A 72,089-nucleotide genomic window follows, 5' to 3' on the forward strand; every position below is an offset into this window, starting at 1 on the left:
AAACATAAATAGAAAATCTAAAAACTATTCATTCGTGTTCACGGGTCATATTCATGAGATTCTAGTAACAAGAGATTAATTCCTAAAATGTAGTGAGTGTAAAAAGTATATTTTAAAGGACGTTATGTAAATTCTAACTTCATTATTAAATTTTCTACGAATGATATTATTGAATATATTCTATAATTTATAAGAAAACCTTAATCTATCTGAGAAATTTAAGAATTCGATTTTAAGTTAAATACTAATAGATGAAAGAGGAATAGTTAAAGATTTATCAAAAATGACTTAAGAATAAGTATCTTGGAATATATTTGAGTACCTACTTAATACCTACTATAGTTATAAACGCATGTCGCATTTATTATTGCAATGTCCAAAACTACGAAGTATTTAGTGAGTGTCAACATTAATGAAGATTTTAAATAAAATTAATATACGTACTGGTTTGCATTGTAAAGTGATGATAAAAATTCACAATAATCCACTACTAATATGTATAATGGTATATATTTTTAATCATTTAGTATGCACCGCCCTCCTTTCCACATAGGATTCGTGCACACTGCACTGGCACCATAATAACTCCCAAAAACCAAACGGATTTCATCTAAAGGCGATAACAGATCCGTTGCCGCTTAAAAGAACGAAATGGTTTCGTAATATTCAGCCGGCATCCACGCCCTATCACCGAAAGGTACTCACCCTACCAATAAAACGCAAGACTGTTTTGCGCTAGCAATGGGTGTGGCGGTGGTACCTCCCCAGTCGAACCAAACTGGATCTACGAGTATTTTAAATCATTTAGTATGCACCGCCCTCCTTTCCACAAAGGATTCGTGCACACTGCACTGGCACCATAATAACTCCCAAAAACCAAACGGATTTCATCTAAAGGCGATAACAGATCCGTTGCCGCTTAAAAGAACAAAAATGGTTTCGTAATATTCAGCCGGCATCCACGCCCTATCACCGAAAGGTACTCACCCTACCAATAAAACACAAGACTGTTTTGCGCTAGCAATGGGTGTGGCGGTGGTACCTTCCCGGTCGAACCATACTGGATCTACCTATCAACTATCATTCAACTAGATTTTTAAGTACCATATTAAAATATAATACATGTTTACGAATATTTGCATTACACACAAGTCGTTAGTCAGCTGTATATTGTGTATAATGCAAACCTTTGCGCTTTAACATATCGAATAACCAGCATATTATTATATTAGTCATAGCCTTATATTTAAAGAATTTAATATTATACAGATTATAATAAACCAGTATATTTCTTAAGGATTCGAGAATATTGACTTAATGTTATATCAAAGTTTTAAAAATTCACTACAATTATGGGAGATTAAAATTTGTGAATGAAAAATCGATCTCTAAAATCTCTAAACCTAAGTTCGGATTAATCAGAGAAAGAAGTCTTAGAATATATTGATTGGAAATATTGAATATGCAAAAACGCTACTTTAAGAGTTTTGGTACGCTTAAACTCACTTTAAATTTTTACGTCGAAATATCAATATTAGAAATACATGCATATCAATATTAGAAAAGTGGAAATATATCAGTATTATAGTTAAAACTTATACAATATATGAAATGACCAGCATATTTATTATATTAGCCTTATATTTAAAGAGTTTAATATTATACGGATTATTTTAAAGACCAGTATATTTGTTCATAGTTCGGAATATACACTAATTATTATAAAGAGGGTTTAAAACTTACAACTATTTGAGTTCAGATTTAAAGGAGTGAATGAAAAATCTATTTCTATTATTTTCAAATTCATCCTAGAAGGAATCCTTAGAAAATGTGGAATATGCAGTAACTATTTTAGGACTCCCTAGTTTGGCACATTTTGACTTATTTTCTATTTCAACGTCGAAGTACACATTTGTAATTTACTACTACTATACTATAGTTAAAACTTTATATATATGGATTAATTAGCATTTCATATTATTAGCCTTATATTAAAGGAATCTAATATTATACGGATTATATTAAAGACCAGTATACATTTGTTCATAATTCGGAATATACACTACTTATTATATAGAATATTTGAAACTTACAACAATTACTTGAGTCGAGCTTAAGATTATGCTCAAATTCATCCTAGAAGGAAGCCTTAGAAAATATAGAATATGCAGAAAGCGCTATTAAGAGTCCATAGTTTTGGCACAATTGACATTATCTGATCAAACTTTATATGTTCAGTTTGAGTCCATGTCGTCGAATAGCGCAAACGCCTCCTACATATCCTCTACATTCTAAGGACGGGGCTGGCGTCAAACGAAGAACTCAGTAGGCGGATGGTTGTGAGTGTTCTTTGCATCGACCAGCCGACCCTCCTCCGTGTAGACCCTCGCCTGGCAGCCTTGCTCGTTGTGGGTGTAGCAGTACCACGACCATTTTTTGCCGTAGCAGAGGAACTTCGTGAAGGTGAAGTCGCCAAGCTTCATCAGGGTCTTGCCGTCTTGCGAGGTCATCATCCGCGGCACTGAAAACAAGCGTATGATGAGATAATTTGAAAATTTCGACTTAGAAAAGTATAAAAAGCTGTCTAAACTATGTTTGGATAATACTACGTTGTTTTCTAACTACGTTTAATTTAAATCAAAATCTAATCATAAATTTAAAGCTAAGTTAATGAAATTATACGGTAGGTATTTGACGGTCGCTTGTCGTAGCACCACTACTTCACCTGTTCCTGCCTTATAAGAGCAGTGTAGCTTTGCTGTAATCTGTTTAGAAAAGGTTGGCAAAATCGCTTTTATCTGATTGTTTGACTACAATGAGGACTACAGAGAAGTCCCACAGGTCACAACTTCAGTTAGGCTGTGTGTTATTTTACTACTTTAGTTACATAAAAAATAACTAAACGGTAATGAATTTAAGCATTTAATCAGCGTGTCTCTTATTCTTATGTTTCTATGCTACACACGCAGAGATTATTAATGTGTAAATTATTAATTTTATGACATTTAAAAGGGTATACTCAATTAAAACACGACAGGAAGGTTCTTAGACCTTCTCATTTTGATTTCGTGTGTGTATGATTTGATTAGCAGATTTTCGCCCATTGTTAATAATGATCATATCAGATACATTGATTATTATTAATAATGAGAGTATGATCACTAAATTCACTTATAAAACAAACATAAAACATATGTTATTAAAATGAAAGAAGACACTTATGTGGCATTAATTTTATTAACCCAATTCATGTACATATTAACTTTGTAAATACAAAACACGTAAATAAAAATGCAAGTAACTTTATCACTATACATAAATAGTTTCTTTAAAATTATTTTACTGACTACTTACCACTTATTGCTTTTTACTTTTAACAGCTTGAATTAATGTTTCAAAGCAACTTACTAAATTTCAACTATCTACTTGTTTTCAAAAATGTTTAATACACATTTTCTAAAACTAGTACTTATTGTTTAAACACACTTTACAGCAAGTTAAATACATTTTTATGACCTCTTTGGATACGTTACAATATTTCACTTTAATTTGTTTCTCCATGACCTCTAAATTAGCGTGTTTGAACAATATATGAATAGTGTGAAGCACGCCAAACATTTCATCAGTTGATATATAAAATTGTATACAATGATTGCTATCATACTTTGCGTCTTAACCTTTCTTCCTTATTAACTTTAATAATATCATAATTCATCAGCATACAGAAGTCATCGAAGGTTTTATCTGGCTTGACTTTCAATTCCTTCAATTCCCGTATTAAGTCTTCATATTTTTCTGGAGTCATGAAGTATGTGCTATTCGTCTTTTTTCGAGACATGAGCCTCTTGAGCTTTGTGTTGAACTCGTCCTTCATTTTGGTAACTCTATCATTTAGGGAAAGATCTGTAGACAGTAATAAAATAATGTTATATCTACCACTCAAATTGTCTAACAATTGCATGTATAAGTTTTGCCTTATAATATAAAAAAATACCTACATGATACTTACATGTGCATTGTATATCTTATTTTGCAAATGATACCAATAATATAAATACTTAATACCATGACTTCTTATGGTAAAATTATAAAAGTAGTATACCAAGTTGTTATCAGAAATGAAAAAAAATATATATCATTTTTTTTATAAAATTTATCAGTGCAATAAGTAAACCTTAACTTGCTTTACATGGGTATTTTATGATTTGGAAGATCAATTAGAAATGATAACATTATTAATTTAATAAACAGATCATTTACCATACATCTATCATTACAATTGAGAAATTGTGAAATAAATAAGCACATGCTACACATTGCAATAATCTGAACTGTGACTATTATAGTACATCCACAATTTTGTATCAAGTACACCGCATATACACACATGTATTAAGTAATAATATATTTTCTGAAATAATACAATTCTCAATTAATATTCTTATGGTGAGGTTAGGTTAAGTTATTTAACTATGGGTGAATGGTTAAATAAAACAAATGGTTCTACTGAATATTTATTTAAAATCATAATATTTGGTTGATTGATTTTACGAATAACTTATAATTCTATAGGTACTTACTTACATTCAAAGTTATAACTTCCTATGTACTTAAACATATCCAAAATTTATAAAAAATACATCTATCACTTAAGTTATATCTATAACAGTCGATAAATACTTCACATGCAGAAGGCATTAATGGTTAATTTGTCTTCTATTGACTACAAATAATAACATAAGAAGATGCCTATAGATTTGCGAAACTAAATATTAATTAATTCCTACAATAAATAAATAAGCACAAATGAGATATAAATATATAGAATATAAATGTTCCCATTGATTTTTTTAAAGATAATAAAATGTAGCCGATCATGCACATAATAACAAAAAAATACTTATTACTAAATTACATGCAATGTATAAATTAAACATAACATTTATGAGACATATGATTTACTGCATAATATTATCTTAGTGCGAAGGGCCTTGAGTTTCAATGGCATTAAAATGTGTTACACAAAAACTTACTATTAATCATAGATATAATAAAATTATTATTTAAAATAAAGGTTAATAAATCCTATTCAATAAAGTTATTATATAAATTGGAATGTAAAACACAGCTTCATAGTTGCCTTTTAACTCATATTAAATCAAATCTTACCTAATATTAGAAATAATAGATTAAATATTTGTTCAAACAAAGCAGTTATAATCTACTGGTATGAAATGTAGCATCTAATTTATTGAATAAATAATCTTCTTTTATATAAAATGGTAATAGCAGACTAACTTATAGCCCACCTTTTTTATTAGAATATAAGAGTAGCAGACGAGCATGCAGTCCACCTGATGGTAAGTGGCTACTGCCACCCATGGACATATGTAATCAACCCCAGATAGGATTAGATATTCCTACCAGAGGTCGGCCACAAATGCGCTGCTACCCCTGAGGACTAAGCTGGAATGCCTCTGAAAAGTCTGTCTCCCTTACCACACCCTTCAAACCGGAACACAGCAGCGCCTAACACTGCTGTTATTAGGTAGAAATAGGTGTGGCGGTGGTGCCGCCAGAGTCGAACAACAAAGGGTTCTCCCACCTGCTGTTGCCATCCATGGCATCTTTAATCAACCCCAGAAATTATTAGATTTATCTAAGGTAAAGATACCAGAGGTGCCACAGATGCGTCACTACCCTGGAGGACTAAGTTGGAAGTCAGAAAAGTATGTCTCCATTACTACAACCTACAAACCACAACACAGTAGTGTTTAACACTACTGGTAGTAAAGAGAAATAGGTTTTTTTTTTATAATACAGGAGTAGCAGACGAGAATGCAATACACCTGATGGTAAGTGGCTACTTCTGCCCATGGACATATGTAATCAACCCCAGATAGGATTAAATATTCCTACATGAGGACGGCCACAGATGCACCGCTATCCTTGAGCACTAAGCTGGAACGCCTCGGAAAAATATGCCTCCCTTACCACATCCTTCAAAACGGAACACAGCAGTGCCAGACACTGCTGTTATTACGCAGAAATAGGTATGGCATTGGTGCTGGATTCGACCCACAAAGGGTTCTACCACCTTCAAACTACATGTACACTTACCAAATCACTCTTATTTTTCACCTCACTTCACCATAATTATCACTATAATGACTCGCACAACTCACACTATAATACAATGTTTTTTTTTGGTTATTAATACTACTTCCAGATTATATATGGTCATTCCACATACTATATAGGTAGGAAAAGTTAGGAATTGACCAGACATAGGTAGAAAAATGATATCAGAAACATATTATCAATTGGTTTTTGGTAAATCAATCTTAGATAGTGTCAGTGTGAAAGGATGTATGACAATTTTGATAGTCTGTACTTTATAGCTCTATGAATTTAATATCTTTCTTCCCATAGTTGTTTGAAGCCAAATACATCTATTTGGTATTTACTGACACCCTAAGTTATATTTACAAAACATAATACATTTCTAATATAGACTAACAGACTAACAGTCCTTTACTTTGGAATATTTTGTTGAAGGTTATAAAAGACAAATAAATTCGAGTTAATTAAATCGCTTAGCTCTCGTTTATATATAAACAATTTGTTTTGTATCCTAGTTCGTATCAACGAATAGTGAATAAATGTACATCTGACACCGTTTCAGGATTCATTAGATTCTTTTTAATAAGTGGAACATATTGAAAATGTCCCTTGAACCGAAGGGTTGATATTAATAGCAAATCAAAGAGATTATAGATAGAGAGGCAATATTAGCGCGGCAATTTCTCACACACACAAAACACGTCACAGATAAACAAATGACAATTTACGAACATTTTTACACAATTATTGATATAATATATCAATCGCTGCACTTATTAAAACACAGTTTCACTATTTTTAACCACAATTTAGGTTATAAATAATTTCACTTTGCAAACAGTTGTTTTTTATGTATGTTGTCATTGTCACTGTCACGTCATGTGTCATTCTAGGTTTTTGAACGAAGGAAAGGAAGGCATTTAGCTTATTCAGCCTAATATACAAGAAATTGGATCAAAATTTTTCTTTTTTGTTGAGAGTTTGACTATATAAATATATTTAGAGATTATAGTGCAAGCATTGCGTTACGTACATTAGATATTTTCAATTAGTAATCAATCAGTAAGTATTTTCGGAAGCGACAAAGTTTTTCGAGATTTGTATTTCCTGGTATATGTTCGCTAGATTCACTATATTCAAGTAAGTGCAAACTCGCATAAACTTACGTTTTTATTTTGTGTAAGCGAAAAATTTTTTGATGTCCCTATCTAACTCCTAAGTTTAGTAGTCCCTACGGTCAGCCCTCAGTTATGAATGTTATGATGTAGTGATTGTAGACAATCAAACCTTCATAACACTTCCATCACTATTCATATACAACACAGGAGGTTCGTGGTTATGGTCCATGTTGAACGCAGCGATCCTCCATTGGTTGTCCATTTTGATCTTTGCTTTGCATTGCTGGTGCTGTTTCGAGCAATACCAGTTCCTTGATGTACGATTCTGGGAAAACGTGTAGCCTCTGAAAAATAACATTTTCTTGTCACTTCGACCCGATGGGATCAGCTGGTACTCGTATTCTGAAAGGACATAAAATAATAAGTATCATGATAATATTTTCATTTACCTCCCGAAAACTACCAATTAATAAGTACCTCATTCCATTAGCCGCTAAATCTGTAAATATACCCCAGTTACTAATTCATTGCAGACTCCTTTCTCTTGTGTTTTTGACATTCTCATTTTTATCTTTATGTAATAAATAAGACAGATATTTTATTTAGCCCATTTGTTTATTTTAGTTATGAAAAAAGAAAAAAAAAATACAATTTTTACGATGGAATGTTAAGATTATTTGCACAGATTAAAACGACTTGATCTAATTTTTAAGTCTAATAACATGTCCATCAGATGTTTTGACAATAAGTGGTCGTTTATGCACGTGGTTGAGGATAGAATTCTTCACATTGACTCTGTCAGCGCGGTCGAAGGTCAGGAGAGCTGGGCACTTGATCCTCGTAGCTGATGAGGAGCAACTCCACTTGTAAGTGGACCTTCGCCAGTAAGTGAACCCATCGAACAATACCAGCATGTTACCTTTACGAGATGTCAATATTTCGTATTGTAAATCTGAAAAGTTCGCCGCGCTTAAAAATAGCCTGAAAATTGAACTTTAGCAGCGTTAACGCTGAAGAGGAAGATGGAATGTAAACCCTATATCTATATTTTATATTAAAGTTTATTAAAAGACGTTCTAAACGGTGTTTGCAGTCTTATCTGCAATTTGCTAGCGCTGTGGACTATAGCCTATAATCCCTCTTACTCTGAGAGGAAACAGCTTGTGCCTAGCAGTGATAATAATGCCAGTGGAACAATAACGAACAATTTTGGTTTAATACATAGTTCATAAACGACCCTATAACGGTTGTTGCTAATTTAATTTTTAATATGATATTGAATTAAAAAAAACACATAACATACATTATTTTTTATTCTAAAAGATATTATTAAAAGAGTAACCATCTTAAGCTTGACTTACACGCAATAATAATTAAACTAGGGGAATATCATAATTATCTGAATAACAGATGTCAAAAACAAATTATAAAATACTTCGAAATAGCCGAAAAAACTTAAGTAGACTTTCGTAGACATTATCTTATAACTTAATATATTTCCCATGCTTGGTTTTTTCGTACTTCGGAGGCGGATGGTTATGACTGGAGTTGCAATAGACCAGCTTCTTAGACGAGTCCATTTTGACCTTCGAAGCGCATTGGTTCGCCTTTCTGCCGGAGCAGTACCACCAATGCGATTGTTTGGTGTATTTCAGAAAGGTGTAACCATTCACCATCAAACGAACGCCACCGCGATGAGTATTAATAAACTCGTATGGTACATCTGGAATATCAAGACAATTTATGCATTTGTGTCTGCTTATTATTACAATCTCTAATTTTAGTTGGTTTACGTACTGACACATATGTATATGAGGGTCACATAGTACAAGGTAAATTTGACCCTCTTCCCAACGATTAGTCTCCAAATCATGATTCAGCATCGATGCAATGGCCAAGCAGCCAATTATCGATACTTAAAGTACGAGTTGTATGTTTGCGGGAACTTTAAATGACAGATGTTAAAAACTAATAATATACAACGGTTTTTTACTTATATAATATATTAAACATTGTCAGGAGCTTAACTTACAAAATCCTATAACTGCTGTTTTACAACTTTATATATTTCCCTTCCTTGTTCCTGTGATATTTGGGTGGCGGATGGTTGTGATTGAAGATGCAATCTACCAGCTTCTTGGACGACTCGTCCATTTTGACTTTTGAAACGCACTTATTAACGTATCTGCTGGAGCAGTACCACTGATGCGAGGTGCTGCCGGCTTTGTAGAAGGTGTAGTTGTTGACCATGATGAGAGTGCTGCCTCGAAGTGAATGAATATATTCGTATGGTACATCTGGAATCAAGAACATGTGTTTGAACCTTCTTGCAAAGACTGACGCTTCCGCATAGTTTCGGGTATTCTTCATATAACTTCCATAAAACTGGAGTTTAGGGGTTTCTTCTTCGATCGTGACGATTTTATCCTTATTAAATACGGTAACGTTTTAAATTTGCTAACCGCAAAGATAGTTCGGCAAAAACAAACCTATGAATATGGCCGAAATAAACGAACATGCATTTGAAAGAAAACAAAAATATTTTTGCAACATTTATTTTTATTTAAAAAGATATTGACTTCAATTACAAAATGCTAAACAAACTAATAACTTATACCTCATAGTAATACCGGGCTTCATAGGTGTATTTATTCACATCATTTCGAGAAACTGAGAACTTGCAGTAACATAAACACATCACTGCTTCAATTCAAAATTACCACAAATCAAAATAACACTTCTTTACAGGAGAGCTAATTAAAAAAAATATTTTTGCTATAAAATTAATGTATAACAGAAATTAGTTTTCGAGATGTGGCACTTTTGTACAAAAGAGACGTGGTTTCAGCTCGTTTGTGGACGCGCAACTAACAATATGACGGTTTAGATTATATTTCGCGCGTTAAAAACGAAAATTCAAAAGTAACGGTTGCGTGGGTTGTGTATCTCCGAATGCAAAATAAATGTTTTGTTTTTTTTTTAAATATCGAAACATAAGACTTACGATTGCATTTTTGCGATAAAAACTTTTTGTTTTTTTTTTATTTGTGATACTTTTAAACTGAAGCAGAGGCATATGTACTATATTTGCAATGTTAACTTTTAAATTTTAAAATACTGCCCTTCTTTAGTCCTATGATATTTGGGTGGCGGATGGTTATGATTTAATATGCAATCGACCAGCTTCTTGGACGAGTCCAATTTGACTTTCGAAGTACACTCATTAACGTATCTACTGGAGCAGTACCACTGATGCGAGGTGCTGCCGGCTTTGTGGAAGGTGTAGTTGTTGACCATGATAAGAGTGTTGCCTCGATGTGAATGAATATATTCGTATGGTACATCTGTAATATCAATAACATGTTAAACCTTCTTGGTAAAACTGACATGTTCTCAATAGCGTGATATTGATGGTCTTCCGTATAGTTTCGGGTTGGATTCCTGGCCTGGAACTGTAGTTTAGGGGTTTTTTCTTTGATCGTGACGATTTTATCCTTATTTAATGCGGCAGCGCATTAAATATGCCAATCTCCAAAAGTAGGTCGGGAAAAGGAAACCTAAAAGCGTGGCCGCAAAAAACGAATATGAATTTGAAAGAAAACAATATTTTTGCAGCATTTATTTGTATTCCAAAAGAAATTTATATCAATTACAAAAATTCTAAACAACTAATAATCAACTTATACCTGATAGTAATAGTAATACCTGGCTTCATAGGCATATTTATTCACATCATTTAGAAACAGAGAACATACAGTTACATAAACACATATGTACTATATTTGCAATTTGAACTTTTAAAATTTAATATACTGACCTTCTTTAGTCCTATGATATTTTGGTGGCGGATGGTTATGATTAAAGTTACAATCGACCAGCTTCTTGGACGAGTCCATTTTGGCTTTCGAAGCGCACTGATTGACGTACCTGCTCGAACAGTACCACTGATGCGAGTACTTGCTGGCTTTGTAAAAGGTGTACTTATTTACCATGATGAGGAAGCCTCCGCGATGGGAATCGATATACTCGTATGGGACATCTGGAAGGTCAAGACAATTTATCATCTGATTTAAGATTTTTAAATACAAGCTTGGTTACTGTGGCGGTCTTCCAAAAAATTTAATGTCCATAGAGGTTTATTCCTCTGTTTGAATGTTTGTTTACTTGTCTATGAGTGAGTTTATGACTCGTATTACACATAAACCCTTAAATATTTTTTTAGATATATTGTTCAGTTAGGTATATTTACATGCTCTCTTTCGTTCATATGCGATATATTATTTAAATTGTACTAAGCGTATTCTCTCAGTATGTTATTCGTTTAACACTTGAAATATAATTTATCTTAATTTTTAGATACAAAAATACTTCATACAACTGTACTTAGGATTTATAAGTAAATAAAATAAGGAGGATACAACTACTTCGTGTAAGAAATAACAGACCAAAACACACATCATTGTTTTTAATGTTTAAAAAAAAAACTTAAACGGTTAAAATTTGATATATCCACCATCTTTACTTTTATAGTACCTTGGTGGGGGGTGGTTATGTTTCAAGGAGTATTCAATCACCTGGTCAGAACCATTCAACTTGATCCTGGACATGCACTGCGTGGAATACCTGCTCGAGCAGTACCACTGGAGCGACTTCTTGCCCACTCGGTAGTAGGTGAAGTCCTGCAGCATGAGGAGCTTGCCACCACGAAGCGACTCTATGTATTTGATGGTGAAATCTGGTAACATAAAAATAAAAACGTTTAAGAACATAGATTCTTAAAACCTACAGCGAATATTTTTATTTTAATAGAAGATGTTCCTTGAAGAAAAGTATGTGTTCCAAGACTAATTCCTGGAAACTGTTGTTATAAAGAATTAGGTTTCAAAAAGCCAACCGTGCTTTCTCTTAAATAGGATCATTGATTTTTCGTAGATGTCATGTTGTAACTGAAAAAACTCATTGTGCATAAAAGATAGTCTATGAAGTTGGAGCTGGAATTAACATTTGCCACTGTTAACATTAAGTTAATTTTATATATTTAATTTTAACATTGGCAAGCGCCGATTTCTAGTCTGAGATATGACAAATTTCATTATTAGGTAAGTTTACAGGTATCACAAAAAATAAGTACAACCATTTAATTTTAATGATATATTCAATAAATTTAACAAAATATTATTCACGATCAATATTATTTTATATCTATATTTAGCAACTTTAAATGATAAGAAATTCATTTACTAAGTTGAAAAAGGCGTTACGCAATAAACATGATAAAATCTAAATTCTATAAACCAATCAACAATAGATTTTTAATGTTATATACAAAAAAGGGAAGTAAGTTAAATCCTAATGTGCACATTAATATAAAAGACTACGATAAAATAGAGGTGTATTCAAAGCAGAATAACGGCATGATAAGCAGAAAATGATACCATTATTCTCTATTAATATAGCAGCTCGTTCAGTGCATTGTAACAGATTGTATTTAGTGCTTTTAATTAAAAACTTAAATTTCTAAACCTTGGGAACCTACTGCGCCGAAGGTACAAGTTTAATTTTCGGCTAGGCGGAGAAACTGACCAATCATATCTGTTCTGCATTCATATGTATGTATAAACAGGACACAACAACAGTCATGGACGTAGAAAACATTTTTATGAAGAAAAGTCACACTCACTTCCACCGTACTCTAACCTGTCCATTCCATTAGTATGAGGCAGATGGTTATGATTCACGTTGAACTTCTTTATACAGGCGAACTTGTCGAGAATTACCTGTGCTTTGCATTTCAAAGATCTTCGCTTCGAACAGTACCACATACGCGATTTCCAGCTGTCGGAAAACGAATAACCTTGAAGTAGCATCACTGATCTACCGTTGTTTGTGCGGATTTCGTACATTAGATCTGGAATATATATGTGTGGTTTAACTAAAGCAATGTACACAATATTATGCCACTTGCTGAAAGACAAGCTGACCAAGAAGTCAAAGTGATATTTTGCACTTGCGGATTTTTATTCAAAAATGGTGCAAAAAGACCCTTTAAAAACCAGCGATGTATTCGCGAAGCCTCCGGTGTCGCAGAAGTCCATAGGATTTCCATTAGAAGCTCATTTTCCGAAAAATAAACTTAGTGTTCTAAATTAGTCATCAGAATTACATGAATAATGAACATATTGACCCATTTTAATCTATTTCTATTAGATTGTTGGAAACACTTAGTTAAATCTGACTTTGATCCGAAAATAATTTGTAAAAGTTAGGTAGATAAGGGTTGTTTTTAGAAATAACAAGTTATTGATATTCAACTATTTATTTACAAATTAATAACAAGAACAATCAATCCAAAATATCTTTCATATAGTAACTAATAATTATTGATTTCATATTTTACGTTTAATGTGTGATGTATCTATAATATGGGCAAATAAAATATGAATAATATTCATATTGAGGTATCAATATTATTAATATTATATAGGGTCCGCCATGTAACGTTTTTTTTTTCAACTAGTGTTTATTTCATGAATGGTAACACTAAGCTCATGTTTGATTTGACAGATAATTAGTTTTATCCTTCCGCTGAACGAATATGGTTGTGTATACGCTTGAACAACGCTGGGAAATATTGCGACATTACTTTGAAAATCATGGTAATGTTGCGGAATGTGTGAGAAAATTGCGTACGGATTTTGGAAGAAGAGAAGCACCGTCAGCTCCGTATGTTCGTTATCTTGTGAAAAAAGTGAAAGAAACTGGCATCCTCATCGATAAACCAATGCGTGAAAAGTCAAAAACAGTGCGTACACCCGAGAATATTGCTTCTGTGGCAGAAAGTGTGCGTGAAGCGCCATCAACATCAATTCACCGTCGTTCTCAACAATTGAACATTTCGGAGACATCATTGAGACGAATTTTGCATAAAGACCTTGGTATGACGCCATACAAAGTCCAATTGGTTCAGGAGTTGAAGCCAACTGACCATCCAATGCGTTTTCGCTTCGCTAAGTGGGCCTGCGATCGACTTACAGAAGACGCCGATTTTGCAAAAAAAATCATCTTTTCAGAGAAAGCCAGAGACAATTGACGCTTAAAGAACAATATTCGTGAAGCCATTGGTGAAATACAGCTGCACACAATCGATAATGTGCTTAAAAATTGGACCGATCGTGTAGGCTACTGCATGGCCAGCCGAGGCAGCCATTTGAATGAAATTATTTTCCATTATTAACCGGAAGGATTGTACTTTCTAATGAAAAAAGAAATTTGAGAAAATATTCAGTAGTTTTTGTTTTATAGCATTTTAATAAAAAAAAAGTTATTTGGCGGACCCATTATTTAGCACATTAGAATTAATCCTTATATTAAAATATACTCAAACATATTTCCATTATTTTATGTTACTAATAAAATGTTGTTAATCGGTTATAAGCAACCACGACTTTTTATCGAATTTGTTATTGCCACTCATTTTTAACTACACAAAATAAAAAAAAATCAGCGGTCTCAACTCTGACGTCTAGTAAAGTAGGCCAAGTTATTAATACTTTATCAGCCAAGTTTGATGTAAGTTCCATCTTTGCTCTTATAAAACACAGGCGGTTCATGGTTGTGTTCCAACTGATGGAACACCATCTTGCCGTGGGAGTCGAAACGAATCTTCGCTTCGCACTTGTGGGAGAATTTCTGGCTGCAATTCCAATATCTATTGTCGCATGTGGTCTGCGCGAAGCTGTATTTCTCGATGTATAGCAACGGCTTCTTAGTTCTTGAGGTTTCTATAAACTCGTATTTGATTCCTTGGTTTTAAAATAAAATACTCATTAGTCATTACTCTTTAGTAACGTAGATCTATTTTTGATAAATTATTTAAGTATAATAAAGTATACCTATATTATCTGATGATATAGATATATACTATATGATGCGTGACGCCCTGCAGAACGCTGGACTGATGAGATAAGGAATAGCGACCACAGACTGGATAGAGAAAGGGAAAGATAGAGGAAAATGGGGACGTCTGGAGGAGGCCTATACCCGTAAAGGGGCTTTAACTTAAATAATTTTATTTCTAGTTTTTTATTACTATTTTTTTTGTTATATCTCTCTAGATTGGGTTAAAGATAAATAAAGGCTTATTATTATTATTATATTACTATTATGTGATAATTATAATGTATATATGTAAAAAGTGAAATAAATATCTTTAACGATATTAAATTACCTTTGTATTATTTTTTTTTCTTGATGTCAAAACATAAAATTTTAACAAAAAAACATAATTGTGCATATTTTCTTTTATTTTTACTTTGGCCAATAAATGTAATGTAATAATAAAATAAAATTTAGCAATGGAAGATAGAGCAAATTTTCGCTTAGTTTTAAGACAGAAATTCTAACCATACTCCTTCCAAAGATGTACATCTGAACATATTGTCTTCTGGTATCATGTATTATATTTTTATTAATACGTACCTACTTTTTATTACATTGACTTCTGGGATATATCTAATGTTCTAAAAGAAGGTCTTACTACATTATAAGTGATACTTTTTTGGCATCACTAAAAATCAATTGTGTTCATTCAAATTCATAAATATTTATTATTATTTAAAAACAAACACATATAAGTATTAATATGTACCTACATAGGTACGCAATTTATATCATTAACTCATAAATAAAAATGAATAACCTAATAATTAACTACAATATTTACAATTTATAATATTAATCATTTTAATTTATGACTATTGAGATTCTGTGCCAATTGTTACAGCATAAGAGATAAAAGTATTTTTTCTGTAAATAAAATTTGTAATCATATAATTTTTAAATAATTTAAATTGACATGTCGACAACGGTAATACTATTATTGTGTGTTGAATAAATATTACACTTTGCAGGAACTAAAATAAATTTTATAAATTTTAAAATTCCACTTCCCGACCTACTTTTGCAAAACCACATTACGTTATATTTAACATTAGTTAATTATTAATCTTTATGTAGGTTCCATTGCTGCTTTTATAAAACTTAGGCGGTTCATGATTATGGTGTAAATGATGGTAAACGAGGTTCCCTTGGGAATCAAAGCGGACCTTCGCCTCACACTTGAGAGTCATCTTCTGGCTGCAGTTCCAGTATCTGCTGTCGCTGGTGGTTTGTCCAAACGTATACTCCTTGATGTAGAGCAGCGGCTTCTTGTACCTCGACGTTTCTATAAACTCGTATTTCACTTCTGAAGGTATAAAAGTGTGTATTAGTTAATCCGTTCGCAATATTCACATACATCTAATATTGTCAATTTTATAATATTAGATTTAAAAGAAATATGTTAACACCCGCGTGGCGGAGCGGTCACCATGCCGGTCGGACACGCAGAGGGTTCCAGGTTCGATGCCCCGCCAGATTGATATCTAAATGATGATGTTTTATTGTGTTCTGGGTCTGAGTGTGTCTGTATTCGTCTATGTATGTCACACCGCACTAGTTTAGGTTCCAGTATTATTATTACACAAGGAAGAAGGAAAGGAACAGGTATAGTGAATAAAATATCACTTTTAGAGAAAAAATATTTTTTTCATGATTTATATACAACATTATTAGTTAATACCAATTTTAATAATAATGGCTTAAAATAAAAAAAAAAATGTATGTTATGTATTTTCATACATAATTTCTACTGGGAACAAGAATGATAAAAACATGATTTTTAATATTCATTAAAACATTCATTTTTTAATGACGTAAAACTTGTTAATAAAATATTTGTTAATATTTACAAACTGTTAATTACATAATAAGGTTTGTGATGACTGATGAGATAAGTATACTAATATACTCGTACTTTGTAACAATTAATGATAAATTTTAATAAAACGACAAAGCGACAACAACAAAAAACGACAAAATTTTATGTTAAATTTATTTTTCCAAGAAAACTAATTAGTGGATTAATACAAAACCGGTGCTCTGCAAAAATATTTCAAGTTCAAATTTTACTATAGGTTTGTCAAATATATTATTAGGGCATAATTTTCGATATAATATAACCACACCAACTACAAGGAAATTACAACAGCGGCATACAATTCAATTTATCCCTTTAGTCCAATCTAAGGTCGCTTATAAATACGTTAAGTGCTAAGTTGTAACGCCTTACAACATTTTATACGTACATAACCATTAACGTTATGTCTCAGGGCCTGATTTGGGGGATGGGGAGGCGGTTTTAACGCCCCGGGGCCTCCGCAAGTGGGGGCCCGCATCATAGAGATATAATAAGAATTCGACGGATCAGCCACTTATACATTTTTACAGACAATATTTTCACTTTACTTTCCATACACTTTACTGATTACTACATTCTGTATTGAAATAACGTTAGTTTTTGGCAAAAAAATTTGAAAGACTTGGAGGGAAAAATGTGTTTCTTTTTATTAGGAAAACATTTAGGGGCCTCCGTTCCTACGTTGCCCTAAACCCTCTGGATCTATAAATTAGAGATGAAACGGATATTTGCCGCCTATCCGGCGGGCTAAATACTATCCGGCCGAATGCCGGATAACTGGCGCCTATCCGGTCGGATACTGGATTAAAAATTAAAATACATAATTTTCAAGTAGTTAATTGCTTTATTTATCACTTAAGAAATATAATCAGTAATCACCAAAAATAATTCTACAACTTAGAAAATACAGAGTTATTAGTACTCATACTGCACTAATGGCAAATTATGGTGAATAAATAGTTTCTGTGCATTAAGAGGTAGCAAACGGTTTCGCTTGTCTTCATAAATAAGGCCAGCTTCAGAAAAAAGTTTTTCGTTGTACACACTGCTGCAAAGTGCTGAGAGATAGATCTTGACAAACTTTGTCAAATTTGGGTATTGTTTAGCATTAGCTGCCCACCAAGAATAAGGGTCACAATTGCGATCAATTTGTTCTGAGTTTAGATAGAAATCAAGCTCACATTCTATCGCGTTTTTTTCTTCATGTTCAACCTGGCTATTATTGTTTTCATTTGCTACCTTATCAAAGCAATCCCAAATAGTGTCATAAGCTTTGTGAGATAGAACTGACTCTGTCTCTTTTCCTCTACTTTTTTTAGCCGGTGTTGAAGATAAACTGCTATCGGAAGAGTAATCCAGTAGTTCATAAGACATATTTAAATATTCCAATAGAATCTGACGAGCTCTTTCTGCATCACGTACCTCTAAGTAATTTGTTTTGAATCTAGGGTCTAGGTAAGTTGCAATCAAGTAGTTTGAGTTTTCACATATGGACTTCAGATGAGTTTCTAATTCAGCTTTTAACGAGGCCCGCATTTGTGATAAATCAGGAGTTATTTGCTCAGTTTCATCTTTATCTAAATATTGTTTTAAAGCAGCAACGTATGGTATTACTTCCGACACGCAGGATTGACCAGAACTTGTTATTTTGACTATTTCTTCAAAGGGCTTTAATAAATTGACACATTGCTCCATTAAGCTCCACTGTTGAGTTGTCAGATTGATGAGTGTATCGTGATCAGCAACACATAATGATATGGCCTGCTTTTGTTCTATCAAACGTTCAATCATATAAAACGTAGAAATCCACCTGGTGCTTATATCTTGCACTAACTGATGCTCGGGTAGATTTATCTTTTGTTGAATCATCAGCAGGTTTTCTTGAGCTATACCCGAGTGATTGAAGTGCGCCACAAGTCGTTTTCCAGTAGCAATCATTGCTGTCACTTCAGCTTGGACTTTGAGCGACTCATTTATAGCTCTTTGAAGCGTATGTATGAAACATCTAGCAGAATCATACTCGGCCAAACGAGCACCCTTCACCATGTTTGCGTCACTATTATGAATGAGTAAATGTATTTTAGTGTGCTCAATATCCCAGCGATTCGCGACAATATTAAGGTCTTTTGCTATATTTTCCTCTGTGTGTGAACCTGAGAACGGTTTCATTTCCAGAACTCCGTGTTCTAGATGAAATTCAGGTGATATTCAATGAGCTGTAAAGCTCAGAAAACTAGAATTGTCGTGTAAGCAAGTCCATATATCACAAGATACTGATATAGCCAAAGCATTCCAGATGTTATATTTGATTTTCTCGTGAATTCTGTCATATATGTCAGGAATGATTTTTTGGGTAATATAAGTCTGGCTTGGCAATTGATAGCCGGGTAAAGCTTGTTCTAAGAGTCTAGCTAATCCGGGTCTTTCTACTATGGATATTGGCTCGTTGTCTAGAGCAATCATTTCGGCTACTAAATAATGGTACTTTCTGGCTATAGCGCCATTAACGTTCCAAAGCAATTTCCTTTTAAAATCTTCTGTCATAATGAGTTGCTTTTTTGCTACTGAAGACGAACTTGTCCCCGGAATCGTTGTAGGAATTGTAGTAGGCCCGTTAGCAGCATTATCTTTATTCAGTTCACGGAATTCATCTGGATGTTTTGATTTTAGGTGATTTTTCATGGCAGAAGTACCTAGAAAAAAATAGATTATACATATAAGATACTTGGCAAAAATTCTGCTTTAAATAAACTTTTAATTATATTAATGTACCTAACGAATAGATAAGACAGATAACCAACAATACACAATTAAAAAAAACTAAAGTTCGTAAAGTAAGTAAAGTTTTCACAGTCAAATAATTAAAAAAAATACATCTTAAAAGCTCCGAAATAAGTTGCGCTCTAAAACTTGCAAAATACTTCACTCAAAAACGAATTGCAATTAGATACATACCTGCTTTCTTTCCTTCGCCACCACGAGAAATTTTAACATTGCACAGTAAACAAATAGCAAACCTATTATTATCACTGTTAATACCAAAATATTCCCATAAAGGAGATACTTTCTTCGTCGATGCCATGTCTCGTCGTTAAATGTTTATAGAATTATAATTATAATAAAAAAAACTTCAGATAACAAGAGCACAAATAAAATAACCTCATACGATCGCACACGCGTCTACACTGCAATCTATACAAGTCAATGAATGAAACAACTTTCGACTTCGCTTATGAACGACAAAACCCGAATTAAACCGAGTCCACCCGATCGTTCGCGCGCCAATTGCGCATGCGTGCTTCTTGTACTAACGGCCACACTCCGCCGGATATCCGGCGCCCGGAAATCCGGCCATTCGGCTACACGCCTGACCCATTTCAAAACCCAGTGAGGGCTTAAAACTAAATATTACGAAGATAATGATAATGGATAAACGATGGTTAGATTAATGTACTAACCAGTTTTTAAAACATTATACGAGCATTTGCTAGAATTGTTCAGATTAGACTAACCACAGGACTCAGTTTTAATATCTCATTGATTATTGTTTTTAAAAACTTATAACGGTGCATCGAAATTGACATTGTCATTGAAACAATAAAATTGAGTTTCTAAGTTTTAAATGGTTACGAAGCTGTCAATGATGCACTTACTAGGTGTCAAGGTCAACGCTAAAAATATCCTATTACTTGTACGCTTTCAACGCTGGTATTTTTGTATTTGGTAGGGACTTACTAAGTTAGCAAAAATATGGAACAAAACATTTTGGTAAACATTATCCCTTATTAAGTTAGCAAAAATATGTGGGCCAAATATCCGGTATCCGGCTGAACTGCTATCCGTTTTCCTCTACTACAAATCCGACCCAGGTGTAATCTAACCTAACACAACCATATAATATACAGAACTTAAAATTGTATATAACGCCCATAGCGATCTACATATCCCGAAGGTGATTTATGATTATGTACTAAGTAATGAAATTTGAGATTCCCAACTGAATCGAAGCGTAACTTCGCTTTGCACCTCCGGCCCTTCTTCGTACAACCGTAGTATCTTGGGTCAGAAGTAGTTTGCGTGAAGATATTATTTTGGACGAGTATCGAAGGTTTTTTAGCGGAAGCCGTATATATGTACTCCAGTTGTAAATAGCCTGAAACAACATACCTATATGTTAATATGGTAAAAAAGACATGCGAGATGAATAGATACAGAGGCACTGGTTAAAATTATAATACAACATAAAACATAAATATTATGAGTCACAAATAGAAATAAAAAGTAGATAACTACAACAACATGTACCTACGTAAATAAAAAATTGATAAAACTTTGATACGGTAAGTATTTATCAAAAGGAAATTGTCCAAAGAAATAATGCGATGTAGTAATTTTAGTGCAACGTATGATTACATTTTACCCAAAAAACAAAAGATTTACGTAGTTTATATTCATTTATTTAGCCTCTTATTCTCTTTATTCCTAAATAAATACAACTCAGTAGGGTTAATATTTTTTGCTATTATTATTTTACAACGAGGCCCTAAATTCATGCGCTCGGGGCCCCGAATTTAAGTGAGCAGGGTCAGCAACGTCTGCTGGCCATACATGGACTGCTCGAGCCTCAAGCAGCTGCAACTGCTCGAGCGGTTCGTGTATGTACGTACTTAGAAGTCTGAAGTTCACTATGCAGTCGCAGCTTGAAGCATTCGATACTGGCTGCTCCAAGCTGCTCGTGTATGGCTGGCCTTAGGGAGTCTGACGTCCCTGCTCAGTTAAATTCATTTGTTAGTCTAATGTGTCTCCCATCTGGCCCTCTATAAAACTGCGGTGGATTATGGTTGTGTTTCAGATTATGATACATAATATTCCCGTGAACATCGAAGAAAATCTGCGCATCACATTTCGGGGACTTCTTGCTACTACATATGTAGAAGCGTGAGCTTCTTGTACTCTGCACAAACGTGAAATTCTTGACGTGGAGCAAAGGCTTCTTGTCGTTACCGGTGTCTAAGTATTTCAGTATTCCCAGATCTGTAAAAAATGTAAATGTTATTGCATCCCGTTATAATAAACTTGAGCAAATTTTAAAAGCGTTGAAATATTATGAATGATTTCACATTAATTTTATATCGCATCTTTCATACAAGTTAATAGTTGTGTTTCAAATAACGATAGACCAAGTTCCCGTGAACAGCAAAGTAAATTTTTACATCGCACTTTAAATACTTCTTACTGCATATGAAGTAATGTGAGCTTCTTCAGCGCATATAGAAAACGGAAAATTTATTATTAAAATAAACAACACCATATTGGATTGTTATTAACAAAAATAAGATTATTATCATTATTAGAAAGGAAAGACATATACAAATTTCATCATTTTTTATTAAACAAAATACACTAAATTGCTCGTTGATCCCATACTAGGTTACCCTGTATTGTTTACAACTAACATATACTAAGCAATTTCTTAATTATTATTAAAGTAAAAAGCAAACTAAAAATTACTTTGAAGTACTTAATATAGAACAAAGGATTACCGTATGCAGAAATTAAATTTAATTATGTGGTCATGTTTGTTTAAAAATAGTCAGGATTATAATTTTAACAATTGATTTTTTAAGTGCATGAAACTTGCTTATTTTTCTGCTATTTAACTTTTAAGAGGAGTCAACAAAATTATTTTACTCCAATAATTTAGTAAAAGTTGCAAGTTTTTTTACACACATCTGTACTGTCAATATAAAATACTATTATAATTATATAGCGCACAAATAAGACGGCAAATTCTGAAATGTCTAATAATAAAACGCAACAATCTTAATTAAATATATATCTACCTAAATTTTAACCTACAACCCGTCAGCGGATTTCTCCGCGTTAAAAAAAAAGCTAAAGCGAATGTTTCAAAAATTGAGAAGTAAGGTTATGATGTGATAACATTTACCATCATAGTAATAGCTTATACCTAAGTTTAAACAAAAAAAAAGGATGTAGCACCTTTATTATCTAATGCAAACATGTAATTATTAATTCTATTATTTAACTTTATTATTACTTAATAACATCCAGTGGTACACTAAGGTCGTCGGAGGCCCGGAGCGGAAAGTTGAATGGAGGCCTTCAATGAAAAAAGTTTTTTGATTTTTACAAAATAGGAGTTTTTATAATATAGGAGTAGCAGACTAGCATACAGTCCACCTGATGGTAAGTGGCTACTGCCATCCATGGACATTTGTAATCAACCCCAGATAGGATTAGATATTTCTATCTGAGGTCGGCCACAGATGCACCGCTACCCCTGAGGACTAAGCTGGAACGCCTCGGAAAAGTATGTCAACCTTACCACACCCTTCAAACCGGAACACAACAGCGCCTAACACTGCTGTTATTAGGTAGAAATAGGTGTGGCGGTGGTGCCTCCGGAGTCGAACCACAAAGGGTTCTACCACCTTCATAATTTATACACATGTCACAGATTTTTTGGTTCTGACGACCTTTTTTTAGCAACTGAGCTTTGACCCTAGAATCAAGGGCCCGGGGCCTCCCCCCTTAGTCCGCTAGAAATAACATCAATCTCCGAGCTTAATACATTTTCCGTTGCGCCCTTTATAGTAACGCGGTGGTTTGTGATTATGTTTCAGATTATGATACGCTAAATTTCCGTGAACATCGAAGTAAATCTTTGCGTCACATTTCGGAGATTTCTTGCTACTGCATATGAAGTATCGTTGACTTTTGTTACATTGCACAAAGGTATATCCTTGAATGTAGAGCAATGTTCTGTCTTCCCGAGTCCGGTCTAGATACATCAGGATCCCCAGATCTATGAAAAATGTTGAAACAGAAATGTTAATATTATTGAAACGGAAAACTTAGTAATAACTTAATTATAACCGATTAAATTATTATAATTAGAGGATAGGACTATTACTAGTAAAGGAAAAAGATACAATTTGATTGATTTTTATTAACGAAATATCAAACTCTTACATAATTATAAAAGTAAATAAATGGTAATTTTATGTAAAAAATTACTTTCAATAATTTGTTTTTTACAGTTTATAGCGTAGCTAAAACATAATTACGGTTTCACTGATGAACATAAATAAGATGCCTCTTAGAGATAATAATGCCCTCATTAATAGTTACTTAATGCTAGTAAAGGAACACAGTGTGTATTATTTTCATAACGATATAGAGAGCCGTTCTATGTGTATTTTTTTTTCAAAATCTTCACGGTCTCTCTCCGTTAAACCAATACCTCGATTTTACGAGTGTACATTTTTCATATTAAAAACTTATATAATTTGTCCTGTAGTATTTTATTCAGTTAGAATATGAACTAGCGATTGGTAACTTGGAGGCTCTGTAGTACCCCGGCCTGTCATGGCAGTGCTCGAGATGGTAGAAGATCGCTGTGTCGTCATAGCTCAATCGCACTCGCGCTTGGCACTTCTTGGACAGCTTCTGTGAACAGTACCAGTTTCTGGACGCCTTGTGGTTCTTTGCAAATGTGTACCCATCGATGATCATCAAGCGACCACCTCGCAACGAGTCGATGAACTCGAATTGTAGATCTGAAAATAATAGTTATCATCATCATCAACCCATTACTGTCCCACTGCTGGGCACGGGTCTCCTCTCAGAATGAGAAGGATTAGGCCATAGATCACCGCCTTGGCCAAGTGCGAATAGGTAGACTTGAGATACCTTTGAAAATTTTGTAAAATTTCTCAGGTTTGCAGGTTTCCTAACAATGTTTTCCTTCACCGTTTAAACAAGTGACAATTTATTGCTAATACGCACATAACATTGAAAAATCATAGCCTGGGACTTGAACCTCGGACCCCTGGACCAAGAGGCCGAGTTTCACAACCATTAGGCTATCATTGCTTGAAAATAATATTAGGTTAATATAATACAAAAGGTAGAAATTCTTAATGACTTTTTCATGTTTGGGGAGGCAAGTTTATGAGGCATACGTGTATGAGGCATTTTTATTTTTACTTATACACGATTTCACTAAGTTCCCTATATATACTATATAATAGCAATGCTTCTGTATCCGGCCTCATGGTAGACTCCATTATATTTTGGTGTTGATTACAGATGTTCATGAGCGGCAGTGCTTTCAAGTGGTACAAACAAAAAATTCATACGTATATACATACTATGTAAACAAATCATAAATTTTATTGTTGAAATATTTGACTGCATGTCTGTCTGACTTGCCGCAAAAATATAATAGAGATACAGTCAATGAGATAACAGACGGATATGAATGAAAAGCTTCGCTCTGCCTTTATTACCCCCCTCCCTTACCCCGAGAACGTCGAGTGTCCGCGTAGAAACACCAAAACCGAAAAGTGCACGAAGCCGAAATTAAAAACATTTTAAAAACTCGTATATTTAACAACAACAATCATATACTTAGTCATAATAACAAAATTCCTATTTCTACGTCAGTCCAGACAATTTTGGCGAATGATTATGTACGAGATCTGCGAATATGATCTGCTGGCTTATCAAGTCCAGTTTGACCTTCGCAGCACAGCCTCTTGATAGCTTCCTGGAACAGTACCAATTCTTCGAGACCTTATTGGTTCTGGCAAAGGTGTTCCCGTGAAGAACCATGATGACTCCACCTCTGGAAGAATCTATTAATTCGTATTGGAGACCTGTAATATAACCCGTAAAATGATAGATGGTAGAGCAGTGGTGGACTAAGGTCATCGGAGGCCCGGGGCGGATGCCCCCCAGTGTAAAAAGTTGGCCTGTGATTCGGTGACCTTTTTTTTGCTGACTAATACACATTTCATAGATTGTTTGGTACTGACGACCTTTTTTTTGCACCTGTGTTTGGAGGCTTCCCAGGATCGGAGGCACGGGGAGTACTCTATGGGTGGAAGTGGCGTCAACAACGCCTTCACCTATTTCTGCATATAACTGCTGCGTCAAGCGCTATTTTGGTTTGCAGGCATTGGCAATGGTAGCAATGGAACTGTCACCGTCCTCAGCTAAGACTTCAAACCTATTTATGGGCGATTTTATTAATATCCATGGGCCGCACCAATAACTTAAAGTCAGGTGAAGTGTATGCACTTTGACATTTATTTAGAAAATACATATACATACAGATAAAGATTTTAGATTTATTATTCTGGTTTCATTAAAAATTCATAATTAAAAAATGACAAACACCGTAGTTTTATTTGATTAGTAAAAGGCATTACAAGACATTGACACAGATATAGATTATAACTAATTGATCTTAATAATAGTACCATCAGCTGCCCTATGCAGTATCGGTGGTGGATGATCGTGTATCAAGTAACATCCACTAACCACTCCGTGATACAACCCTACGCGCGCCTTGCACCCCCATCTTGACTTCTTCGAGCAGTAAAACTTGTATGGGTTACCCCCTTGAACGGAGAACGTGTAGCCTTGGACGACTATCATGTTGTGCTTTCCCTTCCCTGAGGGCAGGACTTCGTAGGATAGGCCTGGAAAGAAGTAGGGTAGTTAGCATATACCTCTATTTGTACGATTTACTTCTAAAGTTATGATAGTCTCGGACCAAAAAGAAAGATAACGCCACTCGGAATATTCTATTGCATTTAATGTTCTAACTTTACTGTCTTCTGACTTAACGACACGTGATGGCTTTCATTTCTTAACGTTTAATCGTAGATTTTGTTTTGTACTGAAATAAAAACGCATCATGTGTTTTGTATTTAAAATACGGCAGAATATACTTTAATTCGATAATGAGTTCTAGAGGCAGTCTTTTATTTTTGGTCTGAGATTAGATTATAGTAATTAAAGGTTAAAGCAAAGGTTCTCCCGATCTTAAGGTACAGTATAATATTTACTTCCTGATACATAATAGTGAACAGTCAAAAATCAACATTGAATAAAACAATATACAAATGTTAGATATACTTTATTTCTTCTGGAACGTATAGGAACAAGGTTAATTGGACGTGGTTATGCAAAATGGATCCAACCCACAGAAGCCCTTTTTTTAGTTACTGTCACACATGGCATCTCCACATCAATTTTCGTATATGCAAAAAATATCCAAGCTGCATGGTACATTTTTTCTTTTGAAATATACAGATATCAGTGATAGCTAACAAAAATTAAGCAATTTATCTTTTACTAAAACACCTATTTTCTCAAAAGGTGTGGTTGTGGTTGGATCTGCTTTGCATAACTACATCCAATTAGAAATTATTTTATACAGATACATTAATACCACACTACAGTCACTTAAATCTTTAATGAAATACAATGCAGATATCACATTTTGGTGTCAGTTTCATATCGATCAACAAATAGTTATAATTGTTGATCGAGAAGTTATAAAGTTAATACTACACGACTAGAATATTAGGTACACATAGATATCTGAATTTATATTAATATTGAAAGAATAGAATCTACGTTACAATCTTTTGAATGGGTATTTTTTATTATTCAAAAGTAATAGAGTTGTAATTGCTATCAATACATAAATATTTGTACACAAACCACCCAGACCCTTTTTTTTTCTTCTCGTGAGAGTGACACAGAGTTATGTGGGATTCTTACCACACTTAAACCCTCCCGGTGGCCGTCCTCAGCGCTGCGTAGAGGACTCCGAGATCTCTAAAGGAACACAACCGGAGTCCTCTCAGCGCACTGCCCCCTCGGACTCCGCCCAGGTGAGATCGAATCACCACACCGTCCAGTGTACACGACGGTATGCGACCACACATACCACCGTTCATTCCCGTGGTCGCTGGCCGGGCGGTTCGAGCTCCCACTCTTGCCGTCCGCAACCCCGAAAGCCCCTTTTAGTCGCCTCTTATGACAGGCAGGGGATACCGTAGCCCTATTCTGGTCCCGGAACTACAGGGACAAAACCACCCAGACCCATACCAGACCTAAGATATGTGCTCAGCCGCAATTCGAACCCAAAACTCTTACACGGTAGAATACAGTACGCCACGAAGGTCGTCTAAACGGTAAAATAAAAATTGATTGTCTTTTTAAATCACCTACTCCCAACAGTATTAGTCAAACCATGAGACAATATTCTTACATGCAACTTAAATAAAGTTACTTTACTAAATTTAATACTGTACCTACTAAAATTACATGCAAAAACGTAATTAACGTGATGAAAGTATTCCACATATTTATGAGGACTATTAGAACAGCTAATGTGATTTAATATAAATGCCTGACTTAGACTTATAATATACGGGTGGCTCGTGATTATGTTCAGTGTTAATGAGATGAAGATGTCCATCGTCTTTGATCTTCAGCCGCGCGTTGCAGCCAGTACTGAGCTTCTGGGAACACTTGAGGTACCGTCGCCCGAGACCGGTATAGGCATATGTGTAGTTATTCACCATTAGAATAGTCCTCCCATTGCTTATAGGCAACTCTTTCACTGTGTAATCTGAAAAGGGTTCAAAAATTAAACCAATGGAGCTAGAGTGTCAAAAAATATCGTGTTCATGCAAAATTACTGCATCTATGTTCACTTCTCCTTCCTTCTGTATAATGTGTAAGCGAGAAAGATATACCATAGATTCGGATAACATTAGATATATGTTTTATCGTGAAAAAAGGTACAGTGAGTGACAAATATAGTAATTACAATACGAAAATAAGTGTCTTCTCCTAAATTACAAACTAAAAAAGGTAATTGGACCAATATGGATACAAATTTATGAAAGCTCCGTTTCAGGAATTAATGGTGTGTTATTTTAATAAAGTAATTAATGATGAAAATCAATGAATATAAATAGCCGCGGTGTTACATGGTGCAAGTAGTTCAATTACGTAGAAATAATGCCAACTTAAAATAATATATGAATCATTTCTTGATGTTTTCTATAAGACATACTTCAAATTAAACTTTAATTAGTTTCACAAAACAATCTTTAATTTATCATCACAATGGTTACATGAATTAGTCATTGTAACTTTTTAACAAAAAACAAATCGACCTTAACGATAAAACAAATTTACATAAAAAACAATTTTTAAAAATTAAAGTGTCAGACGGTCTCGTGCACCAGCTGTTTCACACATCACAAAATATCATGGTATAAAATATACATGTCCCCTAATTAACGGTCAAATAAGGTTCACTCTATTTCTTTGTCATTTTGTCCTTTGCTGATATACAAAATAGACTCCAAAAACACTATTCGCCATAGCATTGTCAGTGCCGGTGGTCTAAACAACATCTTCTTTAGACTATATCTTAAAAAACCGTCCATCCGAAGTCCTATGGTAGTTTGGAGGTGGATGGTTGTGGTTTGTGTCTGCGAAAACAATCACCCCATTCCTATCAACTTTCATACGAGCTGTACACTTGGATCTTTTCTTCTTAGAACAACACAGATACTTCCTGCCGAGGCCAACGAAAGAGTATGTATAGTTCCTGTACATAACCACTGATTTGCCTCTCGACACTTCTACCATGAAGATCGAGTTATCTGCAAAAAGATATAAAATATGAAAGAAAAGATATACGAAATAAATTTAAGTACCACGTACTCTCATCAATTTACAATCTTTTGTTTTCTTGTAAGATTTTAGAGTTTATAATTATATACTTGAAATTAATAAAGTATCTTTATTAACGTAATAAATTTAAATTCAATAAAGAAGTTTAGGAACTAGCTCCTAAATTTTATAAGACATTGTTAAAATATTTTTTTGCTTGTTTAACATTTCAAAATAAATATTTAGAAAGCTCATAAGCGATTTCAAGTAATTTCACGACGAAGCCTTTCTCGCTCGTTATGTGTAAGTGAGAAGCATTTATAAATTTCTATTCATTGAAAAAGGTGTTAAAAAATCACAAACATGAGTTGAATACAATCATTTTAATAAATTTTGTGCAAATACATACTTCCTTTATTAGACAAACTAAATTTAATATTAAATTTATTTTATAGTTATATTTTTTGTTATAACTTTAAAATGATAATATATATTATAATGTAGTAATGTAAATAAACATTGTAGTCATTTTAGTGGGCATGAAATAAAATACTTTTATTTTTATTCTAAATATATATTTTGAGAAAGTCTCTTCTTTGTCTATCCTATATTTTTATGTTATCATAACAAATAGCTTCTAATTAAAAAAGATATGGCAAGATTCACTAATATACAGTAATACAAAATGACAGCACAGATATTTGCTTTCGTTCGCTTTCTATGTATTAACCTGAATTTTGGATTACAATATGCATTGAAACAAGATTTACATCATATATTATATACGTGTTTAAAAATATTTCATAAAAATAATGCCTATATAAAACAAACTCATATATTACTTATGTATCATAACACAACGAACCTTATTTATTTCAACTAAACAACAACAGGTACATCACCAAACTACGTTAAACAAACCTAGCTATATTTATATATAACAACACATTTGAATCACCTACATTGGATAAAACTTATTTATTTTAACATAATTACTGACGGCAGTGACATAGACATTTGGCGGTGGATGATTATGTCCAGTAAATGATTTAATGACGCAATCCGTTTCGTCTACAGTTAACCTGGCCTTGCACATAGTAGAGCACCTACTGGAACACCGCATGTACTTTTTACCATTTAACTGATTTTGAAGACAGAAAGAGTAGTTCTTAAACATAATTAACTTCGATTTGCTTGTACTTTGAAGATATTCCATTTTATCTGCAAATAGTTGTTAATCTGTAACTAACGTTATAGGCAACGATGGTAATTTGTTTCAACCTTAACAATAATAAAAGATTGAACATTTTTAAACGGTATTAGTAAAAACCAAAGTGGACCTCGTAACTTCTTTCATTATCTTTCGCTAATAATTGTAAAAAAGTTTCGGATTTCGCCATCCACGCACACTTGAAAATCGCCCTGTATATATTTTTATCCTAACATTACATAAAATAATTTATTGTAACATACTGACCAGGGCTAGTGACATAAAAATTTGGTGCTGGATGATTATGTTCACCAAAAGTTTTAATGACTCGATCTGACTCATCCACAGTTAGTCGAGCCTTGCAAGTCGTAGATCCCCTATTCGAACACTGCATATACTTCGTGCCGTTAACTTTATTTTGGAGACGGAAGGAATAGTCCTTATACATGATTATCTTAGTTTTGTTCCCACTTGGGAGGTATTGTACTTTATCTGGAAGTTGTTGTTAATCTGTTACTAACTTTATTTATAGTGTTGGTAATCTGTTCCAAGCTTAAGGATTAATTATTTTAGCTACTACTATGTTATACCTAATAATTATGTTGTTATAGTATAATTGTATGTACGGAAATAAGCCAATTGTTGGGAGTTTCCTGTTTAAAATAACACACAATACTAACAGAAGTTTGTCATTTTATTCAATAAAGGAGGCACATCTATTTCATAATGGAGGCACATCTATTTACTTCCCGTTCGCACTCTATAATGAGTGAACGAGAAATACATAGAATACAAAAGCCGTCTTCTTTATCAATTTGAATTACTATCATTAATAACTATATTAAAACAACTCATACAATATTGAAACTATTCTAATAGATTTGATATAAAAATATATACAAACATATTAAAAATTAGATATTTCACCGATTGTACATTCTTACATACTTGCCGTCAGACGTGACATAAAACTTTGGTGGCGGATGATTATGTTCAGTACAAGATCTAATGACGGTATCTGTCTCGTCCACGGTTAACCTGGCCCTGCACATTAAGGAACACTTACTGGAACACCGCATGTACTTCTTGCCATTTTGAACGTTTTGTAGGCTGAAGGAGTAGTTCTGATACATAATTATCTTCGTTTTGCCTGCAGTTGGCAGGTATTGCACTTTATCTGTAAGTAGTTGTTAATTTGTTACTTGCATTATGTAAATGATGGTATCTTTAAGCTAAAAACATTTTTCTTGCATCTATATCTAGTAATCGTTATTATTGCACTTTTGGAATGCAAAAGCAAGAAAGGTATGCCGTACCGTGCCGTAAAAATACTTTATTTTTCAATTTTTAACCATATCCCGTAACTTTCGAAGGTCCTTAATTGGAAGCTATACACAAATGTAAAGAGGACGTTCTAAATAATTTTAAATAGTTTTCAAAACACATTTATTTAAATTTTATGAAAAAATGAGTACGTTATTCGTTAAACACATTTAACGGGTTCATTTTTTGCCAGTACCGTCTGATTTGAATAAAATAGAAGTATATTGAAGGTCACAAATTCTATTTTGAACCATATCCCGTAACAGAAAAAACACACAAAATGTGAAGAGGACGTTCTAAATAATTTTAAATAGTTTTCAAAACACATTTATTTAAATTTTATGAAAAAATGAGTACGTTATTCGTTAAACACATTTAACGGGTTCATTTTTTTCCAGTACCTTCTGATTTGAATAAAATAGAAGTATATTGAAGGTCACAAATGTAGTCTTTTTCACTAATAGTTTTAATTTAAGCGGATAACGTGACCCCATATTAAAATCGCCATTTTTTTCTTCGCAAAAATAAGTAGATATTATATATGATATTGATTATGGTCGTTATTATAATATTGAAGTTGACGTATATTTGCTAATAAATTGAACAAGAATGTATTTTATATATATAATATACCTACTATTTTTTTATTGTTTTCTTTTTTTCAATTTTATTCTTTTGTTTTTGTTAAATTTATCTAATTAGCATACAAGGTGTGCATTTTTCAACTCTGGTTTTTATAATAACACTTTGTATAATAAATAATGTTTAAATATCCATACTTGAAATAAAATACCAGAAATACATACTATAATCGTTTATTTATACATAATAAAAAAGTTAAATATATAAATAGGTTTCAGATATTCATCTATCAATTTTAATATTTGGCATGCCCAAAAAATATTCCAGTGGTGAAATATTACTGCCCCATTGCTGGGCATAGCTCTACAACTAAGAAAGGCGTGGAGTCGATTAGTGCCGAGTACTAAGTACTAAGTACGTACTAAGTACTAAGTACTCGGCCATAATCAAGTCAGTAAATTAAATAAGCGTTATATGTACACAAACAAATGAAATGAACATCTTCTAATCCAAATAATACTTGTGATTGCGTAATGTCTTAAATTATTTTGTAGGTTGTGATTATTATATCAAAATAGTTCTTTATACGGGAATATATATTCCAGACAAAAAACTTCCTTTTAAATTGTAACCCGTTCAAGCTTAACTCAAGCACAATTTTCAATTTATCCAATTTTGACGTATTCCCCGTGCTTAGTGATGTGGTATAGAGGTGGTGGATGGTTGTGGTTGGTGTTGGCCATCAGCACATAGCCAGCGTCGTCTATCTTCAGCTTGGCCGGACACCCGCCCCTCTGCTTCTTCGAGCAACGCAGGTAGTTCTTCTTGGCACGTGAAACGTGGGAAAACGTGTAATTTTTGTACATAATTAGCCTTTTTGCGTCATTGGATGATATATACCTTATGGTTTCTGTAATAAATATTAAGAAAATGGGATAATACGTGCTGAATATTACAACAAATAAAAGTAATTCTCAGTAAAACGAAGTCTTATATTTAGCCCAAACGTTCCATGGCATGAAGAAATAACCACGAATAATTTAAAGATGGTAGAACCCTCTGTGGTCTAATTTCGGCGGCACAACCGCCACGTCTATTCCTACCTAATAACAGCAGTTTAGCATTGCTGTGTTCGGGTTTGAGGGTATAGTAAGGGAGACATACTTTTTTGCGGTATTCTAGCCTAGACCTCAGAGGTAGCGGGGCACCTGTGGCCGACCTCAGATGGGAATCTGGTCTTGTCTGTGGTTGATTGCAGATGTCCATGGATGGCAGTAGCTACTTAATATCAGGTGTACAGCATGCTAGTCTGCTACATCTATATTATAATACATAAAAAAAACTATAGAGTATAGTTACCAATACACTATTTTTGCTTACGTTCTATTTATCTTAAGAAGTTCTTTAAGAAGTGTCCCTAGTTCCAGAAATTCGTTTACGATTAAAGAAATCATTTTTATATCAACATTTTTTTAATATTAAATTACTCAAGTTGTACATATCTTATAAACTTATTTAATACTAGCTACTGCATTACTACAATTAAACGTAATTTAGTGGCTAGATATACCTATTATGTAATATAGGCATGTAGCCTGCGTTGTCTAAAATTAATTTCATATGTTGTGATTTTTACACGAACGTAGTAAGTATAGTCCGCGCCAAACTGCTAGTCCGCTCTGAAGTTGTTGCGAGCAAGTCATACAATTTACTATGGCGACGCGATTAATTTATATATTCAGAGCGGACTAGCAGTTTTACGCGGACTATACCTAGTTTAAAGTGTGTCTTTTATTTTGTATCCACAAAAAACTCTTATTTTAATTTTTAATAAAATCACTTTATGCAATTTTGACGTATTCCCCTTGCTTAGTGATGTGGTATAGGGGTGGTGGATGGTTGTGGTTGGTATTGGCGACCAGCACGCGACCAGCGTCGTCCACTACCAACTTGGCCGGACACCCGCCCCTCAGCTTCCTCGAACATCTCAAGTGCTTAAACTCTTATTTTAATTTTTAATAAAATCACTTTATGCAATTTTGACGTATTCCCCTTGCTTAGTGATGTGGTATAGGGGTGGTGGATGGTTGTGGTTGGTATTGGCGACCAGCACGCGACCAGCGTCGTCCACTACCAACTTGGCCGGACACCCGCCCCTCAGCTTCCTCGAACATCTCAAGTGCTTCTTCTTGTGACTGAAGGAAAACGTGTATTCTTTGTACATGATTAGCCTTTTTGCGTCGTTGGATGATATGTACATTATGGTTTCTGTAATAAATATTAATGAAATGGGATAATACGCTTTGAAATTAGATTTGACAGAACCACTAATAAACTGTAAGTTTAAAAACTAACTATGCTTACGTTCCATTAATCTTAAAATTACGTAAAACTTTTATATCATTAGTTTTCTAGAAATTCATCCACCATTAAAGAAAGATTTTTTATCTTAATTTTATTTATTTATACACACTAGGTATAATGAAACTATATTATAGATCTAATACAAAGTACTGCATTAGTACAATTAAAACTAATTGAGTGACTATGTACCTATATACGAAAAAGCCTATTTAGTTTAATTAGTCATCACTACAATTAATGAAATCACATGAACAATGTGGCTCTGACGCTATTATCATTAGCATGAAATTACTGTGCCATTAAATAGAAGTAAATTCTGTTTTATAGCAGAAAAACAGAATTAAATTATTATAAAAACAAAAAAAAAACCTTCGCAGTCAGGTTTAAATTAAGAAAGAAAATCGTTAGGCCTATACACCTTAAATAAAAACACATGCCACATATTAAACAACTTAATACACAATAAATATAACGACATAAAATAACTGTATAACACAAAATTTTAATTTGTACATGCAGTTGAAACTCAACCCATTTTAACATATTTCCCATTCGTAGTGACGTGATACACCGGTGGCGGATGGTTGTGGTTGGTATTGGCTCTTATAACTCGACCATCGACACCCAGAGTCAGGTTAGCTGGACATCCACCTCTAAACATCCTCGAGCATTTCAGGTGTCGCTTCTGACGGAATGAATACGTATAATTGTTGTACATGATAACCCTTTTAGAATCTGTTGATGGCAGAAACATTATTGTGTCTGTAACAATACATGTAATACATTAAAAATATTTTCGGATTTTTAACACAAGTTTTATCAATGACAGTATATGTTTTTATTACAGCGGAGGGTAATATTTTTCGACAACATGTTGACATGTTGTCGAAAAAATTGTCTGGTTGATCAGACTATTTTTTAGTATGTCCTACAGCCCGAACCGAGCCGAGGTGTCGTTGGTTGCGTCTTTGTATAGTAGAAATGACGTAGACTTCATTCTTAATTACATATATTTATATAATACAAGTAGCAAAGGGTCTCTAGTGCATGTAAAACGCCACATCGCCACATAGAAATAATACTACTTTATAATATAAACCAAGAAAATTACATAGAAAGCAATTTTTTTTTTTTGTATTAGTTTTGTACATCACTTTAAGACTTATTAATTAAACAAAAAGTGATTTATAAAAATAACAAATCCTTTATTAATACTACCGCAATACCTAAATAAATACCACCGCAAGGTGCCTCCTCCAAAGCCTCATCAGCGCTTGAAGTGCCTATCCACTACTTACTTGACCAATGTAATGTACAAGATAATTACGTTGTAATAATTATTACAATTTGATTTGATTTACAATATACTTAAATTGTTACGTATGTTCTAGTGTTAGTTATATAATAACAATTAATTTAACATTACAACTCGGTACTGTCTAATTATTTTATAACATTCAACTATACATTCATATAAAAATATCCTAAAATATATTTAACAATAACTAATTACATAATTCAATGTAGCAGTAATAATGACTACAAATTATAATATATATTACCGACCGAAATTTAAAAATAGCAACCTATATACCAGTAAGGTCTAATAAAATTAAAATAAATATTTAATTATAAAAAAACGAAAAAATCATATTTTGAAACGCTTTACATATTATAATACATATTTTATCTCAAATATCTTCAGATAACATAATAATAGATACGATATTATAGAGAGTCGTGTGCGAATATATTATAGATGCCAAATTTGTTAAAATATTTTTCAATTTATTTGATTTTCTCTCATAACTGGTTCGTATATGTGTACATTATATTTAAAAGAAAAACATATTGTTTCACCACTTGCCAACATTTACCTAATACCCTATCCACACTGTTTTTACTAGATGTCATCTCAAACTGTTTCAATGAAACTATAGATAATAATTTATTAACAAGTAATGAAAACAGTTTTTAATTAAGTAAATTAATCTGAAAATTTATAAAAATAATCCATGCAAAACATCCAAACACATCCATCTAATCCATCTTTATATAACTCCCACCGCTGCACCTAGTCAGACGTGGTGGGGCGTGATTGTGGTCATTGTTGACAAACACGATATTTCCGGCTTTATCCAGTTTCAACCGGGCCTGGCATTTGAAACTAGTGCGCTTCGAGCAGTATGGATACAGCTTCACATGCTTGGGTCCTTGGTAAGAGAACGTGTAATTCTGGAACAATATTAGGTCCTTACCCCCCACCATATGAATCACTTCATATCCTCTTATATGTGATAGATCTGAAAAAGAAATAGTTAATATATGTATACATTTACATATACTTTTAAAGCTGCCAAACAACTCTCATCTTCAGAATAAATTCGACATTTTATTATTCCCTACATAAATAAAATTGAGTGTAATGGTAAAAATGTGGTATTGTGAATGAAACTTAGTTCTAATTTATTCCATTTATTACATACGTTACGTTACCTTGCTATAAAAGATCGTAGCATCTGTCTATACGACTTTTAAAACCATTCTATATTGGCACAAGTTATACAAATGACTGCTTAATCTACTTTTATGTACTACATTGTTCATTCTACCAAGTCATGATTACATTCTGCTAGAGCGTACACATTAGACATATTCTACTTATCTTTCGCTTCCCGCTCTACCATATGAGCGAATCAACTTTTCAGAAACTGCCAATTTGGAAACCATTGTTTATTCATAAGAGTTATAGCAATAAACTTTATCCTATTATTCAATTAAATAAGTTTTCTAGTAAATACAAATAAATATTGACTTTATACTCGTTCGGAAGTATGATTTGATTATCGTGTGTGGTACCTTAAATATTTGTAACACATATTTTATTTTAAATATCTTCCGGTTACGGTTACGGTTATTACGGTTATGTCTGGTTACGCCCCAACCCCTTCTGTTAGGGTCTAACCGTGCGAAGATTATATTATGCCAAGTTTGTAAAACAATTTTACAATTTATTAATTTTTCTGTCATAACTGGGTCGTTTTTGTGTGAATTATGTGTCAAAAACACAAACTATTTCATCACTTGCCGACATTTTGCCTCATAGCCTATCCACAGTGTATTAGCCAAATGTAATGTCAAACTATTTCAATCAAACTATGGATAATTTATCAACAAATAATCCATCATCCATCTGTCAAAATTAGGTACAGATTTAATCCATCTTGATATATCTCCCACCGCTGCACCTAGTCAGACGGGGCGGGGCGTGATTGTGGTCATTGTTGACAAACACGATATTTCCGGCTTTATCCAGTTTCAGCCGGGCCTGGCATTTGGAACTAATTCGCTTAGAGCAGTATGGGTACAGCTTCACATGCTTGGGTCCTTGGTAAGAGAACGTGTAATTCTGGTACAGTATTAAGTCTTTACCCCCCACCATATGAATCACTTCATATCCTCTTATATGCGATAGATCTGAAAAGGTACAATTTACAGATACTTGGAATGCTGTTAAATGGCCAGACATAAATCAAATAAAATCAAAATCCTTCATTTACACAATATTAGGCAAATTTACAAGGCATGGGATCTCTACTGGTAAGTTTATATATAAACCAGTGTTGAAGATACCTTATATAGCTCTCACCTTCAATTTACGCTTTTATATATAAGGAAAACACAGACGATGAAAGTGGTATTGTGAATAAAAGTTCTTTAAAATCTACAATTGCATTTATTACATACGTTACTTATAACTTTTTTGCAAAGATTTTAATCCGAAACGTCAGCATTCCATCTCTCCCGCTCGTATTCTTATAATGAGTGCGAGAATCATGTTTACGGTATAGATTTTATACTATTATATGCCATTTTTAAAACCATTCTATATTGACACATGTTATACAAATGACTGCTTAATCTACTTTTATGTACAACATTGTTCACTCTACCAAGTCGAGATAATGTTCTGCTAGAGCGTAGACATATTCTATTCACCACTCGCTTCTCGCCCTCTACAATATGATCGAATGATTTATATGAATCTAAGCACACGGCTGTGCTTCCACCAACGCAAACTTAATCCCACTATTAATACTCAATCTCTCCAAATTTTACCTACCAAAGATGAAAATTCGACATTTTTACTAATTGTCAATTTGATCAATTTGTTCTTAGACAAAATATTGATAGACAAAATATTAGATATATGAATTATGAATAATGGGTTAATCTATCTTTATGTACATCCCATTTGGCATCCTAGTAAGTCGCGGTGGGTTATGATTATGCTCTGCGAGGGCGCTGACTATATTGCCGAGCTTGTCTAGCTTCAGGCGAGCGGAACACTTGACGCTGTCCTTTCTAGAACAGTACAGGTACAGCTTCACGTCTTTAGGGCCTTTGTAGGAGAACGTGTACCCTTGGTACAGGACTGATGTCTTCCCGTTCGCCATTTGCATGATTTCGTAGTGATTCTCTGAAGGGAAAACACATGTTACGTTTGAAATATGTAATGTATGTAGCTTAGGAACATAGTTGTAAACAGCATTTTCGTCGATTACTGCGTATGTCCCTTAACCAAATGTTGTAGACTTTTTTCTTATTTTTATTGGAGCTGGTATTTCACCCAGTTCCCGCTTGGCGCTGAGTTTCGGGACATCCTGTATAAAGCGACTCTAGTATGTCTGGGTAACCAAGTCGATTTAAAAAAATTATAAATTGATAGGTTATTAATAAAAACTTGTTACAGCGTGCTTTTTTATTTTACAATATATCTACATGCATATTATTATTATCGTTTGAAGCGTAAGCAAGATATGTATTATAAATGCAGAAAATTTTAAGCAAATCTTACAATAATGGTTTACATTTAAGGATAAGCACAGTTTTGGTCTGTATCAATTACAATTAAATTTAAATTACATTGCATTAATTGCAATTTAAATTACATGCACAAGTTACTTATATTGGTAGTATTTATTTTGCACAAATATATATTCACCATTATATTCTAAGGTCCGTAAATCTAGATTTGATTTTATTTGAAGGTGGTAGAACTCGTTGTGGTGCAACTCATCACAATACACCTCACAAACATTAACCCATCATCCCTTACATATAATAAAATTAATATTATTCATTCTTCTTATTAATAATTGAGCTCAGTAAATCACTGACTCTACTAAGTGGGTTTTGGACATCGCTGGGTTCATTGGGGGCTGGTTTCGCTTCAAACCTTTCTGGGTTCTGACTTCGGTAAGCCCTGTAGTAACGTAGAAACGCCGGTGTGTCTTCATCATCTTCTGCTGAAACTACTACGAATAAGTATCTTTACCTACAACTAATAATTATTGAAAATGTGCAACAAAAATACTATAAAAACGAACACATTTCCTGCTGTTTCTACTATTAGATGCAATTACCTAAATAGTTCAAAGTTATATGAAAAGTGGAATTGAAATATGTATGTGTATCTATTTTAGAGAATACATTTTATACTGTCTATAAATTTACATAAATATGACTAAATTCGCGAAACTTATTGCAAATTATTTTTAAAATAAAACACTATTTTATCAAATTAAAAATGTGTTGTATTTACAATAATAAACAGTAAAATTTAAGTTTGAGCACAAAAACGAATACATTATTTTCATATACTTACTTGTAAATAAAATAAACCGCAATTTACATACATTATTTCATAAATTAGTGCACGGGAGTGCAAGAGCCAAGTTTTTTGGACTGTAACACTTGTTTGCAGAAATCTATATATCTAGCATCTAGCCTTCTTAAAACTTAACATAACATAAATTCCTAAAATTAAATTACTGGGAAGCTTACGAATTCGTACAGCAATAAATATTTAAATATATCTATGTATGTTATTGGTGATAAATATAATTATTATGTATGTATCATGTCTACATGCATTGGGTATAAATAAGTAGTACATTTTATGTGTCAAAAGTGAATGGTATCCAATTACCAAGTGGTTGTCAACCACCTATGCGCAATATCTTGATTAATAATGATTATCATCATATTATCATAGTATTGCTAGTCTCAATCGACACAAGTCAAATATAAATGGACCCGGCAGGTGCCAGAGGCATTTTTATAAATAAATTATTTTACTAACAAAATTAATAGTATACATTGATAAGACTATCTACTTAAAATCAAAATTAAAAATAAGCTCCAATACGGCTAAAAATTTACAACTATTTTTATCAAAATATTATTATAACCCAGTTTACACTAAAAATAACCACAACAATAATTACAGGACCGACTTTAAAAATGCTATATAAGAATGAGTCGATGTTTTCATTGTAGTGTACGATAAGATCCACTCACTGCAGTGAGTGGATCTTATCGTCGTTCATGTGCACATGAACGACGCTATCTTCGATATACATACATTTACTGCAAAACCTTATAATTATATGGATTGTCATAGTTACGTTTTTAGCTTAATTAATTCTAATTAGTTTCCCATCGGCCTTCCTGAACAAATTTGGACGTATGTGATTATGGTCGCCGACGACATCCAGTAAGTTACCAGCTGGGGTGGTTATCAAACGAACCTTGCAGCCAGCTGCTTTCTTGGAGCAGTACCACCGGGTCTTGTTGTTCATGTTGGCGAACGTATACCCATTGTAGACCAGAACTTGGCCGCGTCCGCGGTTGCTCGGTATAAACTCTAAAGTACCTAAAATTTAAAATTTCAAGTAAGTGTCCATTCACGTTTGTATTTTAACTCAATCTAAACTAACTCGTGACGAAACATAGTTAAACATACGTATATCCTTGTAATCATCAAATAAATCTTTAGCCCCTCTTAAAAAATATATGTGAATATCTTTATCAAAAATAAAAGCTAAATTTGATACTGCACCCTAAAATTTATAAAATTTGATATTACAGAGTATTTTATTTTGTAATAAACAAATGAAATTCGTAACGTTTGAATATACTAAGATACTTTAAGATTTACAAAGGCTATTATGCATTTTCATACTAAATAACTTCATGATACATATGAAAACTAAATCACTACTTTTGCACCACAAATGAAACCACATACAGTTTAATATGATCGTATATTAACTAAACAGTCCATCACTTGACCAAACACAAAGTCCAACACACATTACACACTAAATCAACATGCTTAAAATTAAAAGCAAACCTAATTTTATTGCGCGACATTTTGTAAGTAATTTTTACGTCAAAGACAAAAAACATAACCCTTCCTTGGGTGTCGGGTAAAAAGACAAAGGCCCATCCAAAGACAACAAATTATTGCCAGTTTATGAATTATTCTAAATTAGTATTATAATTTAATTCAATATTTCTTAACGTAAAACAAAATTGGCAAATATAGTAAATAGAATATTTATATAATTTTAATGATAATAACTTTTACTATACTTATATTCATATTTTTAAGATATGCTTACACATATTACATATTATACGACGTAGCATCGATATTTTACCGTTGTAACTTATTGTAAAACCTAGAACATCACAGGTACATTTAAACAAAGATTGTAGAATATACCAAGAATATTCTTGAAGTTGTAATTGAGGCTGTTAGACCAGAATAGCCTAACTACAAAAAAATGATTTACAATATGGAGCAAAGTACAAGTGTACAGTCCGCTCTGAAGTTGTTGCGAGGTGGTGTTGTCATACTTGTCATACTATTGACTATGGCGACGCGATTCATTTATATATTCAGAGAGGGCAAGCAATTTTTCGCGGACTATAACAACATTTTTAAATTACGAAAATACAGATAGGTCAAAAATCATTAAAATGCAGTTAGGCACTCTGGTTCTAGCAGCCTCAATTATGAAAGGTCATGTTGCAAGGGGACAGTACAAGCGAAAAATGGCAACAACTTTTGGTGTCTATAGAACCGATATAGGACTAAATCCCCATTATCATCAGTACACAATCTCGGTGGTTCGTGTTCGTGCTCCCCGGTAATACTCTCAAGAGTACCAGCAGCTGTGGTTGATAGACGAACTTTGCAACCAAGCTTACTCTTGGAACAGTACCAACGGCGTTTGTTGCTCGTGTGGTAGAAAGTGTAACCATTGTGAACCAATAATTTACCCTTACCGTGATTACTCGGAATCATCTGCAGCATTTCTGGAAAAAAATAAAATTAATGTAGTTTTATTATACCATAAGAAATTAGTCTTAATATTAATTAGCATTGCTTTCTTATTATCTAAGAATAATCATGCTATATATAAGCTGTGCATAGAAATTATTGATTTCATTAAACTCACTTATTTTTGCGGTCGTGAAGTATTCTCAGATATATAAGTGTTTTCATGGGGGTTTTTCACCGTCGCAGGAAAAATAATCAATTTCAACAAATAGGTCAACAAATATTTAATAATGAAAAATAAGCGGATTTATTAAACAAGCTTTTATTATTTGTAAATAAAAAGAATAAAAATTTTTTTTAACATGCTTTATACATCTTAACCTGTAAACAATAATTAAGTTCTTCCTATACAATTCTATATCAACAACTTGAAACTTAAAACTTCCTTTTTTTGTGACCTTATCACTTATATTTTAAGTGAAAGCGTAACACGCTTATATATTATAATTACATTAATTGTATTGCTACATATAAAACTCATAAATCAATATATTTTACCCGATTGAAGAGAGTAATGTTTTTCGAGCGAAGTATGTACGTTTGTATCATTAATTAGACTCCCTGCCCAGACTTAGAGCCCCAAGAGCTTGACAGATATTGATACTTAAGGTTTATTGGATTCAACTACATTTAAGTTATATTTGTAAGCAGTCGGTCTAGTATTTATAATAATTAGGTAGATTTTGGATTGCATTTAAGCCATTTTAAGCATTGACTCGATGTAAGCTGGCGTACTAGATCTTTTTCAAGTATTATATACTTATTATATACAAGTACTATATTCTTGAAAAACAGTTCATTAACTATGAATATCAACAAAACATTGCAAACAAAAGTATTGTTGACATTTTGGGCACAAGGTGTAAGTTTTATTCGCTTTGTTAGACGCAGCCCTACTGTTAGACTCCCCTTTGATTTTCTTGTAACAGCCCGCACAGCGTCTCCGCTTGGACGATTTTTTCAAATAATGACCCGGCCACTTTTGAGCGAGCGGAATAGCGACTGAAATATGAGATCTCACATAACTTCTTAACACCATTTTGGGATATACGCGTAAGACTAAAAGAAAACACAAATATAAAAATTACATATATAATCACTAATAATTCTAAATGCACAGAAAATTTCTAGCAAAACATTTTGATTGAATACAAAAATTACGAAAGTTCCGACTTTGGCATACTTTTCATTTCTCCTCTTTTGATACTCTCCCTTGTATTCCTTGTTGCTGAGCATGAATCTGTCCCCACGAATGGAGAGCCCTTTAAATGTTTGTCCCAACTCAAAAATTAAATGGTTCATATGATAATGCTAACGATGCATCTTATTATAGTGGCTTCAAAAAAGCCTTTTATATTTAATTTATTCAAATTGTATTTCGGTTTTAATATTACTAATCTACTTTTTATATTTTACAAACAGGGCGATCGACTGAATACTACTAATATAAGAATAAACTTAGATATATGTCCTGGATCTACAGAAGATCCATAGAACGAAATTTAATAATTGTAGTAGGCAGAAATTATTCATAGATTGATAATTAATAATAAATGTGAATATAAGATAAATGTACATTCGAAATACTAAAAGCAAACGGCAGTATTTACATTCACAATATGATCTGTTAGTTTATGCCTTTAAGTAATCTTGATATAAATGCCATTTGAGGTCTTGTGCAAGTTTGGTGGCTCATGATTGTGGTTCAAGACCGCTCGGAGGATCTTCCCGCAAGCGTCGACTTTCAGCCGCGCTTGGCAGTTCCCACTCATCCTTCGGGAGCATCGTAAGTGCGTCTTCTTCTTGGAACTAAGAAACGAGTACGTGTACTGCTGGTACTCTACCAATGTCGTGTTCTTCAACGACGGCAGAAAATTTACGTATTCACCTGAAAAAATTACGACTATTACCGGAATGCTAAATTTTTTTTTCTTATTTTTATATTATAGTAAGATTAGACAATAAACCAAAAATATATTTTGAAGAATGTTTAGCATGTTCTCTTAAAATTAATTACAACTTTGACAGTTTTTGAATTATTTATTATATATATTAAACTCGGATACTTTAGGTTTTATTATACCTCCCTAAACTTTGAGAACCACAAGTTATGTTAATCTTCCGTTACAGCAAAGACTGAAGATATTGTACATAATACATTTGTAACATTTTGACAGCCAAGGAAATTAGGGGATACCTAAAAAAGTAAGATAATCTATTTTGTTATATTAACAATTATCTTCGTAAAGACGAAGTCAAAATCAAGTGTTTGTTTCTTTTTAGCTTAAACTTATGCGCCTTACAAGTAAACTACAGTTTTTCACATGTCTAATAATTATAGTAAACGTAGAATTTTCTCTAGTTCTTATTCGCTGTATCCTTCGGTCCCTTAGACTTATTTCACTGAAAGGTACTATTTATGTTCCTTTCTCCTAATGTATTGTACATGGTTCTTAGCATTTTTATTCTTCGTATAGTTTGGATTATGTACTTCTATTTCTTTTGAATTGAATTTTTTGGTCGTTCTAAGTCATCAAATTAAATAACCATTTCCAGATTATTGACCATTTTTGTATTTTGTATGTATGACACAAAATAAAAAAAATGATTGATCATTTATCTGCCCATGAGAAAAGTAAAAAGGCATTATTTTTTAAATTATAGATGAAATGAGACATTCACTTTGCCTTTGAATTAAAAGTAAAAATAAGATGTAAAATCTGTAATATAATTTCCTTCGTAATGTAAAATAAGCAAAGTCAAGGAATACTTTTAATTAAATTGAGTACTGTTATGGTGATCCTTATTTTACTTGGACACACATATCAGTAAAATAATTAATAAGTAGCAATGTGAAACAAAATAGTAAAAAATGACTTCTTTTATAAAAACAATAAACAAAAAATATTTTATGATTTGAAAAATCATTCAGGTTTAGTTACGAAACTCGCAAAACAATAATATTTTCTTTCTATATTTCAACAAATTATAATTTTATAAATATGCGCCAATTTAAAATGATAGGTCCGTTAGAATTACTTCCATCTGGTGTAGGCTATATAATTATATACGTGGCTACCTTGTGACTACGGCTAAGTAAAAATTCTTCATGTAAGTGTTCCTCATCACACACTTATTCCAGAATATAGCAATGTTTAACGAAACTGTTACGGGTACGTATGTCGCTTTACATAGCGGTACCTAATGTCGGTAGTGTAGGAGCCAAGTTCAGGCGAAAATGACAGAGATTGCAATATTTATTTACACCTCACATATTCCCCAGAACTAGTAACAAAGTACTGTGGTGGTTTATGTGTATGCGTATTGTCTGCGAAGAATATTTTGCCATCATTATCCATTTTCACTCTCGCCTTACACCCTATGGCTTTCTTCGAGCAATACCATAGTCTATCCGTGTTCCTTGCGAAGGTAAAACCGCCGAGCATTAGCAGTTTATTTTTCATACCAGACGGGATTAAGACGTACTGATATTCTGTAATGAGCACAAAAAATCTGTAATTTGTAACTAATAACCTTCTAGTGCTTTGTAAAGACATCGAAATTGGTACAAAATATCACCAAAATTTCGTGGTCTTTTTGAGACATGGGATTCATTTGGAAATACACATTTTTGAATTAAACGACTGCAGAAATTACCGTGGTTTTCAAACTGCAAAATAAATTCTATGAAATACATACATACTTCGGCTTCCGATAAGATGTTGACAGAGATTTGATCGTTTTACGAGTATAATGCGTTTTCGACAGCCAACCTTAAAGTGCTATCTTAATTATTCACAAAATGAATTTGATTAAAACATTTTCACTCATCAATTTTAAATCATCTCAAAAACTTCATATACAATCTATCTATGTCAGAAGTAATAAATATAAGCATGTTAAAAATAACAAACTCGCTGGTATAAAATATTTATTACCTTACCGATCAAATAAAAAGTTAAATTATAAAACGGTTATTCTTTACTTAATTTTACAATGGAAATAAACCGGTATGGAATTTCTTAAATAAAGTTAACAAAAAATATATATTAGTCACACATGCACTGAAAAAACTACCTTGGCTCTTTGTCAGATTCAGATCCCAGGCTTACCCATACCCCAGGCTGGGGCATGGTATAGTGACCAACTTTTAAAATTGTAAATTCACAGCAATTATATTCCCATAATACTTCAACCACTAAGTTTAATGTAGTATCCATCAGCTGCCACTTTGTAAACCGGTGGTAGGTGGTTATGGTTGCAGTCGTAAAACAAGACTTGAGTCTCAGGATAGTTGAGGAAGACCCGCGCCTTGCATCCCTTGGCCTTCTTGGAGCAATACCAGTGCCTTTTGGAAGTTCTCGCGAAACTATATCCATTAACCATTAGAATTCTCTTATCACCAACAAGTGTTATAAAATGAAAATCATCTGAAAAATACAACATTATCACTCTTACATAAATTAAAATAATATGTACGATGTAAGTACAAATACGTATGTACAATTTAGGTAAATACAACGTACTCTGTTATCTCTGATAAAAAATAACTAGCTAAATGATTACAGTTTGTCAGAATAATTCATAATTATAATAGACATCTCGACGTATGGTATTAAAAAGGTGAACAAAATCAAATGAAAACTAATATTGTATTATAAATGTTAATTTATGAGGTTTAGCAACGTTACCTTTGTTAGACATTTAAATTCGATATGTAAAGTGCAATAAAACATTTTAATGTGAACCTATAAAGCACGTTAAGTGATAAATAATTAAAATATAATTATTAATTAAAAAGTCAACATTTTGAACTATTTATGTATTTATTAATTACGGATATATTTTCCGTAAACTTAACACTCACACTCTCACACACTCACACAACAATAATGAAACTCGTTTCACAATACTATAATTATTTTTATAAATTCCAATTCAATTTATAATTATGCTACTTTCATATAATATCCATTAGATACTTGTATGTACACTGGAGGTGCATGATCGTGGAAATTATCTACTAAAGTTAGTCTTGTGAAATCGTTATTCAGGACAATCTTGGCTTTGCACCCTTTCAGCTTCTTCGAGCAGTACCAGTACCTCCCAGTCTTCTGAGCGAAGGTATAGCCATCGAGTTGAATCAACCTTTTGTCTCCCAATAGCTTTATAAACCTGAAACCTAACAAACATTTAATTTATTAATAGAGTTTGCCATGAAAAGGAGAAAAGCAACTCAGATCACTGACGCTGTTTGTCCACCGCCACCGTCACCGATCCGATACCGATAATTAATGACGGCGCCGAAGTAGCGTACAAACATTTACTATAGCAGCTTGTCCACAGCACGCCCGTCATCCGAGCACCGTCATCCCGCCCGCCGATATTTCGAGTAGATCGGCGTGACCGCTAGATCGGCACCGAAATTTTGACGGGCCGATGTGCCGGCAATATAAAACACGTTGGAAATTATTATTATTATTATTATTTTTTTATAATATAAGAGTAGCAGACGAGCATGCAGTCCACCTGATGGTAAGTGGCTACTGCCGCCCATGGACATCTGTAATCAACCCCAGATAGGATTAGATATTCCTACCTGAGGTCGGCCACAGATGCGCCGCTACCCCTGAGGACTAAGCTGGAACGCCTCGGAAAAGTCTGTCTCCCTTACCACACCCTTTAAACCGGAACACAGCAGCGCCATGCACTGCTGTTATTAGGTAGAAATAGGTGTGGCGGTGGTGCCGCCGGAGTCGAACCACAAAGGGTTCTACCACCTTCAATTAACCGTTTAGATTTCAAATTATTATGAAAACGTGTTATTTATATCTATATTATTCTACGTCCATGCGAGATTATACATCATAGAAAATTATAAAGTAAATTTGATTCGACTTTCATGTTAAGATACAGATTACTACAAATCCAAAAAAAATGTGAAAGAACACGGATCGAGCGATTAAAAAAAAAACATTTTTTATAAATAAATCCATCGATGTTGGTTTTATTTTAAAAATTATAAGATACAAATTCTGGTCTCTTTATTATACATTTCCATCGTCATATAGATATAACATCGAGGTAACACATCAGGTTCTTACTCTTTGTTCAGTCTTAGACTAACAGAAAAAATTTACTGGCTATACCGGAAAAAGCATTAACACCCATACCCGAACATAAATCTAAATAACTTAACACTAACTGTCCTGGAAATCGAACCCGGTACCTTATACTTAACAAGTCTACAAACCAGCTAAAGTAGTTTGATATACAATCCATTCTTATCCCGTTTATATTTCGGTGGTTCGTGGTTATGATACCCGTAGAAGCTGGTGATCATGGTTTCCTCCTCATTAATCTTCACCTTCGCTATACACCCCTTAGACCTTTTCGAACAGTACCAAAGCTTCGCGCTGTTCCGAGCGAAGGTGTAGCCGTACACTCGGAGCAAACGTTTGTCTTTAAACAGCGTTATAAAGTGGATATCTGAAATATTTTGTTCATTTAATTATTCATGTCAAACCATTTTTCATAGGCTCTTTAGAAAATTATTTTTGAAGGTAAATGCTACCACAGCGATATAACCTGTGTTTTTTCAAAACATAACAAGTAGGTATATTATTTATAAATTATTATTAACATGCAAAGTAGAGCATTTAACATATTATGTTCTACGTTCTTTTAAAATAAAACTATATGTTTTAAAATATATTTTCTTCAAGGTTCCGTAATCAATGGGTACAAAAGGGACGCTATTTCTAAGCCTACAGTGTCTGTTCGTCTCTCACTGAGATCTGTCTCATGAACCGTAAAAAATAAAAATGTTTATAGTTATTACTAAGGTCCCTATAAGAAAAACTTAAAATGTAAGGTAAACATAAAGAAGACCCTGGACCATACAACAGACTGCTTCTTTTCAACTGTTTTCTATTTATTTAATAAACAATATACTGACCTATGGTACAGGAAATTCAATCAACCTTTGTAGATAGTGGAAAGATTAATGTAATTTTTATGCGTAACCTAACTTAACACGTTCAATGCCAATACGATTTTGTATTGGAATTAAACGTGTTAATGATTAATAATATATGAAATAATTCATAAAATCTGGCAAAATCATTAAATTGAAAATTTGGAAGATGACAAAACAGAAAATTATTGATGAATAAGTGTTGATAAATGAAAAAATACAAGTTTATAAAATATCTGTTCCAAACAGAATTTATTAGTTATAGTGTAATGTATGATAATGCTAATTAAGATGGCCTTTATAAAAGTACTAGAGGATGACGTAACGTTTAATATCTATGATATGGTCTGAAACACTCTATGCATAACCCTGGCTGACCGGGGCAATCTTCACATGCGAATATGCTTTGCACTCTTTTTTTAAATACGAGCCAGCATTGACTGCATCGCCTTCGTTTTGTTTTGCCCTTGGAATCCTTTGTTAATCGCATTAAGCTATGAATTCTATTTGGCGGTCGCTCAACATCAGGTAACATTGCGATCAAACCCCGGCCTATCAAAAATAAAAAAGAAATTATCTCAAATCGGAATTGAATACCATAGTTATATTTTTCTTCCAAAACAAAAGTAAGTACATATTCAGGTCTAATAATAAATTCGCCGTGTTTATGAAAAGCTTCGCCTTACAACCTTTAAGCTTCTTCGAACAATACCAATATTTATTTGAGAATGTCTAACCATTTACTTGAAGCAACCTTTTATCTATATTATATATCTTATCTTTTTAATATATTTTACTTTTTATAAGAAGTACACTACCGCCAATAAACTTCTGTAATGAACCCTAAATAAAATTGGTATACTACTGAGCCGCACGTCAGTAGTCAAGGCGGTCGGCCTTATGAGATCATTTTCATTCATTTTTTATGTGTGATCTATGATGTATCTTTTATGTGTGATATATGATGAAAGAAAAATCTGTATGAAAGAAATCTTTATTTACATTAATCATGTATTTGCTTATACTACATAATCATACTTATCAAATATAAAACGCTCATGACATGGATATGTGAAAAACCGTTTTAGGGCCGTAACATTTTAAGCCACCTTCATGAAGTATCCATTTGGTGCTTGTATGTACACTGGTGGAGCATGTGTGTGATTGCCGTCTATATAAATAATTTGCGTATTCTCCTCATTGAGGTACACCTTCGCTTTGCACCCCTTTAGCTTCTTGGAGCAGTACCACCGTTTATTTGTGTTATGAGAGAACGTATAGCCTTCTACTTGGAGCAGTCTTGTATCACCTACCAGAGTTATGAACTTGAAGTCTGAAATTAATATCCACATTACTTCCACATCCACATTACTTCCGCTTGAAACCTGATTTTTATTTCAATGGATGTAATCTTTTTGCTGTTTTGAATTAACGTTTACACCGTCCCCGAGCCGATACCGATAATTATTGACGACGCCGAAGTAGCATACATACATTTACTATAGAGCTTATCCACCGCACGTCCTTCACCCGAGTACTGTCATCCCGGCCGCGGATATTTTGAGTAGCTCGGCGTGACCGCTGGATCGGCACCGAGATTTTGACGGGCCGATGTGCCGGCAATATAAAACGCATTGGAAATTGTCCATACATTGCCGTCACACGCCGATATCGATCGAACAAAATAAACCACCGATATGGGTCGCGGTGGACAAACTATCGGCGTCGCGTCATATTAAAATCGGCCCAAAATAATCTCGTTCTCGGTATCGGCTCGGTGACGGTGCGGTGGACAAAGGACCGTACATTAGAAAAATGCAAATTCATATATCTTCTTCAATTTAATCATTATGGTGGTCGTACCTAATTTTCATCACGGATTGTATTACGTTGAAAAAAATGTATAACTCGATTTTCGTAACAGTAGTCGATTAACGACTTGTATGTTTCTTGTTTGCAGGGTAAGAGGTAAATAAAAATGCTGCCACTTTTAAATACAATTTATTGAACCAAGTTACAATCAGAAAATCCATACATAGCCAAAAGTACAATACATGTACATACAAGGTGTTTTTTATAATATGGGAGTAGCAGTCCACTTGATGGTAAGTGGCTACTGCCGCCCATGGACATCTGTAATAAACCCCAGATAGGATTAGATATTCCTACCTGAGGTCGGCCACACATGCGCCGATATCCCTGAGAACTCAGCTGGAACGCCTCGGAAAAGTATGTCTCCAAAAAAATTGCACGCTTAGACCAAACAACAGTTTCAACAATCTTCAATTCATATTCAACGTTTCTAACGAACGTGATGCCGTTATTAACTTCAAAGTTATAACAAATGACTACCTATATAATTAAAATGACTAGATGTCGAACTTAATGTTAATTAAAAAATCAAATGCAAAAATATAATAATATATACAATTTTATTGTGATATAGATGAAACACTAAGACGACTTTTGTAAACCAATAATGTTAAATGCAAATTAATACTAAAAATATGTATCCAGGAATAGAACATACTTACAACTATAGGTACAAAACATGATGATCTAAAAATCATAGACATAGATTTTTTCCTATCCCCCAATACATTATTTATATTTCGCATACGGTTCTGTACAGTAGTTTTTTTAAAAAAACGAACTCGTACTTTTTTTTTGCTGACGAGGGGGAAAGCCTATAAAGGTACCCTATGCCGTGGGAGCGACACGGTGTTATGTGGGATTCTTACCGCATTAAAACGCCCCCGGTTGCCATCCTCGGCGCTGCATTGAGGACTCCGGGATCTCCAGGGAACACAACCGAAGTCCTCTAAGCGCATTGCCCCATCCGGCTCCTCCCAGGTTAGCATAAGCTCGACACATCTTCTGGTGTGTACAACGGCATGCAGCCACACTTGAAGCTGTCCTGCCCGGGGTCGCTGGGCGGGAGGTTCGAGGTTCCACTCTTGCCGCTCCCTACCCCAGAAGCCCCCTTTTAGTGGCCTCTTACGACAGGCAGGGGATACTGTAGCCCTAGTCCCGGAACTACAGGGACAGAAGTACTCGTACCTAGCAAATGACCTTGCAGTCCACCATATGGTATGGTGGTTACTGCCGCCCATGGAATTTGGAACCAGCTCTATATGGCACAAAGATTTTATCAAAAGCTTATCACACATGTGACTGAACGTAACATACGAGTACTACATTCCTTTTCATTACCGTACCTTAACATAATGACCAGATGGGGTCTGAACGTACACCGGCCTATCATGGTCATGGTTGCACTCAGCAAAGATAATCTTTTGGTTCAAATCATCCAAATACACTTTGGCCGTGCATCCTTTAAACTTCTGCGAACAATACCAGTGTTTCTTGGTCTTCTGGGCGAAGGTGTAACCATCGTAGAGTACTAGTTTTATTTTGCTGGGCAGAACAATGAACTGTACATCTGAAAAATACCGCGGTTTTAACATCTCGTATATTTTAAAATATAAAATCAGCTTCCCCGTTTTTCCGCAATTCGAAAAATATATGTTGGATAGAAACAATTCTACACAAAGTTACGTTTATAAACGTGTATTATAGATTTTTACCTCCAAGATTACACGAAAACGTTCGAAAATTGGAAAAGTGGTCCAGAAACCTATTTAGAACCCCTAATAAAATATCTGTCTGTCTATATTTCGCACAGGACGCATAAGCAAGAGGCATTTTTATAAAATTGAATTTTCATAATTGTAAATTAACGATTAACAATATAATTAATTAATGGAAACAGTTGTTACAGCCTGTCACATTATATGATCAAGACCCTTCTCCTAATTTATACGTAACGCCATACTTTTATCACCCAATTCAAACAATATAGGTTCAAACCAGCTTACAGGTAAAAAACAAGAATACAAAATGTTTAATCTATTGTTCTTTATTCTACGAAATTATATCATTACAAGGAAAAGTTACAGTGATACTTAAACTACTCGTCTAATGCGAATGACGATAACATACACAATTAAATTAAATCACAGTTTTTGCATGAAAAACATTAGTCAATATGGCTATTTGCATGATAAAAACATCAAAGGACGATGGGCAAATTCATATGGAACTTAGTCCAATCGTCAACAGTCTTCAAACTCTACTATCGAATTCGAGTTTTGGCAGTTTTGATAAATTTAAAAGAAAAACATACTTCTAAACATCGTAAGACAGCTTGTTTAAGCTGTCTGTGTAGCTTATAAGGACATAGTACTTCGTAGTACGCCTTACCAACGTAATGCTCGAAAACGCCAGTTATACGCCTATATTCGAGCTCGATTTCGAGTTAGCTCTCATACCATGAAATAAATGGTAACCTGAAAGCTTTCTTATGGAAAACGTTTGAAGACTGTCGGGGGTTTGGGCCAAACTGCCCATCCTGTTTAAATGGGCCTTGTATTGAATGTATTGGTAAAATATATTGGCACCGACTAATTTTTAGTTAATACACATTTAATGAAAGAGATTTAGATAATTTATATCACACCGTTTACTCAGATAAAATCTAGTAAGCATTCGGACGTTATTAGGCATGGGTGATATACGAGTATAATATATCTACACTAATACCAAATATTTTTAACAAAACTCATAATTTTCATGCATAATAAATTTTGTAATTCCTAACTCGAGGCGATTTTTTACATATTACCAAATTAAAATACACAACTTTACGTTATTTTTTATGCTAACCATCCGGGTCCTTCTACAGTCCGAGCCAAACTTCTAGTCCGCTTTAAAGTTGTTGCGCACAGGTGTAGTCAGAGAGTCAATGCGGTCAAACACAACATCTAAGGTAAGTAAGAGCACACTAACGCATGTACCCGTACCCGTGGCCAAGAGCGAGCAACAGACGGATGCCGGGTGACCCGCGCTGTCTTCGACCCGCTAAGGCTCTACACAGACGGACCGCATTTAAACTGCAATCCCGCAAATTGCAGTTTAAGTGCAGTTCAGTTGCAGTTTGAATCCAGTTGACACGACTGCAATAGAACTGCAAACCAAACGCGCAGTCCGATTGCAGTTAAATTGCAGTCGTGTCAACTGCATTCAAACTGCACCTGAACTGCAATTTGCGGTTAAATTGCAGTTCAAATGCGGTCCGTCTGTCTAGAGCCTAATATCTACAGTTTGCAGTGTTGCGACGCGACTCGTTTCTATATTCAGAGCAGACTAGAAGTTTGGCGCGGACTTTACATGCAATGAACTTTTATTCATTATTGATAATATTGCGTTTCGTATCGTTTTAAAGTGTCTGTTCTTAATTAGCCATCCAGTCAGTTTTTCAACTCATACATTTCATATAGTGACCATTTAATAATTTCTTGTACACCGGCTTCTGGTGGTTATGGTTATTATCATATTGGATCACAGTATTCTCTGCATTAAAATGTACTCTGGCCTTACAGCCCTTTGATTTCTTCGAACAGTACCAGTGCCTCTGAGATGCTTTGGCAAACGTGAATCCTTCAGCCATCAGTAATATCTTACCACCAATCAGCTCTATAAACTCAAAGGAATCTGTAAAACCATAAATATAACATCAAATTTTATTTTAATTTATATACACAGGATCTCAAGCGTACAGCAAATGTGCATACTATCAAAATACTACTTTTCATTAAAAATCTAACGATAAAATTAAATTATAATAACAGCTATGTGTTATGACTTAATTTACCGTTAAGAATTAATATAAATAAAACAATCATTATTTTATATTTGTTTATACTGCATTTATTTCTTAAGGATAAAACCTAATATTATTTCACATTATTTATACAAAACAAAAATGTACATATTTATGGGTAAGGATAATAAATCGTTTAAGAAGTTACTCAATTTAAAAGAAAAATCTATCGTCTTATATTTATTTAAGTACAAACATTTAAATTTATATTTATTACAATTAAATTATGAATCATATTATTATGGTCTACCTGTGGTAACCACCCTAATATTTTAGGAATAATTAATATTCGTTTCCCGGACGTTGGATTCCGAGCTAGACTGGGATTAAATTATGAATTTATTTATATATTTACTCATATCTTACATCTAACATTACAGTACTTCACCTAATACCTCAACCAGTTACAATTCTCGGATATGATTATATATTCTTAAAATTAAAATAATTACAAATTAAATGAATTACAAAACCAAATTAAATCCAATGAAATACTTAAAAAATCGATTAGAAAAAAAATATAATAAGTCAATGTCAAATAAAGTAAAATTAAAAATAAAACACATACCACAAATTCTAGTCCTGTTGGGTCCTCATAGGATCATTTATAAGCTAGTAAAAACCATACTCGTACACGTAAAATATATCATCACAGTCGGTAAAGTCATTTCAAAAAGTAAGTAGCAGACGAGCATGCAATCCATCTGATGGTAAGTGGCTACTGCCACCCAAGGACATCTATGTATGTAGAATACCTATGTGGAACATATGAAATATGTGTGTATGTATATATTTGGATATCTATAATATATTTATATATATAGTAAGTATTACAATGTTTTTGTATTTAACACCTGCCGCAAATTTTCTCAATTCACCAAGGGTTGACTGGTCGAGAATGCCATCAGGCATTAAGTTTGCCCTGGTGTACCTTAACCTTGTGTTTGTGTCACAATAAATATATAAATAAATAAAAAAAAAACATTTATAAAGAGAAAATCCCTAAGATACCCTAATAAACCCGCCATGATTACTTTCCACGTACTTCCTCGGTTCATGAGGATGGACGTTATTAATTTTTATAATTTCTTTATTATTATTAAGTTTCAGTTTTGCTTTGCAATTGGCGAATTTACTCGAACAAGTCCAATACGTTGATGTTATTTGGGAGAATGTGTACCCATCTACCACTATTAGATGCTTCCCTCTTTGTGATGGAACAACGTCATATGGTATTCCTGAGAATTTAAAAATAAAAGGACATAAATAACAGAAATACACTTAGCAACTTACACTTATTAGCAACCTGCGTCATACCATATTAAAAATAAAAATCAAATATGGCATGCAACAGGGAATATGCATGTGATTTAGATTTGCTTGTTATTTTTTTCCTCGGTACATTACGGTCCTGAAATTACATCTAAACCATTATTTTTTCTTTATTTCGTATTAAACTGTTTAAAACATTAATCAAAAATCGTAAATTATGCGAGCGAAATTACAAAACGCATTTACAAACGAACGAATTTACAAAACGCATTCCCATTGGTCGAATAGAAAAATGACGTCACATAGCGTGTTACGATGTTTATCGGCGTCGATATTCAAACTGTTTGAGAGAAAAAAAAATTGTCTATATTCCTACAGTGTTATTTATTACCTAGTGCGATTTTTCTACATAGTATTATTAGGAATAATCAAGAACAATGATTTAAAGTAGTTTTGTCAAAGCACAATCGGACTGTTTACCTAAAATATGCAAAATGAATAAACTGGTTTTTATGCATAGGTCAATTCGGAAATATTTAACTGTACATAACTTATTTTGTCAATATTCACCTATCTCTATAATATGATATTAGATTATAATGCTTTTTGTGTGTTTCAAATGATAGTGTTTGATGTAGAAGTCGATAAGCACCTAACGAAGTAGATGATCAATGCAATATTTTAAAATTATTTACCTAAAATTATTGTTTGTTACAGTAAATGCAAAAGTTAATGCGATTTTGGAGATACTTTATCTGTTTAATAAATAATATAACAAATAATAATCGTCTAATATTTTAGGAATAATTAATATTCGTTTTCCGGACGTTGGATTCTGAGCTGAACTTGGATTAAATTATGATTTTTTTTATAATATAGGAGTAGCAGACGAGCATGTAGTCCACCTGATGGTAAGCCTCTACTGCCACCCATGGACATCTGTAATCAAGCCCAGATTGAATTACATATTCCTGAGCTCGGCCACAAATGCGCCACTACCTCTAAGGACTAAACTGGAACGCCTGAGAAAAGTACGTCTCTCTTCAAAACGAAACACAGCAGCGCCAACACTGCTGTTATTAGGCAGAAATAGGTGCGGCGGTGGACCTATTTCTGCCTAATAACACCTAAAACGCCGAATAACGGAAAATTTTGATATTAAAGAAGACGCAAACGATCATGTCATCATCATCATCATCGTCAATCGCAAATAAGACTACAATTCTTCTTGAGGCTGTCTACATATGCTGCTTCCCCTGAGGACTATATCGGAACGTTTCTGATAAGTATGTAGAATACCCATGTAGAACAAATAAAATATATGTGTATTTGGATATCTATAGTATATTTATATATATAGTAAGTATTACAATGTTTATGTATTTAACACCTGCCGCAAATTTTCTCCATTCACCAAGGGTTTACTGGTAGAGAATGCCATTAGGCATTAAGTTTGCCCTGGTGTACCTTAACCTTTGTATTACAATAAATATATAAATAAATAAAAAAAACATTTATAAGGAGAAAATCCCTAAGATACCCTAATAAACTCACCATCACTACTTTTCACGTACTTCCTCGGTTCATGAGAATGGACATTATTAATTTCTATAATTTCTTCTTTATTATTAAGTTTCAGTTTTGCTTTGCAATTGGCGAATTTACTCGAACAAGTCCAATAAGTAGATTTTGTTTGGGAGAATGTGTACCCATCTACCATTATTAGACGCTTCCCTCTTTGTGATAGAACAACGTCATATGGTATTCCTGTGAAATTAAAAATAAAAGTACATAAATAACAGAAACACTTTCATAATAAGAGAGTATTGTAATATCGCTTCTGTAATGTTAATGCAGGCTCGTATGGTATTGAGAGGCGTCTTCGTTGTTTGATGTCTTTATTGTTACTGTCTTAATACTAAGCTTAACCTAACTTATATAACTATGAGTCCTACACACACTACACCTCCACGGGTTATTGAAAAAAAAAATTAAAAACACGATTTAATTTTTTTTTACATTACAAAATTTAGAAAAAAAAAGGATGGTGTAATATGCGTTAACACTACTAACATAAACATTTCAAAGTTAAATAATATAAACGAATAAAAAGATAACAGATAATAGTATTTTTACGAACTAAATTATTATAATATAATATTATTATATACCTTAAATGTAGATCTTAGGTTACTAACTTAGTTATAAAAATCAAATCCGAAAAAAAATATGTCATATTCATTATTACACAATTACGTTGCGCTGACGTTTTATGCGTTTTAGTCTTATCAAGTATACATTTCTGTTTAGGCGCCAATAGTCAAATCCGAGTTAATATGTAGCTACTTATATCATTTCCAGTTATATAATTCATTTTCATAATTATCACAAAGTCTTTCTCCTTTCCTACGTTTATATTTTTCAATACTATCTCCTTATATCTTTATTATATCTTAACATCGTACTCATTTCTTTTCACTTTACTCCTATCGTACGTATTAGGGTTACTTTCCCTTAATTATTACATTATTTCATTCCCTCATTACTATTTCTCATTTCAGTGTTCCAACCACCATTTCTTTCACGTATACGACTCGCGTAACTACATGATCAAGAACATTGGTACAGGATCCCTAGTATAGTTTTCATCATTTATTAATAACAAGCTGATTTTTCGTGAGTAGCTTCGTTTCGACAAGACGCCCAACATTTTTCCTTACAGCAATGTTGGTAAATGGTAGCTTGATGGGGCAGCAAGGATAAAATATGTTGACCGGACGAATTCTAAAAATTTATTAGTAACCAAATTTTTCTTTGTTAATTATCAAGATAATTATTTAAATAACGTGAAAAAATATTTGTCCTACAAAATATAAGGTTTTTATTAAGGCGTCCCCCCTCTCCAACATGTATCATAAACAAGGTCATGAAAAATAATTACTAACCAGCTGATTTTTTTTTTATTGGCTGTCTACCATTTACATAGTCTACCATGCACATTGTCCTACAAATTACATGGTATGTCATCTCGGACCTACGCTGAAAAGATGTTAATTCCGCAGGATTATTTTTTTTATTAGTAACTGTAGGACAAAGGTATCACGTGATAGAATAATATAATTTTTATCTAAATAAAACAATGTCCTACAAAAAAAAGGGTAACTTTTATTAATCCTACAAGATTTGTAATTTAACTATAATATAATATAAATAAACTATAAAACTGGCGGACTGGAATAACGTACTTCGCAATTTGTAGGACAATGTGGGTAGTAAGCTGTGTAAATGTTAGACAGCTAATAAAAAAAAAATCAGCTGGTTAGTAATTATTTTTCATGACCTTGTTTATGATACATGTTGGAGACGGGGGACGCCTTAAAAAAACCTTATATTTTGTAGGACAAATATTTTTTCACGTTATTTAGATAATTGTCTCGATAATTAATAAAAAAAAAATCGGTTAGTAATATTTTTTTTTGATTCGTCAAATCAACATATTTCATCCCTATTATTTTAGTTATAAACCACAATCGAGAACTTTCGTACGAGAATTTGTTGGGCGTCTCATTGAAACGAAGCTATTCTGGAACACTCAGCTTGATACTAATTATTTTTACATTAAGTATTAGTACTACAACTTTTAAGTGTAGGTCCGAGATGACATACCATGTAATTTGTAGGACAATGTGCATGGTAGACTATGTAAATGGTAGACAGCCAATAAAAAAAAAATCAGCTGGTTAGTAATTATTTTTCATGACCTTGTTTATGATACATGTTGGAGAGGGGGGACGCCTTAATAAAAACCTTATATTTTGTAGGACAAATATTTTTTCACGTTATTTAAATAATTATCTTGATAATTAACAAAGAAAAATTTGGTTACTAATAAATTTTTAGAATTCGTCCGGTCAACATATTTTATCCTTGCTGCCCCATCAAGCTACCATTTACCAACATTGCTGTAAGGAAAAATGTTGGGCGTCTTGTCGAAACGAAGCTACTCACGAAAAATCAGCTTGTTATTAATAAATGATGAAAACTATACTAGGGATCCTGTACTACATGGCATAAAGAGGGTTAAGTTCACTCTTCCTAAAGTATTAAACTCTTTCAAATTATTTCATTATTCTTTTATAAATCTCTACCTCTGGATTTCTTTCACACAGACGGCACGCGTACAGTATGATCAAGATTTCTCAACACAATATATTCTTTCTTTCACTCACAGAATTCTGCTACTATTCCTCTCATAAAACCAACTTAAATAAAACTTATACAACACGCAATATTTCAAACGCATATTAATACTCTCTTAATCCTCGGGGGATCAATCCCGATCGTTACCAAAAGTACTAACTTACGAATGGAATCCTTCCTAATTTCTCATACTTACATTCTTGTCATAATTATTCAGTATCAATCAATATACTTTCAAAGACAATAATCATTTACATACAGTCACAGTTTTCTAAACATGTACCTTTAACTTTTATAAACATAACTCATAAAACATTAATAACATAAATTCAAATAAACAGAAGAAAGCTAAATTCATAAGAACGTGATTATTAAAATAAACAAAGGAACATATTAAACAAGTGTGCATGTAAAACGAAACTGTATCGGCATTGCATCACTCTTGCAATCCGAAACTAACACATTCCATTCCCATAAAGGATGGGTAATAAGATTCGTAACAAACTATTTGCAAGTAAGCGTAATTAGAACGCGGATTGTCTGAAACTACTGTTACTATCTGGGTTTACTTATTACTTTACATCATTAACTTAATTATTTATCCAAAATGTATGAAATGTGGTTTGTAAAACATTCAAAATAAAAAAAAATAAGTATGCAAATAATAACATAGTATCTAACTTGAAATTATTAATAGTCTAACTGTAGGTACAATCAATATTATTTATATGATTAAGAAAAACAATAATTTTGCAACAATTAATTAAACTTTGACTAATATTTAACACATACACAAACAGAAAATTTGGTCCATATACTCGTATTTACTTATTATACTACACAAATTATCTTTTCAAAATCAATATCAAAATCAATTTGATTCATATACTCGTATTTACTTTATATTATACTACACAAATTATCTTTTTTAAAATCAATATAATTACTTTTATGCTGTTTTTTTTTCGATACCTGCTGTATGATGACTGTAACCAGGGTTGTCGTGTCCAGTTCTCTTGAGCCGATCTTCTACGCCAAGGATTCTCACAAGGGCTGGTCTTCGTCGGCAGTAAAATTACTCTGACCGGTGTCCATTAATGATGAAGAGTAGATCTTCTTTTGGTAGTCTTCATAATTTCTAGTCTCCGTTTTAAGATGATTGAAGGGCTCGAAGACATTTTCCTCTATATTTTATGTTTTTCACGATCACGATGTTCAGTTAATCTATTTTTTGTCTTCTTCCATGACTTCATGACGGAACTTCTTTGTTCATCTTAGTTATTTTTCTCATTGTTTGATATAATTTTCTTCCACAAAAAAGAACTTCTTTCTTCATTTTGGTTTTTTTTCTTTTCCTCGTGATCTTCAATTTTTCTTAACTTTTTTTTCTTCTTCTATATCAGAAAACTTCTTTCATCTTCAAGCTTCATTTAAAATTTTTCTTCTTCGTTTCGAACGCCTCCCGGTGCGCGTGCAACGTGGCAGCGCCACACGCGCACCGGCCAGGCAGGGTCGCCATGTAATGTTAATGCAGGCTCGTATGGTATTGAGAGGCGTCTTCGTTGTTTGATGTCTTTATTGTTACTGTCTTAATACTAAGCTTAACCTAACTTATATAACTATGAGTCCTACACACACTACACTTCAATCTTGATTTTCTCTTCTATGGTTGAGGTGTTATTGGCTAACTTTAAGATTTCCGTTCTCAGAATATTTTTAGCAGTCAGGTGTTTTGTGTTCATAATAATTACTATAAATTTATTCAGTTGATATCGATGCTATATTTGCATGACCTTCCAACGGCATTGACGTTTTGCATAACTAATTAATTAGCAACCTGTTTCATACTATATCGGTAACTAAGTATAGTTCGCGTAAAACTGCTAGTCCGCTCTGAATATAAAAGTGAATCGCGTCGCCATAGCAAATTGTATGACTACACCTGCTCGCAACAACTTCAGAGCGGACTAACAGTTTACGTATAATTATACCTACAATAAATGAATTTATATTCATATGAAACTAATATACCAACATGGTTTAAATGTTATATTGCTACCTACACTCAATGATACATAAAAACGAATTATTGCCTACAGTAGCCTACACTTAGAATTTCAAAAACATAATAAAAAGTCAATAATAAAAAAATCGTCAAAACTATCCGGGTATCAGTCTTGTTAAAAAAGTTGTAATGAAATACTAAATAACTAATAATATATTTTATTAAAGAAATAACATGTTATTTGTATATCATACATTTGTTATTAATTTATAATACCTACATATATTTTTGAGTTTATTTAAAACTCAACGAAATTTATAACAGTACCTAGGTAAAACTAATATTAATACGAAATAAGTCTAGAACTAATGGAAATAATTGAAAAGTATTTTTAACAAGGAAAAGATGGTTCTTACACCTGAGGATTATCGCCAGTTATTATTAACCAATCTTTCCAATTTGTACTTATTAAAGATTAAAATTTCACATTTTTTGCATACTAGAATAGTCTAATTTCGATCTTTGGTGCACAAAACATTGGATAGACTGGTTATTATTTTATTAATATGATTGTGAGTTAGAATACCTCATATATTTTGTTATCTCTCAGAAAATATTATATCTGAGTTAAACGCAGTCCGACCACTCATAATTCCTAGAACCTCGGAAAAGTATGTCTCCCTTTAAATCAGAACAACGCAGCTCTTAACACTCTTTATATTAGAAATGAGTGTGGCGGTGGTTCCCCGCAGAGTCGAATCACGGAGGGTTCTACCACCTTAGATAATGCCTAACTATTATGGTGCATGATTATGCTCACGTGTAACCTTCATAAGTTCATTGTAAACAGTAGTCAAAGTGGCTTTGCACTGTGTGGCATAGTTCTTAGAGCAGCGCCACACTCTCTTCATCTCTGTCTGATGCCTAAGATGATACTTGTAACCCTGATACTTCAGCATCTCGTTCCCGATTCTTGAAAGAAAGAACTCCAAACCTAAAGAATTGTAAATAATATAATAATAATAAAATGTCAGAAGTACCATTATGGTACATGGTAGGTATATGTTATATATTAAATATCCCTCCCCATCAAGTGTCAAATAATCAAGGTGAGAAGGTCGTAGAAGAAAATTAAATTAACTGTCAAAAGCAAAGGAAGCTTAAATTCAACCATATATTTCAAAATCCCATTATGAGATCAAATACGTCACAAAGACCAAAAATACCGAAAAGGTATATAACAGGTACGTAATGCACTTTTACACGAAAATATTAGAAAGCAAATTATAGCGACGGAGATTCGCTCGATGTTTATATGCAAATGCTTACATACATGAGGAAATGCTGCCAGCGTCTTGGGAACCTTGCCCAAAAACAGTGATGGTGACTTCTTTTTATGGTAGTGTTTTTGTTTTTATATTTTTGTTTTTCATTTTACATATATACATGTAAATTTTGTAATTAAGTTATTTTATATTTATAGTTTATTTTTTTATTTTTTTATTTTCTGTAAGTTTAATTATAATTGAAAATATTTTTCAGTTAATAAAAATAAAATCTCATACATAAATAATGTGCCTACATACTGCTAACAGTGCCACCTCTTTTAAATACTTTAGCTTGTATAGATTGCGTTAGTGGATTTACATATGTTGAGTGACGTGATATAATCAATAGAAACAAATTTGTCATGGTTTTATATCTTTTATTGCTATATACGCCGTATGTATACTTAAAATACTTCAGTTAGTTTTGAATTCACTTCATATTTTTACAGTACGTCTTAGATTAAATATGGAAAAGAATGTATGAATTACCCCCATCTGAAAGGTTTCTCATAATTTAAAAGTAATGTTTCGCTGTTGCTAATCTAAAGTTTATTTTTAGGCAGATGGTTATGATCATTCGACAAGAAGACGATGAACCCGGCTTCGTCCAATATGAGCTTAGCCTTGCAGAGAGGGCGATGGGTAGAGCAGCACCACCTAAGTTTCCCATTATTGGAGTACGTGTACCCACCGATGGCAATCAAATCCTTCCCGCGCTGTGATTTCACAATATCGTACCCTCTAGCACTGGGGGCTGTAAATTGGAAATAGTTTGACTTGACCATTTTCTGGTGTAACAGTCTAAGCATTTACCTATATAGTTGTTACCGTTTTATTTTGATCTCTTATAACAGGTCACAACGAAGTCAAGGATTTAATTCAATAAACGTAGCTTCTGGAAACTCACCAAGTATTTACGAGTAGGTAAGAGATTTTTGTCTGTCCCATAATTTAATCAATAACGGTAAAAGAATTTATATCACACTTAATTTTATTTATTTACTTAATGTACATATATGTTAATATTATTATTATAAATTTGCTTCTTTTTTCTAAAACCATAAGTTCTAGACTTATATAAATTTGCTTATGAAAATGGAATTGAGTAATCACTAATTAGTCTATCATCAGAAAATGGTTTATCCCATATATCTTCCTATTTATCTCCAGTTTTATCTTCTGGTTTATTCTCGATCGATCCCATATTGTCGTCAAATATAATATTCGACATGTCAATCAATAACAATATATCACATTTAACAACATCCCAAAAAAGTCTTATCTATATTTTGGGTAGTGGCTAGAGCCGAATTCATGACAATTTATATCTTTCGAAATTAGTTCCAAGACGCTTTTTGACGCTTTTGATTTCTACAACATCAAACTGATTAGCCGCTTGATGTTACAATGGGTCATTCTTAAAAGAGGCCTTCGGATTATCGACATTTTTTTGTACATTTACGACACTAGTCCATTCGAATTCTCACCAACTCTCACTGAGTGAAAATGTTCTAGGGTCTAGAATCTAAACCTTCCAAGGGAATTTCTCATTTTCTCATTTTACACATATTTAATCTTGCCGCCGTCGAATCTGTAAATATGTTTTGGCGCATGGCTGTGATCATTCGACAGATATATGATCTCTCTGTTTCGCCCCATTCGCAATTTCGCCTTGCAACCAGGATGATGGGTGGAACAGAGGTAGCTGTACACACTCGACTTCGCATACGTATACCCATTGACAAGAATCATCTCTTTTCCCTTCCGAGATAACACTACCTCATATTGATACTCTGGAATTAATAAGCGAGTATCCATGAAATAGCACTGATATTACACATTCCTGTCAGAAATATTGTAAGGAAAATGAATAATTACGCGCTATTATACGCGATTATAGCCTGCTGTTTATAGTGTTCAAAGTAATAAAATGCATTAGGACGTATAAATAATAGATTATTTAAAAAATATAATTATATTCTTAATATAAACTTTTACAGTTACATTTATTTTTATATTTATACAGAGTTATATTTCCCGCCATTGATACGCCAACTTTACTATAAGGCAACTGCTAACATTAAATGTAGAGCCGTGTCCGCACGCTTACCAAACCTTAAAAACCGTTTCAAAATCAAAAGTGTGGATAGTGCGTTTGCCTTGGTTTATGTAGGTTTACAAGTGCTTGTGACCGAAACAATGAAGAGTCGATTTAAAAAAAAATAAAAGGACTTTGCCGCATGCGCTTGCAATGCGTCCACACGTTTGAGCGTTTATAGAGGTTTAGAGTTTGCGGCAAGTGCCAAGTGTGTGGATGCAGCATAAGTTCAAACAAATCCGTTCGCTTATTGGTTAATAACGAACATAATGTCCTTCACTCGTTTTCATTATTTTCTTCGGGAGATGATTATGTTCTTTCGAAATGTACACTACTTGGTCATCGTGTAGTCTGATCTTCGCCTTGCACCTTGGGTGATTAGTTGAGCATATCCAAGTGAAAACGCCTGATCGGGCATAGGTGAAGCCCGCTACTAATAACAAGTCTCTACCTCTTTGAGATTTAATTATTTCATATGTGTCATAATTGTCTGAAACAATATTAGTTTTAAACAAAAGAAAGAAGTACTGAAAACGACTGTCACTATTTAAAAAACGAATTGTTAAGTTTTTTGATAGTATCATTTTGTAATATTACACTTTTTTCTCATCAATTTTATCTGATTCCGTTTTAAACAATACCTTCCGTAGACGGAATGACCTAAGAAAAACAGCGTCAAACTGTTAATAAACAATCGAAGTGTTTCACCTTAACGAGACCCATGTATAGCACGGGACGTCTAAATATCTGAGAGATATTCCATCTCCTTCCTCGTGTACTATTGATTGTCGTTCATTGTGATTTGTAACAATTTCTTTCACACTTACACGGAAACCATGATTTAAGGCACAGAGTAAAATTGATGAACAGCTTGCAATAATTACACAAAACATAACATCGTTCAAAAAGTTTATTCAAACCAAATCAAAACCGTAGTACCTGTCCGCTCTTTGTTTTGTAAATTCTCTTCGGAGGGTGGTTATGACTATATGACACATATGTCAGGGTGCCGTGCTTGTTGAGAGAAACCCTGGTTTTGCAGTTTGGGTAGTATGAACACACCCAGCGGGTCGGCGTCGATCTGGAGAATGTGTATCCATCTACGAATAGAAGATCTCTTCCTCGTTGGGACTTCACGATTTCGTATGACGTTATTTCTGGAAGCAATACGTAGGAGTAAAGAGCAGGATTGTTTAATTTTCTTATGAGTATGAATGTCAAGATACATTTGTTACAGTTACTTTTGCCTATGGACACTCGCACCACCCGAGGAGCCAACCCGATGTGTATCCTGTGATCCTCTCACTCTATATATACTGTAATTTTCATTGTTATAATAGCTATCTTGTCTTTCCGTCCATCTATCAGCTTACTGATCACTTTCGGACATAATATTTTCTTATTTGACCCAACACCAACCAGAATGCATAAAAAGAAACCACAAGAGAGAAGTAGAAAATATTTATTTACTCATTGCTGTATCCAAAATACTTTTAAAAATTATAAAATATTTGAACAATCCTCATACAACGACGGGTGTGATGCCGCCTCTTTGTTGAATACATGAAAAGAAAATGGTAATGCCACCATTTGATTACTGGCGACTATTTTATAAACAAAAATAATAACCACATAATTTACTTTAATCAGTCCCATTCACGAGCATATCTTCATGTACTCGCCAGTACGTGTACGTGCATACTTGGGCGGCTCGTGATTATGAAAGCACATTTCTTGACTAACAATGCGCCCGTTGGCATCCATCCTTAACCTTGCCTTACAGCCGTGGGCCTTCTTCGAACAGTAGTAGTTAAGAGTGCGGCTGTTTTTAGAGAAAGTGTAATTTTGATACATCAACAGGTTAGCACCCTGACGAATCTTGATAAAATGATAATTGTTATCGGCTGAAAAGATGAAATGATAAGCGATTCATTTGATATAATATGTACCAATGTGGCTTTTCGCTACGATTTATCGATTCACATTTTAATTCAGTTTTTGTATTTTGTTTCCAAGATCCACAAAGTATCTACAAAGCTTAAGGCAATAATAGTAAGTCGTAAATGTAGTAAGAAAGAAAGCAGGAAGGGTTTTTTTTGGCTATTTGTAATGAAGGGTAATTATAGATACGGTTTTTGTAATCGTTTACAGGTTCGTTCAGCCACGGTTAAATCTTTTTAACTTTTCAAAAAAAAAAAATACAAAGCCATTGGTAAAAAATCTTTATTTCATTAATGTATAATATACTTCGTAACTCATTACATAAATTAAAAATTATTTGAAAATTTTGTAGAGCACTCACATTTTTGATATAACAATATGCAAAAAATATTGTAATTGAAATGGTTCCACCGGGAAGGGTGACGTCATACCTATTTCTATTTCTGTAGAAGTATATGGCTGCAGACAGGACTACATAAATGAGGACACCAAGAGGAGTATCTGTCTTCAAGAGAGCAATCGCAACTGTAATTGGCTTAAGGGGGCTATAATTGGCCAAGTGCAAGTCGAACTCGTACACTGAGGGTTCCGTGACACCAAAATTTTCTATACTTTTTTATTTTTAGTATTTGTTATAATATCGCCCAGAATTATATTATATTTTGAAGCAAATACATCGTGAAAATTTTAACTGTCTACCTATTACGGTTCAATAGATAAAACGAAAAACGTCGAAAATAGCAGCTTCTTATATGGCGACCCCTATTTATTTTGTATTTATTATAGCGGCAACCCTTATACATACTCTGTAAAAATTGCAAGCGACCTTGCAAGGTCTCTTGCATTTTTTACAGAGATATTCAAGAGAGAGTTCAAGAGATAGTCTTCAGGTAATAGAGCCCTGTGACAGATGGACAGACCTTTAGTTTTACCCTACACCGGAGTTTTTACCCTTTAACTCTATTAACTTTACTTAACCCTAAAAAGACGGAGATTGTTACATTTGTCTGTAGCAGAAGTGTCCTCTAACCAATGGGTTAACTGCATGCTCGTATGCTACTTCCAATCTTATAAAAAATGTCATTACAATTCTATTTTATAAAACAACGCCGTCTAAAGTAAAGGTATAATTAAGTCGTTACTCTTAATATCCAACTACTTAGGTATAACATTATTTTTAAAACCTTAATTATTATGGAGTTCTTTTATATTTATACAACATTTCTATTACATATCCATCTGTTCCAAGAGAAAGAGAATAGGAAGGCGAATTGATGACAAACATTAAGTAAATTCCTTAGTAAAACTGCACTGCTGGTCAACTTCTGAATTTTGTCTCATAGTAGTCTCTTATAACATTCAGAGGAAAATAATGAGTACTATTCTAGGACATCATACAACGGAACTACTATTTGTACAAAAACAGTAACGTACATACGTAAGTGTAAATTAATTAACGCACGCCAGACGTATTTCTGATCTTTAGTCTTTGAGTCAGAGTTGAGTTACTTATAGACACAGACTTTTATTAGTACCTTTAATGGTATATCTTTTAAATTAACTTGACGGATAAATACTTTTGCTTTTATTCGTTAATTATTGGAATAAATCCTACTTGCAAGGTCTTCCATTACGATGTCGCAGAAATACCCTCTCTATAGAGAGGTATCTTAATGACTTTAGAGTCAAGCAGGTATCCAGTTTAAGGGTTCATGGACTGTAGGTCAAGTTCACGAAGATATCTTCATGTAAATACCGGCACTTGTGACCGCATACCTGGGCGGCTGGTGATTATGTAAGCATTTTTCTTGACTGACGATCCGTCCATTGACGTCCATCTTTAACCTTGCTTTGCATCCGGCGTTCTTCTTCGAGCAGTAGAAGTTTAGACTGCGACTATTCTTTGAGAAAGTGTAATTTTGATACATTAACAGATCACCACCTTTGGGAGTCTTGATAAAACGAAAATCACGTTCAGCTGAAAAAGTGGAACGATACGGATTGATTGCATAGGATGGTATAGCAGTGGCGGTACTTCCGCACTGCTGCTTCGATTATATCTTCCATACTGATGAATTTCATTACGATCACACGGAAAATCAGAAAAAGTAACAATTTTTTAAAATACAATAAAAGAGAGAGAAGGGATTTTTTTGTTGAAATATTTGCGGAACAGAGAGAATTTTATATATTTATGTAATAATAATTGTAATAGATAATTCTAATTTAATAAGTATTAAAATATTTCGGTTCTGAGATAAAATAAAATGATAATTTAATTTCAATGATAAACGAATCATCTTTACCTACGTCCTACATCCAAAATGATAGCACAGTACCGATTAGTGAACTTTCGAGAAAGTTATCAAGGTTTATGTATATATTTCTTGGTTGCAGTTGGTTTTAAAATAAATTACTGATATAAATAGAATTTTATTTAAAGTTATAAACGGAGCACAACAGGACAGATAAGAGACACTTGTATACACATTCATTAATATCATAAACGAATACATCTATAGGTATAAATATTGTTGTCGAAACAGTCATTTACAGAGTTTTGATAAAGACTTTAATGTATCTATGTAATTGAAATTGTGAGTAAGAACACGTTATTTGCAAATTGCTAGAAATAATTTTTAAAATACACTCAGAGATTTTTAAACAGCTCAAACTTGTTGTTGAAATAACTCTTCCGTTGCTTTACAATTTCATTTATGTCCCTAATTTCCTTAGCTTTAGCTGTTAGTGAGTCCCAAACAAGGCAGCAATCCTCCTGATCACAAAAAGTTTATTCTAACAACTAATGGACATAAGAACAACTTGGACCTCATACTGTACTTAGCTATGACATGTCTTCATACAATAAACCTGAGGAAGTAATAGAATATTTCGGAGGTGGGTGTGTGTGTTCATTCTTCATCGACATCATTTGACCATAGCAATCGACTTTGACGCTGCATTTACAATCGAATAACCTCCTCGAGCAGTAGTATATATTCTTCGCCACACTGTTTCCGGGGAAGGTGTATCTATCTCGAGAGAAGGTGTATCCATTGTACATAAGTAATTTGGTCCCTTCTGTTGTGTAAATATATTTACATTTTTCTGAAATCAAGTATAGTTTATAGTAGGTTATATTTCAGTTTGGGGAACCTGGTTATGGATCCCTTCAGTTTCGAAAATACCCGTACCCAGTAGCGCGTTGGCTGCAACTTTTTATCCCACTTCTGGGCAGGGGAGTGTTTTTCGACAATTGAAAGATACCTGGAACTTACTTTACTTCTCCGCTCCAAAGCGTAGTGATAGCTACCTACTATT

At 33.4% G+C, this 72,089-nt stretch overlaps 3 protein-coding genes and 2 long non-coding RNA genes across 7 annotated transcripts; all 5 read right to left on the reverse strand.

Moving 5' to 3' along the window:
• Positions 1-7,838: 7,838 nt before the first annotated feature.
• Positions 7,839-11,975, reverse strand: LOC140757732 (uncharacterized). Its single transcript, XR_012104013.1, has 4 exons — positions 11,775-11,975; positions 11,059-11,280; positions 9,274-10,798; positions 7,839-8,964 (listed from the first exon to the last, which is right to left on the reverse strand). It is a non-coding gene; the product is annotated as an uncharacterized LOC140757732 (long non-coding RNA).
• A 4,834-nt stretch (positions 11,976-16,809) lies between these two features.
• LOC140757729 (zinc finger BED domain-containing protein 4-like) lies at positions 16,810-20,947 on the reverse strand. Its single transcript, XM_073093610.1, has 2 exons — positions 19,993-20,947; positions 16,810-19,730 (listed from the first exon to the last, which is right to left on the reverse strand). Exon 2 carries the CDS (start codon positions 19,204-19,206, stop codon positions 17,953-17,955), a length of 1,254 nt encoding a protein of 417 aa, XP_072949711.1. The 5' UTR covers positions 19,207-19,730; positions 19,993-20,947; the 3' UTR covers positions 16,810-17,952.
• Positions 20,948-22,407: 1,460 nt separating this feature from the next.
• On the reverse strand, positions 22,408-28,252 carry LOC140757735 (uncharacterized). The gene is made up of 2 exons (XR_012104016.1): positions 25,639-28,252; positions 22,408-24,620 (listed from the first exon to the last, which is right to left on the reverse strand). It is a non-coding gene; the product is annotated as an uncharacterized LOC140757735 (long non-coding RNA).
• Positions 28,253-28,799: 547 nt separating this feature from the next.
• LOC140757731 (uncharacterized) lies at positions 28,800-32,194 on the reverse strand. 2 transcript variants are annotated; one of them, XM_073093612.1, is made up of 3 exons: positions 31,830-32,194; positions 31,031-31,255; positions 28,800-29,543 (listed from the first exon to the last, which is right to left on the reverse strand). In XM_073093612.1, exons 1-3 carry the CDS (start codon positions 31,894-31,896, stop codon positions 29,302-29,304), a joined length of 534 nt encoding a protein of 177 aa, XP_072949713.1. In that variant the 5' UTR covers positions 31,897-32,194; the 3' UTR covers positions 28,800-29,301. The 2 variants fall into 2 exon arrangements, 1 of the variants encoding a protein (XP_072949713.1); XR_012104012.1 differs by lacking the exons at positions 28,800-29,543; positions 31,830-32,194 and adding an exon at positions 30,098-30,774 and having other exon boundaries at positions 31,031-31,170.
• A 22,309-nt stretch (positions 32,195-54,503) lies between these two features.
• LOC140757730 (uncharacterized) lies at positions 54,504-64,856 on the reverse strand. 2 transcript variants are annotated; one of them, XM_073093611.1, is made up of 3 exons: positions 64,222-64,849; positions 58,751-58,963; positions 54,504-55,755 (listed from the first exon to the last, which is right to left on the reverse strand). In XM_073093611.1, the coding sequence occupies exons 1-3, from the start codon at positions 64,442-64,444 to the stop codon at positions 55,520-55,522; spliced, it is 672 nt and encodes a 223-aa protein (XP_072949712.1). In that variant the 5' UTR covers positions 64,445-64,849; the 3' UTR covers positions 54,504-55,519. The 2 variants fall into 2 exon arrangements, 1 of the variants encoding a protein (XP_072949712.1); XR_012104011.1 differs by lacking the exon at positions 54,504-55,755 and adding an exon at positions 56,503-57,162 and having other exon boundaries at positions 64,222-64,856.
• Positions 64,857-72,089: the final 7,233 nt, after the last annotated feature.

This window comes from Epargyreus clarus, unplaced genomic scaffold (assembly GCF_041222505.1).
Source record: "Epargyreus clarus isolate Ecla_fem2 unplaced genomic scaffold, WU_Ecla_fem_2.2 ptg000005l, whole genome shotgun sequence".
Taxonomy (NCBI): Eukaryota; Metazoa; Arthropoda; class Insecta; order Lepidoptera; family Hesperiidae; genus Epargyreus; species Epargyreus clarus.

Excerpts from the sequence above, each read along its gene's own strand:
- LOC140757729 (XM_073093610.1), bottom strand. The coding sequence starts at position 19,206 with ATGAAACCGTTCTCAGGTTCACACACAGAGGAAAATATAGCAAAAGAC.
- LOC140757731 (XM_073093612.1), bottom strand. The coding sequence starts at position 31,896 with ATGTATCAGAACTACTCCTTCAGCCTACAAAACGTTCAAAATGGCAAG. Across the intron at positions 31,256-31,829 it reads GAAGTACATGCGGTGTTCCA|ATAAAGTACAATACCTCCCA; the intron begins GTAAGTGTTCCT and ends AACAACTTCCAG. Across the intron at positions 29,544-31,030 it reads TTTTTATGTCACTAGCCCTG|ATAACTCGATCTTCATGGTA; the intron begins GTCAGTATGTTA and ends ATCTTTTTGCAG.
- LOC140757730 (XM_073093611.1), bottom strand. The coding sequence starts at position 64,444 with ATGGTACTTCTGACATTTTATTATTATTATATTATTTACAATTCTTTA. Across the intron at positions 58,964-64,221 it reads TGAACTTATGAAGGTTACAC|GAATACCATATGACGTTGTT; the intron begins GTGAGCATAATC and ends TTAATTTCACAG. Across the intron at positions 55,756-58,750 it reads GTACGTGAAAAGTAGTGATG|ATTCCTTTGAGTTTATAGAG; the intron begins GTGAGTTTATTA and ends ATGGTTTTACAG.